Genomic DNA, 72089 nt, shown 5'->3' with positions numbered 1-72089 from the left:
GATACTTGTGTAATGTCTCCATATAGTCTGGTGTCTACAGATTACTGTATGTGTGCAGTGTGTAGAGACACTTGTGTAATGTCTCCATATAGTCTGGTGTATACAGATTACTGTGTGTGTGCAGTGTGTAGAGACACTTGTGTAATGTCTCCATATAGTCTGGTGTCTACAGATTACTGTATGTGTGCAGTGTGTAGAGACACTTGTGTAATGTCTCCATATAGTCTGGTGTATACAGATTACTGTATGTGTGCAGTGTGTAGAGACACTTGTGTAATGTCTCCATATAGTCTGGTGTATACAGATTACTGTATGTGTGCAGTGTGTAGAGATACTTGTGTAATGCCTCCATATAGTCTGGTGTATACAGATTACTGTATGTGTGCAGTGTGTAGAGATACTTGTGTAACGTCTCCATATAGTCTGGTGTATACAGATTACTGTATGTGTGCAGTGTGTAGAGATACTTGTGTAATGTCTCCATATAGTCTGGTGTATACAGATTACTGTATGTGTGCAGTGTGTAGAGATACTTGTGTAATGTCTCCATATAGTCTGGTGTCTACAGATTACTGTATGTGTGCAGTGTGTAGAGATACTTGTGTAATGTCTCCATATAGTCTGGTGTCTACAGATTACTGTATGTGTGCAGTGTGTAGGGATACTTGTGTAATGTCTCCATATAGTCTGGTGTATACAGATTACTGTGTGTGTGCAGTGTGTAGAGATACTTGTGTAATGCCTCCATATAGTCTGGTGTATACAGATTACTGTATGTGTGCAGTGTGTAGAGATACTTGTGTAATGTCTCCATATAGTCTGGTGTCTACAGATTACTGTATGTGTGCAGTGTGTAGAGATACTTGTGTAATGTCTCCATATAGTCTGGTGTCTACAGATTACTGTATGTGTGCAGTGTGTAGAGACACTTGTGTAATGTCTCCATATAGTCTGGTATATACAGATTACTGTATGTGTGCAGTGTGTAGAGATACTTGTGTAATGTCTCCATATAGTCTGGTGTATACAGATTACTGTATGTGTGCAGTGTGTAGAGATACTTGTGTAATGCCTCCATATAGTCTGGTGTCTACAGATTACTGTATGTGTGCAGTGTATAGAGATACTTGTGTAGTGCCTCCATATAGTCTGGTGTCTACAGATTACTGTATGTGTGCAGTGTATAGAGATACTTGTGTAATGTCTCCATATAGTCTGGTGTATACAGATTACTGTATGTGTGCAGTGTGTAGAGATACTTGTGTAATGTCTCCATATAGTCTGGTGTCTACAGATTACTGTATGTGTGCAGTGTGTAGAGATACTTGTGTAATGTCTCCATATAGTCTGGTGTATACAGATTACTGTATGTGTGCAGTGTGTAGAGATACTTGTGTAATGTCTCCATATAGTCTGGTGTCTACAGATTACTGTATGTGTGCAGTGTATAGAGATACTTGTGTAATGCCTCCATATAGTCTGGTGTATACAGATTACTGTATGTGTGCAGTGTGTAGAGATACTTGTGTAATGCCTCCATATAGTCTGGTGTCTACAGATTACTGTATGTGTGCAGTGTGTAGAGATACTTGTGTAATGCCTCCATATAGTCTGGTGTCTACAGATTACTGTATGTGACGCGCCCCTGGGCCTGTGTCGCGCTGCGTTGCGCACGCGGGAGCTTACCCGGAGCCGGATCTCTTGAGGGTTGTAGTCTCGTGGCGGTGACCCGGTCCGTGCCCAGGGAGTCAAACTGAGCGGCGAGGTAACAGCGGTAGATGCAGGACGACTACGCCACCCGTTGAATGCAGCTATGGAGCTGCCGCTGCAGGACAGTCCGCTGAGGCCGGTGGATGGATGGTGCAGCGTAGATGGTATAACCCCCAACAGGAGGGGTATGGCCTCAGGGCAGCAGATGTGGATGATGGGGGTAGCAGGAACCACTCAGAGACGGTGCGGTGTAATTCAGGGTCTTTACTGGTAACAACGATAGACCCTCCCGGAGTACTTGCTAGTGAACGGGGCCTGGTCAGTCCTTGAGCAGATGGGATCTCCCCTGGCCAGGCGGAGTTGTAGGCCTCCCAAACTGACTGTACTCTTCTGGCTACCTTGCTAGAAGCGGATATAAGTAGCCCACGTCCCTGAGTGTACCGTGTGGTGCTCACCCGTATGGCCGGTGACTCGGGGCCTTCTAATGGCTTCCGCTCCACGATGGCGGTGCTGGTCCCACGCGTGTGACCGTGCCTTCGGGTTTCTGGGCCTGAGGACCTGAAATCCCCTGCCGGTCGGCTTCTGCTGCTGGGTAAGAGTTAGTCCCCACAGCCTCGGACGCCGGGTCCGGTAAGAAAGCTTCTCAGTCAGGGCGAGCTCTGCAGCTGCCAGCCCCTGACTCGTAGTAGTATTGCTCCCACTGAGCTTCTGCTGTTTCTTCCTGTGACTGTTTCTTGTCTCTACTCTCCTTGACTGACTAACCCTGCCTCAGCCCAGGGTTTATACAGGGGAAGTTCTTCCCCTCCCAAGACTGGGCAGGAGGTGTGGCATGCACAGGATCCCTGACCAAAGGACCTCCCACCTGCTCTCAGACATAACATTACATTACTGTGGAAAACAAGACCCCTGGGGTGCCACATATGTGTGCAGTGTGTAGAGATACTTGTGTAATGTCTCCATATAGTCTGGTGTATACAAATTACTGTATGTGTGCAGTGTGTAGAGACACTTGTGTAATGTCTCCATATAGTCTGGTGTATACAGATTACTGTATGTGTGCAGTGTGTAGAGATACTTGGGTAATGCCTCCATATAGTCTGGTGTATACAGATTACTGTATGTGTGCAGTGTGTAGAGACACTTGTGTAATGTCTCCATATAGTCTGGTGTATACAGATTACTGTATGTGTGCAGTGTGTAGAGATACTTGTGTAATGCCTCCATATAGTCTGGTGTATACAGATTACTGTATGTGTGCAGTGTGTAGAGACACTTGTGTAATGCCTCCATATAGTCTGGTGTATACAGATTACTGTATGTGTGCAGTGTGTAGAGATACTTGTGTAATGTCTCCATATAGTCTGGTGTATACAGATTACTGTATGTGTGCAGTGTGTAGAGACACTTGTGTAATGTCTCCATATAGTCTGGTGTATACAGATTACTGTATGTGTGCAGTGTGTAGAGATACTTGTGTAATGTCTCCATATAGTCTGGTGTATACAGATTACTGTATGTGTGCAGTGTGTAGAGATACTTGTGTAATGTCTCCATATAGTCTGATGTATACAGATTACTGTATGTGTGCAGTGTGTAGAGATACTTGTGTAATGTCTCCATATAGTCTGATGTATACAGATTACTGTATGTGTGCAGTGTGTAGAGATACTTGTGTAATGTCTCCATATAGTCTGATGTATACAGATTACTGTATGTGTGCAGTGTGTAGAGATACTTGTGTAATGTCTCCATATAGTCTGGTGTATACAGATTACTGTATGTGTGCAGTGTGTAGAGATACTTGTGTAATGTCTCCATATAGTCTGGTGTATACAGATTACTGTATGTGTGCAGTGTGTAGAGATACTTGTGTAATGTCTCCATATAGTCTGGTGTATACAGATTACTGTATGTGTGCAGTGTGTAGAGATACTTGTGTAATGTCTCCATATAGTCTGGTGTATACAGATTACTGTATGTGTGCAGTGTGTAGAGATACTTGTGTAATGCCTCCATATAGTCTGGTGTATACAGATTACTGTATGTGTGCAGTGTGTAGAGACACTTGTGTAATGTCTCCATATAGTCTGGTGTCTACAGATTACTGTATGTGTGCAGTGTGTAGAGATACTTGTGTAATGTCTCCATATAGTCTGGTGTATACAGATTACTGTATGTGTGCAGTGTGTAGAGATACTTGTGTAATGTCTCCATATAGTCTGATGTATACAGATTACTGTATGTGTGCAGTGTGTAGAGATACTTGTGTAATGTCTCCATATAGTCTGGTGTATACAGATTACTGTATGTGTGCAGTGTGTAGAGATACTTGTGTAATGTCTCCATATAGTCTGATGTATACAGATTACTGTATGTGTGCAGTGTGTAGAGATACTTGTGTAATGTCTCCATATAGTCTGGTGTATACAGATTACTGTATGTGTGCAGTGTGTAGAGACACTTGTGTAATGTCTCCATATAGTCTGGTGTATACAGATTACTGTATGTGTGCAGTGTGTAGAGATACTTGTGTAATGCCTCCATATAGTCTGGTGTATACAGATTACTGTATGTGTGCAGTGTGTAGAGATACTTGTGTAATGTCTCCATATAGTCTGGTGTATACAGATTACTGTATGTGTGCAGTGTGTAGAGATACTTGTGTAATGTCTCCATATAGTCTGGTGTATACAGATTACTGTATGTGTGCAGTGTGTAGAGACACTTGTGTAATGTCTCCATATAGTCTGGTGTATACAGATAACTGTATGTGTGCAGTGTGTAGAGATACTTGTGTAATGTCTCCATATAGTCTGGTGTATACAGATTACTGTATGTGTGCAGTGTGTAGAGACACTTGTGTAATGTCTCCATATAGTCTGGTGTATACAGATTACTGTATGTGTGCAGTGTGTAGAGACACTTGTGTAATGTCTCCATATAGTCTGGTGTATACAGATTACTGTATGTGTGCAGTGTGTAGAGACACTTGTGTAATGCCTCCATATAGTCTGGTGTCTACAGATTACTGTATGTGACGCGCCCCTGGGCCTGTGTCGCGCTGCGTTGCGCACGCGGGAGCTTACCCGGAGCCGGATCTCTTGAGGGTTGTAGTCTCGTGGCGGTGACCCGGTCCGTGCCCAGGGAGTCAAACTGAGCGGCGAGGTAACAGCGGTAGATGCAGGACGACTACGCCACCCGTTGAATGCAGCTATGGAGCTGCCGCTGCAGGACAGTCCGCTGAGGCCGGTGGATGGATGGTGCAGCGTAGATGGTATAACCCCCAACAGGAGGGGTATGGCCTCAGGGCAGCAGATGTGGATGATGGGGGTAGCAGGAACCACTCAGAGACGGTGCGGTGTAATTCAGGGTCTTTACTGGTAACAACGATAGACCCTCCCGGAGTACTTGCTAGTGAACGGGGCCTGGTCAGTCCTTGAGCAGATGGGATCTCCCCTGGCCAGGCGGAGTTGTAGGCCTCCCAAACTGACTGTACTCTTCTGGCTACCTTGCTAGAAGCGGATATAAGTAGCCCACGTCCCTGAGTGTACCGTGTGGTGCTCACCCGTATGGCCGGTGACTCGGGGCCTTCTAATGGCTTCCGCTCCACGATGGCGGTGCTGGTCCCACGCGTGTGACCGTGCCTTCGGGTTTCTGGGCCTGAGGACCTGAAATCCCCTGCCGGTCGGCTTCTGCTGCTGGGTAAGAGTTAGTCCCCACAGCCTCGGATGCCGGGTCCGGTAAGAAAGCTTCTCAGTCAGGGCGAGCTCTGCAGCTGCCAGCCCCTGACTCGTAGTAGTATTGCTCCCACTGAGCTTCTGCTGTTTCTTCCTGTGACTGTTTCTTGTCTCTACTCTCCTTGACTGACTAACCCTGCCTCAGCCCAGGGTTTATACAGGGGAAGTTCTTCCCCTCTCAAGACTGGGCAGGAGGTGTGGCATGCACAGGATCCCTGACCAAAGGACCTCCCACCTGCTCTCAGACATAACATTACATTACTGTGGAAAACAAGACCCCTGGGGTGCCACATATGTGTGCAGTGTGTAGAGATACTTGTGTAATGTCTCCATATAGTCTGGTGTATACAAATTACTGTATGTGTGCAGTGTGTAGAGACACTTGTGTAATGTCTCCATATAGTCTGGTGTATACAGATTACTGTATGTGTGCAGTGTGTAGAGATACTTGGGTAATGCCTCCATATAGTCTGGTGTATACAGATTACTGTATGTGTGCAGTGTGTAGAGACACTTGTGTAATGTCTCCATATAGTCTGGTGTATACAGATTACTGTATGTGTGCAGTGTGTAGAGATACTTGTGTAATGCCTCCATATAGTCTGGTGTATACAGATTACTGTATGTGTGCAGTGTGTAGAGACACTTGTGTAATGCCTCCATATAGTCTGGTGTATACAGATTACTGTATGTGTGCAGTGTGTAGAGATACTTGTGTAATGTCTCCATATAGTCTGGTGTATACAGATTACTGTATGTGTGCAGTGTGTAGAGACACTTGTGTAATGTCTCCATATAGTCTGGTGTATACAGATTACTGTATGTGTGCAGTGTGTAGAGATACTTGTGTAATGCCACCATATAGTCTGGTGTATACAGATTACTATATGTGTGCAGTGTGTAGAGACACTTGTGTAATGTCTCCATATAGTCTGGTGTATACAGATTACTGTATGTGTGCAGTGTGTAGAGATACTTGTGTAATGTCTCCATATAGTCTGGTGTATACAGATTACTGTATGTGTGCAGTGTGTAGAGATACTTGTGTAATGTCTCCATATAGTCTGGTGTATACAGATTACTGTATGTGTGCAGTGTGTAGAGATACTTGTGTAATGTCTCCATATAGTCTGGTGTATACAGATTACTGTATGTGTGCAGTGTGTAGAGATACTTGTGTAATGTCTCCATATAGTCTGGTGTATACAGATTACTGTATGTGTGCAGTGTGTAGAGACACTTGTGTAATGTCTCCATATAGTCTGGTGTATACAGATTACTGTATGTGTGCAGTGTGTAGAGATACTTGTGTAATGTCTCCATATAGTCTGGTGTCTACAGATTACTGTATGTGTGCAGTGTGTAGAGATACTTGTGTAATGTCTCCATATAGTCTGGTGTATACAGATTACTGTATGTGTGCAGTGTGTAGAGATACTTGTGTAATGCCTCCATATAGTCTGGTGTATACAGATTACTGTATGTGTGCAGTGTGTAGAGACACTTGTGTAATGTCTCCATATAGTCTGATGTATACAGATTACTGTATGTGTGCAGTGTGTAGAGATACTTGTGTAATGTCTCCATATAGTCTGATGTATACAGATTACTGTATGTGTGCAGTGTGTAGAGATACTTGTGTAATGTCTCCATATAGTCTGATGTATACAGATTACTGTATGTGTGCAGTGTGTAGAGATACTTGTGTAATGTCTCCATATAGTCTGGTGTATACAGATTACTGTATGTGTGCAGTGTGTAGAGATACTTGTGTAATGTCTCCATATAGTCTGGTGTATACAGATTACTGTATGTGTGCAGTGTGTAGAGATACTTGTGTAATGCCTCCATATAGTCTGGTGTATACAGATTACTGTATGTGTGCAGTGTGTAGAGACACTTGTGTAATGTCTCCATATAGTCTGGTGTCTACAGATTACTGTATGTGTGCAGTGTGTAGAGATACTTGTGTAATGTCTCCATATAGTCTGGTGTATACAGATTACTGTATGTGTGCAGTGTGTAGAGATACTTGTGTAATGTCTCCATATAGTCTGATGTATACAGATTACTGTATGTGTGCAGTGTGTAGAGATACTTGTGTAATGTCTCCATATAGTCTGATGTATACAGATTACTGTATGTGTGCAGTGTGTAGAGATACTTGTGTAATGTCTCCATATAGTCTGGTGTATACAGATTACTGTATGTGTGCAGTGTGTAGAGATACTTGTGTAATGTCTCCATATAGTCTGATGTATACAGATTACTGTATGTGTGCAGTGTGTAGAGATACTTGTGTAATGTCTCCATATAGTCTGGTGTATACAGATTACTGTATGTGTGCAGTGTGTAGAGATACTTGTGTAATGTCTCCATATAGTCTGGTGTATACAGATTACTGTATGTGTGCAGTGTGTAGAGATACTTGTGTAATGCCTCCATATAGTCTGGTGTATACAGATTACTGTATGTGTGCAGTGTGTAGAGATACTTGTGTAATGTCTCCATATAGTCTGGTGTATACAGATTACTGTATGTGTGCAGTGTGTAGAGATACTTGTGTAATGTCTCCATATAGTCTGGTGTATACAGATTACTGTATGTGTGCAGTGTGTAGAGACACTTGTGTAATGTCTCCATATAGTCTGGTGTATACAGATTACTGTATGTGTGCAGTGTGTAGAGACACTTGTGTAATGTCTCCATATAGTCTGGTGTATACAGATTACTGTATGTGTGCAGTGTGTAGAGATACTTGTGTAATGTCTCCATATAGTCTGGTGTATACAGATTACTGTATGTGTGCAGTGTGTAGAGATACTTGTGTAATGTCTCCATATAGTCTGGTGTATACAGATTACTGTATGTGTGCAGTGTGTAGAGACACTTGTGTAATGTCTCCATATAGTCTGGTGTATACAGATTACTGTATGTGTGCAGTGTGTAGAGACACTTGTGTAATGTCTCCATATAGTCTGGTGTATACAGATTACTGTATGTGTGCAGTGTGTAGAGACACTTGTGTAATGTCTCCATATAGTCTGGTGTATACAGATTACTGTATGTGTGCAGTGTGTAGAGACACTTGTGTAATGTCTCCATATAGTCTGGTGTATACAGATTACTGTATGTGCGCAGTGTGTAGAGATACTTGTGTAATGTCTCCATATAGTCTGGTGTATACAGATTACTGTATGTGTGCAGTGTGTAGAGATACTTGTGTAATGCCTCCATATAGTCTGGTGTATACAGATTACTGTATGTGTGCAGTGTGTAGAGATACTTGTGTAATGCCTCCATATAGTCTGGTGTATACAGATTACTGTATGTGTGCAGTGTGTAGAGATACTTGTGTAATGTCTCCATATAGTCTGGTGTATACAGATTACTGTATGTGTGCAGTGTGTAGAGACACTTGTGTAATGTCTCCATATAGTCTGGTGTATACAGATTACTGTATGTGTGCAGTGTGTAGAGATACTTGTGTAATGTCTCCATATAGTCTGGTGTATACAGATTACTGTATGTGTGCAGTGTGTAGAGATACTTGTGTAATGTCTCCATATAGTCTGGTGTCTACAGATTACTGTATGTGTGCAGTGTGTAGAGATACTTGTGTAATGTCTCCATATAGTCTGGTGTATACAGATTACTGTATGTGTGCAGTGTGTAGAGATACTTGTGTAATGTCTCCATATAGTCTGGTGTCTACAGATTACTGTATGTGTGCAGTGTGTAGAGATACTTGTGTAATGTCTCCATATAGTCTGGTGTCTACAGATTACTGTATGTGTGCAGTGTGTAGAGATACTTGTGTAATGTCTCCATATAGTCTGGTGTCTACAGATTACTGTATGTGTGCAGTGTGTAGAGACACTTGTGTAATGTCTCCATATAGTCTGGTGTATACAGATTACTGTGTGTGTGCAGTGTGTAGAGACACTTGTGTAATGTCTCCATATAGTCTGGTGTATACAGATTACTGTATGTGTGCAGTGTGTAGAGATACTTGTGTAATGCCTCCATATAGTCTGGTGTCTACAGATTACTGTATGTGTGCAGTGTGTAGAGATACTTGTGTAATGTCTCCATATAGTCTGGTGTCTACAGATTACTGTATGTGTGCAGTGTGTAGAGATACTTGTGTAATGTCTCCATATAGTCTGGTGTATACAGATCACTGTGTGTGTGCAGTGTGTAGAGACACTTGTGTAATGTCTCCATATAGTCTGGTGTCTACAGATTACTGTATGTGTGCAGTGTGTAGAGATACTTGTGTAATGTCTCCATATAGTCTGGTGTCTACAGATTACTGTATGTGTGCAGTGTGTAGAGATACTTGTGTAATGCCTCCATATAGTCTGGTGTCTACAGATTACTGTATGTGTGCAGTGTATAGAGATACTTGTGTAATGTCTCCATATAGTCTGGTGTATACAGATTACTGTATGTGTGCAGTGTATAGAGATACTTGTGTAATGTCTCCATATAGTCTGGTGTCTACAGATTACTGTATGTGTGCAGTGTGTAGAGATACTTGTGTAATGTCTCCATATAGTCTGGTGTCTACAGATTACTGTATGTGTGCAGTGTGTAGAGATACTTGTGTAATGTCTCCATATAGTCTGGTGTCTACAGATTACTGTATGTGTGCAGTGTGTAGAGACACTTGTGTAATGTCTCCATATAGTCTGGTGTCTACAGATTACTGTATGTGTGCAGTGTGTATAGACACTTGTGTAATGTCTCCATATAGTCTGGTGTCTACAGATTACTGTATGTGTGCAGTGTATAGAGATACTTGTGTAATGTCTCCATATAGTCTGGTGTCTACAGATTACTGTATGTGTGCAGTGTGTATAGACACTTGTGTAATGTCTCCATATAGTCTGGTGTATACAGATTACTGTATGTGTGCAGTGTGTAGAGATACTTGTGTAATGTCTCCATATAGTCTGGTGTCTACAGATTACTGTATGTGTGCAGTGTGTAGAGATACTTGTGTAATGCCTCCATATAGTCTGGTGTATACAGATTACTGTATGTGTGCAGTGTGTAGAGATACTTGTGTAATGCCTCCATATAGTCTGGTGTATACAGATTACTGTATGTGTGCAGTGTATAGAGATACTTGTGTAATGTCTCCATATAGTCTGGTGTATACAGATTACTGTATGTGTGCAGTGTATAGAGATACTTGTGTAATGTCTCCATATAGTCTGGTGTCTACAGATTACTGTATGTGTGCAGTGTGTAGAGATACTTGTGTAATGTCTCCATATAGTCTGGTGTCTACAGATTACTGTATGTGTGCAGTGTGTAGAGATACTTGTGTAATGTCTCCATATAGTCTGGTGTCTACAGATTACTGTATGTGTGCAGTGTGTAGAGATACTTGTGTAATGTCTCCATATAGTCTGGTGTATACAGATTACTGTGTGTGTGCAGTGTGTAGAGATACTTGTGTAATGTCTCCATATAGTCTGGTGTCTACAGATTACTGTATGTGTGCAGTGTATAGAGATACTTGTGTAATGTCTCCATATAGTCTGGTGTCTACAGATTACTGTATGTGTGCAGTGTGTATAGACACTTGTGTAATGTCTCCATATAGTCTGGTGTATACAGATTACTGTATGTGTGCAGTGTGTAGAGATACTTGTGTAATGTCTCCATATAGTCTGGTGTCTACAGATTACTGTATGTGTGCAGTGTGTAGAGATACTTGTGTAATGCCTCCATATAGTCTGGTGTATACAGATTACTGTATGTGTGCAGTGTGTAGAGATACTTGTGTAATGCCTCCATATAGTCTGGTGTCTACAGATTACTGTATGTGTGCAGTGTGTAGAGATACTTGTGTAATGTCTCCATATAGTCTGGTGTATACAGATTACTGTGTGTGTGCAGTGTGTAGAGATACTTGTGTAATGCCTCCATATAGTCTGGTGTATACAGATTACTGTATGTGTGCAGTGTGTAGAGATACTTGTGTAATGCCTCCATATAGTCTGGTGTCTACAGATTACTGTATGTGTGCAGTGTGTAGAGACACTTGTGTAATGTCTCCATATAGTCTGGTGTATACAGATTACTGGATGTGTGCAGTGTGTAGAGATACTTGTGTAATGCCTCCATATAGTCTGGTGTATACAGATTACTGTATGTGTGCAGTGTGTAGAGACACTTGTGTAATGTCTCCATATAGTCTGGTGTATACAGATTACTGGATGTGTGCAGTGTGTAGAGATACTTGTGTAATGCCTCCATATAGTCTGGTGTATACAGATTACTGTATGTGTGCAGTGTGTAGAGACACTTGTGTAATGCCTCCATATAGTCTGGTGTATACAGATTACTGTATGTGTGCAGTGTGTAGAGATACTTGTGTAATGCCTCCATATAGTCTGGTGTATACAGATTACTGTATGTGTGCAGTGTGTAGAGACACTTGTGTAATGTCTCCATATAGTCTGGTGTCTACAGATTACTGTATGTGTGCAGTGTGTAGAGATACTTGTGTAATGCCTCCATATAGTCTGGTGTATACAGATTACTGGATGTGTGCAGTGTGTAGAGATACTTGTGTAATGCCTCCATATAGTCTGGTGTATACAGATTACTGTATGTGTGCAGTGTGTAGAGACACTTGTGTAATGTCTCCATATAGTCTGGTGTATACAGATTACTGTATGTGTGCAGTGTGTAGAGATACTTGTGTAATGTCTCCATATAGTCTGGTGTATACAGATTACTGTATGTGTGCAGTGTGTAGAGACACTTGTGTAATGTCTCCATATAGTCTGGTGTATACAGATTACTGTATGTGTGCAGTGTGTAGAGATACTTGTGTAATGCCTCCATATAGTCTGGTGTATACCGATTACTGTATGTGTGCAGTGTGTAGAGACACTTGTGTAATGTCTCCATATAGTCTGGTGTATACAGATTACTGTATGTGTGCAGTGTGTAGAGATACTTGTGTAATGTCTCCATATAGTCTGGTGTATACAGATTACTGTATGTGTGCAGTGTGTAGAGACACTTGTGTAATGTCTCCATATAGTCTGGTGTATACAGATTACTGTATGTGTGCAGTGTGTAGAGATACTTGTGTAATGCCTCCATATAGTCTGGTGTATACAGATTACTGTATGTGTGCAGTGTGTAGAGACACTTGTGTAATGTCTCCATATAGTCTGGTGTATACAGATTACTGTATGTGTGCAGTGTGTAGAGACACTTGTGTAATGTCTCCATATAGTCTGGTGTATACAGATTACTGTATGTGTGCAGTGTGTAGAGATACTTGTGTAATGTCTCCATATAGTCTGGTGTATACAGATTACTGTATGTGTGCAGTGTGTAGAGATACTTGTGTAATGCCTCCATATAGTCAGGTGTATACAGATTACTGTATGTGTGCAGTGTGTAGAGACACTTGTGTAATGTCTCCATATAGTCTGGTGTATACAGATTACTGTATGTGTGCAGTGTGTAGAGATACTTGTGTAATGCCTCCATATAGTCTGGTGTATACAGATTACTGTATGTGTGCAGTGTGTAGAGACACTTGTGTAATGTCTCCATATAGTCTGGTGTATACAGATTACTGTATGTGTGCAGTGTGTAGAGATACTTGTGTAATGTCTCCATATAGTCTGGTGTATACAGATTACTGTATGTGTGCATTGTGTAGAGATACTTGTGTAATGTCTCCATATAGTCTGGTGTATACAGATTACTGTATGTGTGCAGTGTGTAGAGATACTTGTGTAATGTCTCCATATAGTCTGGTGTATACAGATTACTGTATGTGTGCAGTGTGTAGAGACACTTGTGTAATGCCTCCATATAGTCTGGTGTATACAGATTACTGTATGTGTGCAGTGTGTAGAGACACTTGTGTAATGCCTCCATATAGTCTGGTGTATACAGATTACTGTATGTGTGCAGTGTGTAGAGATACTTGTGTAATGCCTCCATATAGTCTGGTGTATACAGATTACTGTGTGTGTGCAGTGTGTAGAGACACTTGTGTAATGCCTCCATATAGTCTGGTGTATACAGATTACTGTATGTGTGCAGTGTGTAGAGATACTTGTGTAATGTCTCCATATAGTCTGGTGTATACAGATTACTGTATGTGTGCAGTGTGTAGAGACACTTGTGTAATGCCTCCATATAGTCTGGTGTATACAGATTACTGTATGTGTGCAGTGTGTAGAGATACTTGTGTAATGTCTCCATATAGTCTGGTGTATACAGATTACTGTATGTGTGCAGTGTGTAGAGACACTTGTGTAATGCCTCCATATAGTCTGGTGTATACAGATTACTGTATGTGTGCAGTGTGTAGAGACACTTGTGTAATGCCTCCATATAGTCTGGTGTCTACAGATTACTGTATGTGCGCAGTGTGTAGAGACACTTGTGTAATGTCTCCATATAGTCTGGTGTATACAGATTACTGTATGTGCGCAGTGTGTAGAGACACTTGTGTAATGCCTCCATATAGTCTGGTGTCTACAGATTACTGTATGTGTGCAGTGTGTAGAGATACTTGTGTTATGTCTCCATATAGTCTGGTGTATACAGATTACTGTATGTGTGCAGTGTGTAGAGACACTTGTGTAATGCCTCCATATAGTCTGGTGTATATGACGCACCCCTGGGCCTTCTGTGCCGTGCGGCATCGCGTACACGGGGGCTTACCCGGAGCCGGATCAGATGGGGGTAGTAGTCTTGTGGCGGTGACCCGGTCCGTGCCCAGGGAGTCAGACTAAGTGGCGGTAAAATAGCAGTGGATGTTGGATGACTACGCCACCCGTTGAATGCAGCTTTGGAGCTGCCGCTGCAGGGCAGACCGCTGAGGCCGGTGGAAGGATGGTGCAGCAGGGATGGTATAACCCCCAACGGGAGGGGTATGGCCTCAGGGCAGCCGACGTGGATGATGGGGGTAGCAGGAACCACTCAGAGACGATGCGTGTAGTTCAGGGTCTTTACTGGTGACAAAGATAGACCCTCCCGGAGTACTTGCTAGCGATCGGGGCCTGGTCAGTCCTTGAGCAGATGGGATCTCCCCTGGCCAGGCGGAGTTGTAGGCCTTCCCAGCTAACTGTAGTCTTCTGGCTACCTTGCTAGAGGCGGGTAAAAGTAGCCCACGTCCCTGAGTGTACCGTGTGGTGCTCACCCGTATGGCCGGTGACTCGGGGCCTTCTAATGGCTTCCGCTCCACGATGGCGGTGCTGGTCCCACGCGTGTGACCGTGCCTTCGGGCTTCTGGGCCAGAGGACCTGCAATCCCCTGCCGGTCGGTTTCTGCTGCTGGGTAAGGATTAGTCCCCACAGCCTCGGACTCCGGGTCCGGTGATAACTTCTCAGTCAGGGCGAGCTCTGCAGCTGCCAGCCCCTGACTCCTTGTAGCACTGCTCCCACAGAGCTCCTGATGTTTCTTCCTATGCTGCTTCTCTTCTCTACTCTTGTTCTCTCTCTCTCTCTCTACCCTGCCTCAGCCCCAGGTTTATATAGGGGAAGTTCTTCCCCTCCCAGGACTGGGCAGGAGGTGTGGCATGCATAAGATCCCTGACCAAGAGACCTCCCACCTGCTCTCAGACATAATATTGCTATTATTGTGGAGACCAGACCCCTGGGGTGCCACATTCCCCCCTAGTGAAATTTAGTACTCCGGGACTAAACATATTTTACAAAAACATAACAGGGTGTAACAACAACAATAAAATACAATAAGGAAACACATAAAGATGGTCACGGTGTGTCCGCAACCGGGTGCAGTTTTTGAAGAAAAGCAAGGTGTCCATTTCACCAAAACAGGGAGACGTAACCAGGTAGGGGTCTGTCCTGCCCCGAGTCCTTAACAGTCTTTCAGTCCGTCCTGGGTTACGCTCCAACTATATGCACAAAGGATTCCCGGTAAATCCACCAAAGACTCCTATAAATAACTAGAAACACATAATTATACACAAGCAACAATAAACAGGTAAACATTAATAAAATAGCTTGAACATTTAGATCCTCCACCGTATGGGCAGCTGGCCCCTAGTGACCCTAGTGGACCTACGGAGCTGGTTGATTGGTCCTGAGCTACAGGGTATAGGAGCTGTCAAGGGTAAACTGGGCAGCCATCTACGGACTCTTTGGCTCACTAGGGGTATGGCAGGCTCACTATAAGCAGAGGGTTGATTTTCCTGGTCTGCTTGTGTAGGGCCTTCTGCCTCCTGGACCGGCTGTTCTTCCAGTTCTACCTGTGTCTCCGTAGGCACTTGGGATGCTGGTTGGAGGAACGTGAGGACGGGTACCACAACAGCACCATTGACTTGAGTCCAAGACCGAGGGAAGTCTCCGAGCACAGTACTGACCATATCTTCCCTTTCCTCTACGGGTCGAGGGTCCTCTTGTTCCTTTTCAGGGTTCCGTAGCTGTTCGGGACACTTCTTTAGGTGATCCCGGGATACAATGGCTGTGGTTTCCCCTCCGTCTTTACTGATTGTACAGACCTTTTGGTTGTCGTGGCTTGAGGGCAGTACGGTGTACGGGTCCTTCTCCCATTGGTCGTCCAACTTGTGGAGCCGTCTTTTCCTCTTCAAGACCTGCTCTCCAGGCACCAGGGGAACAGCGGGAGCATACTGGTTGTAAGTTTTCTCTTGTCTTTCCCTAGCTTGACAGAGACTACGCTCCACGCTCTCCTGTACTTTTCGGTATTGCTGCTGCCTCTCTGTGTCCCAGTTGGCTTCTGGTGAAGTGTCCTCGGGTGTCAGGACTCCCATCTCCAGATCAACAGGAAGCTTACCAGGTCTTGCCCTCATTAGGTAAGCCGGGGTACAGTTGGTGGAACCTACAGGGATGTGGTTGTATAGGTCCACCAGGTCGGGCAGCTTCTCAGGCCACAGACTGCGTTCCTCCAGGGGCAATGTTTTCAGGAGATCTATCACCACCTGGTTCATTTTCTCACAAAGTCCATTAGTTTGCGGGTGATAGGGTGTTGTTCTTATCTTCCGGCATCCATACAGGGTGCAGAACTCCTGGAAGACCTCCGCTTCAAAGGCAGGCCCCTGGTCCGTCAGCACCTGCTCCGGGTATCCATGCGGACGGCAGAAGTGCTGCTGGAAGGCTCTAGCTGCTGTGTGAGCCGTTAAGTCCTTGACGGGGACGACAACCAAGAACCGGGAGTAATGATCCACAATGGTTGACGCGTAGATGTAGCCACTTCTGCTTGGGGTCAGTTTTACATGATCCAAGGCTACCAGTTCCAACGGCTGCTTGGTGACGATGGACTGAAGGGGGGTCTTCTGGCTGGCACGGTCCTTCCTTCTTAGGTTGCACGGGCCACAGTCTCTGCACCACCTCTCGATGGTTTCCCTCATGCCTACCCAGTGGAACCGCCCGCGCAGCAGGAACTCCAGCTTCTTCCATCCGAAGTGTCCAGCCCCGTCGTGGTATGCCTCCATCACCATGGCTGCGTCTCTTCGTGGCACCACTACTTGCCAGATTAGTTCATGCGTCCGGGAGTTAACCATTCTGCGGCACAACTTCCCCTTGTAAAGGAACAGTCGACTCTTCTCAGCCCACAGTTGTTTGGCTTCCTCCGGAGCGTCTGGGTCAAGGCGAGCCTCTGGCCGAGTCAGCATCTCCTTCACCAGTCGGACGGCAGGGTCACTGTCTTGCGTTTCCTCCCAGTTGTAGTGAGGCAAGGGGTTAAACGTAGCGGCTTGCTTACTCCTTACCCGATGGGAATACTGGATAGTCCCATGACGGTGGAACGCGGGGAGTTCGACTTCTTCCAGTCCTTCTGGATCTTCTCCTACGTCCGGTAGGTTTGGCATCCTGGACAGGGCGTCCGCGTTGGTATTGGAGCGTCCTGCCCGGTATTTGATTGTGAACTCGTAGTTGGACAGACGGACCATCCATCTCTGCTCTAGGGCACCGAGTCTTGCCGTGTCCAGGTGTGTCAACGGGTTGTTATCCGTGTACACGGTGAACCGGGAAGAAGCGAGGTAGTGCTTAAAGCGTTCGGTGACTGCCCACACCACTGCCAGGAACTCTAGCTTAAATGAGCTGTAATTCTCAGGGTTTCTCTCGGTGGGTCGCAGTTTTCGGCTGGCGTAAGCGATTACTCGTTCTTTCCCCTGCTGGATCTGGGACAGCACGGCTCCTAGCCCGATGTTACTTGCGTCGGTGTAGAGGATAAAGGGCTGGCTGTAATCAGGGTACGCCAGGATTTCATCCCCCGTGAGGGCCATCTTCAGCTGGCGGAAGGACTCTTCTTCTAACTTCTCCCATCTGAAGGGTGGCTTCTGGTTCTTGGCCTTCCGGGACTGGCCTATCAGGAGGTCCGGCATAGGAGCTGCCTTTTTGGTGAAACCGGGGATGAATCTGCGGTAATAGCCTACCAACCCGAGGAACTGCCGCACTTCCTTTACACTGGAGGGACTTGGCCATTCCTTAATTGCGGTGATCTTATCAGGGTCGGGAGCCACTCCATCAGCGCTCACCACGTGTCCCAGGTACTGCACCTTTGGTTTCAGGAGGTGACACTTGGAGGGTTTCACCTTTAGGCCGTAGCTTGCCAGAGCTTCGAACACTTCCGCCAGGTGTTTCAGGTGGTCCTCATACGTCTTGGAATATACGATGACATCGTCCAGGTACAGCAGGACCGTCTCGAAGTTTCTGTGGCCCAGACAGCACTCCATTAATCGTTGGAAGGTTCCTGGTGCGTTGCAGAGTCCGAACGGCATGCAGGTAAACTCGCTAAGTCCCATCGGGGTGGTGAATGCGGTCTTCTCCCGGTCTGCCTCTGCTACAGGAACCTGCCAGTACCCACTAGTGAGATCCAAGGTAGAGAAGAAGTTAGCAGATCTTAAAGCAGCCAAAGACTCCTCTATCCTTGGTAAGGGGTACGCATCCTTGTGTGTGATACGGTTGATTTTCCGGTAATCTACACACATCCTCATGGTGTTGTCTTTCTTTTTGACTAAGACTAGTGGAGCTGCCCAGGGGCTACAGCTATCCCTGATCACCCCAGCCTCCTTCATGTCTCTAAGCATCCCCTTGGCGTGTTGGTAGTGTGCAGGGGGTACGGGTCGATACCTCTCTTTTATGGGAGGATGGTCTCCCGTGGGGATGTGGTGTTCTACCCCCTTGACTCGCCCGAAGTCTAACGGGTGTTTACTAAACACTCTCTCGTACTCTTGAACCACCCGATAGACTCCCTGTTTCTGGTGTGAGGGAGTGGACTCAGTACCCAAATGTAGTTGCTGACACCAGTCCTCCATTGTTTTCTGAGGGCCGTTACCTTCCTCCGGGGAAGATGGAGGCAAGGGTTCTACGGACTGTATGGAATCTTGATTGATGGTATACAATTTGGCTAGCGTGGCATACCGGGGCAGGTACACTTCCCTCTTCCCGATATTTATTATGCGAACGGGCACCCTCCCATGGCGTACATTGACCACCCCCCGTGCTGTCAAAATGGTGGGCCTACTGTCTGAGTAAACTGGTTCTACCATTGCCTGGTAATCTCTACCTCTCAGACCAATAGCTGCCCGGCACCAAATCATCATTTCACTTTTTGGGGGCATGGCAATAGGAAAAGGGTCACACATTCTTACGCTACCAATCTCACCACCGGAGGGTTCTATCTGTTGCCGTCGCATCAGTGCCCGGATCTCTTTCTGGAGCACTCGCTGCTGGCCGGAGCTGGCGTTCTTGGCAACCTGCTGTAAAAGGAAAATCACCTCTGCAAGACAATTTTCAATTACATTAGTTCCTAGAGTTATCTTTGGGTGACTCTCGTGCTTGTCAATGTCTACAATGATCAGTCCCTGTGCCGCCAGTTCAACTCTACCGATTTTAATGGTCACCTCTTTAAATCCAATCTGTGGCACGGGCTGACCATTGCTGGCGATGATACTCAAATCGTCGTCAGGGTAGCGGGTGATATCCGAGTCATTCCAGTACTGCTTGAAGAGCACGTACGGGATAGTGGTAACCTGTGACCCGGTGTCCAGTAGGGCACTCATAGGGATGCCATCCAGTACCACAGGCAAGACTGGACGTCCTCCCACATATTTGTCGCGCCAGTTCGATGGGCCTGATGATCTTTTTCCTGGGGTTTGACCCTCTACCCCAGGTTGTGCCAGTTTAAAGGACAGTACCTTGCCATATGTCCGGGTTGATTGCAGCGGCGGCAGATGGGTTGTCCGTCCTCGTTGTATCGGTCGCTGGGTCTTCCTCTGGCCGGTGGGGTCCTCCTTGGTCGACGCCACGGGATGTCCTCCGGTCCGGATGCCAGCTGGATCTTCCCTGGAGTGGAAACCTGTAAAGACTGCACAGTTCGGGTTAGCGCGGCAACGCTTTTAGCTAGCTCTTGGACCTGATGGTGCAGGTCTGGAGCCGGGTCATTGTTCAAAGCCTGCGCATCAGCTCCCACAGGCCCTGCCGACAAGGGTGCCGCCTCCTGGTGGTAAGTGGTAGTGGGGCGTCTGTGGGTCACAACGCCACCTGGTGCCGGTTCTCGGAGCACCCGGATGGCTCTGTCCTTGAACTGGGCAAATCCCAGATGAGGGTCCTGTAAGGCCATTGCCCGCAACTGGGTTCGGTGGGCATTGCAATATAAACCCTCTATAAATTGTTCAGTCAACAGCCTGTCCTCGTCTCCCACGCCGTCAGGGTCGGTCTGCTTAATGGCTCTCAGGGCCTCTTGTAGGTTCAGGGCATAGTCCCTTATACTCTCGTGTGCTCGCTGCTTGCACCCGTAGAATCTAAGCTTGATCTCGGCTGAGGTGCGGGTATCAAAGGTGTCCCTCAGCCGGGTTAGTATCCCTGCAACAGTCCTCCCCCCAGGTGGCCAGGACTTTACCTCCCTTTGGGCTGCCCCGGTTAATTGGGCCACCAGGATGCTCACTTTTTGCTCTTCTGTGAGGGGATACACCTGGAAGAGGCTATCCAGCTTTTCTCTAAAGTCATGCAGGGTATGTGACTCCCCTGAGTACTGGAGTAGCCAGGCCGCTCCCGGGATATAGGGCATGGTGAAAGGCATGACTGCAGCAGCGGTGGCGCTGGCGGGGGTTGAGGCAGTGAAGCTCTCCTCCGTATCCGACATCTTCCTCCCCCCTAGTGGACCGTGGCCTACCTTGCGATGATCCTCTTCCGTAGGCTGCGGCTCCGCAGTGGATCGTCAGGGTTGAGGACCTTCCGTCGCGCTCCTGTGACGTCGGCGTCTGCTGGGCTCCTTCCAGGAGCTTACGCAACGTCCGGACGTGAGGCGGGGCTTCAGTTCTCGCGCGCTTTCGGAGTCCACGCCCCTCTTCTTCCCGCGCGGTGTCCTCAAGATGGCGTCCAACGGCGGGAAAACTCCACGGATGGCGGGAAGAAGGCAGAAGATGGCGCCGGATGGCGGGAAAACTTTGCGGATGGCGAGAAGAAGGTAGAAGATGGCGCCGGATGGTGGGAAACCTCCACGGATGGCGGGAATCTTCACCACTGGTAAGTTTGAACAGTCTTTTTCAGGCACGCAGTACCCGGTGGTTGCGGGCACGAGATCCTGCCGACTACGCCAAAAGTTGACGCACCCCTGGGCCTTCTGTGCCGTGCGGCATCTGGTACACGGGGGCTTACCCGGAGCCGGATCAGATGGGGGTAGTAGTCTTGTGGCGGTGACCCGGTCCGTGCCCAGGGAGTCAGACTAAGTGGCGGTAAAATAGCAGTGGATGTTGGATGACTACGCCACCCGTTGAACGCAGCTTTGGAGCTGCCGCTGCAGGGCAGACCGCTGAGGCCGGTGGAAGGATGGTGCAGCGGGGATGGTATAACCCCCAACGGGAGGGGTATGGCCTCAGGGCAGCCGACGTGGATGATGGGGGTAGCAGGAACCACTCAGAGACGATGCGTGTAGTTCAGGGTCTTTACTGGTGACAAAGATAGACCCTCCCGGAGTACTTGCTAGCGATCGGGGCCTGGTCAGTCCTTGAGCAGATGGGATCTCCCCTGGCCAGGCGGAGTTGTAGGCCTTCCCAGCTAACTGTACTCTTCTGGCTACCTTGCTAGAGGCGGGTAAAAGTAGCCCACGTCCCTGAGTGTACCGTGTGGTGCTCACCCGTATGGCCGGTGACTCGGGGCCTTCTAATGGCTTCCGCTCCACGATGGCGGTGCTGGTCCCACGCGTGTGACCGTGCCTTCGGGCTTCTGGGCCAGAGGACCTGCAATCCCCTGCCGGTCGGTTTCTGCTGCTGGGTAAGGATTAGTCCCCACAGCCTCGGACTCCGGGTCCGGTGATAACTTCTCAGTCAGGGCGAGCTCTGCAGCTGCCAGCCCCTGACTCCTTGTAGCACTGCTCCCACAGAGCTCCTGATGTTTCTTCCTATGCTGCTTCTCTTCTCTACTCTTGTTCTCTCTCTCTCTCTCTCTACCCTGCCTCAGCCCCAGGTTTATATAGGGGAAGTTCTTCCCCTCCCAGGACTGGGCAGGAGGTGTGGCATGCATAAGATCCCTGACCAAGAGACCTCCCACCTGCTCTCAGACATAATATTGCTATTATTGTGGAGACCAGACCCCTGGGGTGCCACATATACAGATTACTGTATGTGTGCAGTGTGTAGAGATACTTGTGTAATGTCTCCATATAGTCTGGTGTATACAGATTACTGTATGTGTGCAGTGTGTAGAGACACTTGTGTAATGTCTCCATATAGTCTGGTGTATACAGATTACTGTATGTGTGCAGTGTGTAGAGATACTTGTGTAATGCCTCCATATAGTCTGGTGTATACAGATTACTGTGTGTGTGCAGTGTGTAGAGATACTTGAGTAATGTCTCCATATAGTCTGGTGTATACAGATTACTGTGTGTGTGCAGTGTGTAGAGATACTTGAGTAATGCCTCCATATAGTCTGGTGTATACAGATTACTGTGTGTGTGCAGTGTGTAGAGATACTTGAGTAATGTCTCCATATAGTCTGGTGTATACAGATTACTGTATGTGTGCAGTGTGTAGAGATACTTGTGTAATGTCTCCATATAGTCTGGTGTATACAGATTACTGTGTGTGTGCAGTGTGTAGAGATACTTGTGTAATGTCTCCATATAGTCTGGTGTATACAGATTACTGTATGTGTGCAGTGTGTAGAGACACTTGTGTAATGTCTCCATATAGTCTGGTGTATACAGATTACTGTATGTGTGCAGTGTGTAGAGACACTTGTGTAATGTCTCCATATAGTCTGGTGTATACAGATTACTGTATGTGTGCAGTGTGTAGAGATACTTGTGTAATGCCTCCATATAGTCTGGTGTATACAGATTACTGTGTGTGTGCAGTGTGTAGAGACACTTGTGTAATGTCTCCATATAGTCTGGTGTCTACAGATTACTGTATGTGTGCAGTGTGTAGAGACACTTGTGTAATGTCTCCATATAGTCTGGTGTATACAGATTACTGTATGTGTGCAGTGTGTAGAGATACTTGTGTAATGTCTCCATATAGTCTGGTGTATACAGATTACTGTATGTGTGCAGTGTGTAGAGATACTTGTGTAATGTCTCCATATAGTCTGGTGTATACAGATTACTGTATGTGTGCAGTGTGTAGAGATACTTGTGTAATGCCTCCATATAGTCTGGTGTATACAGATTACTGTATGTGTGCAGTGTGTAGAGACACTTGTGTAATGCCTCCATATAGTCTGGTGTATACAGATTACTGTATGTGTGCAGTGTGTAGAGATACTTGTGTAATGTCTCCATATAGTCTGGTGTATACAGATTACTGTATGTGTGCAGTGTGTAGAGACACTTGTGTAATGCCTCCATATAGTCTGGTGTCTACAGATTACTGTATGTGCGCAGTGTGTAGAGACACTTGTGTAATGTCTCCATATAGTCTGGTGTATACAGATTACTGTATGTGCGCAGTGTGTAGAGACACTTGTGTAATGCCTCCATATAGTCTGGTGTATACAGATTACTGTATGTGTGCAGTGTGTAGAGACACTTGTGTAATGCCTCCATATAGTCTGGTGTATATGACGCACCCCTGGGCCTTCTGTGCCGTGCGGCATCGCGTACACGGGGGCTTACCCGGAGCCGGATCAGATGGGGGTAGTAGTCTCGTGGCGGTGACCCGGTCCGTGCCCAGGGAGTCAGACTAAGTGGCAGTCTATTAGCAGTAGATGGTGGATGACTACGCCACCCGTTGAATGCAGCTTTGGAGCTGCCGCTGCAGGGCAGACCGCTGAGGCCGGTGGAAGGATGGTGCAGCGGGGATGGTATAACCCCCAACGGGAGGGGTATGGCCTCAGGGCAGCCGACGTGGATGATGGGGGTAGCAGGAACCACTCAGAGACGATGCGTGTAGTTCAGGGTCTTTACTGGTGACAAAGATAGACCCTCCCGGAGTACTTGCTAGCAATCGGGGCCTGGTCAGTCCTTGAGCAGATGGGATCTCCCCTGGCCAGGCGGAGTTGTAGGCCTTCCCAGCTAACTGTACTCTTCTGGCTACCTTGCTAGAGGCGGGTAAAAGTAGCCCACGTCCCTGAGTGTACCGTGTGGTGCTCACCCGTATGGCCGGTGACTCGGGGCCTTCTAATGGCTTCCGCTCCACGATGGCGGTGCTGGTCCCACGCGTGTGACCGTGCCTTCGGGCTTCTGGGCCAGAGGACCTGCAATCCCCTGCTGGTCGGTTTCTGCTGCTGGGTAAGGATTAGTCCCCACAGCCTCGGACTCCGGGTCCGGTGATAACTTCTCAGTCAGGGCGAGCTCTGCAGCTGCCAGCCCCTGACTCCTTGTAGCACTGCTCCCACAGAGCTCCTGATGTTTCTTCCTATGCTGCTTCTCTTCTCTACTCTTGTTCTCTCTCTCTCTCTCTACCCTGCCTCAGCCCCAGGTTTATATAGGGGAAGTTCTTCCCCTCCCAGGACTGGGCAGGAGGTGTGGCATGCATAAGATCCCTGACCAAGAGACCTCCCACCTGCTCTCAGACATAATATTGCTATTATTGTGGAGACCAGACCCCTGGGGTGCCACATATACAGATTACTGTATGTGTGCAGTGTGTAGAGACACTTGTGTAATGCCTCCATATAGTCTGGTGTATACAGATTACTGTATGTGTGCAGTGTGTAGAGACACTTGTGTAATGCCTCCATATAGTCTGGTGTATACAGATTACTGTATGTGTGCAGTGTGTAGAGATACTTGTGTAATGTCTCCATATAGTCTGGTGTCTACAGATTACTGTATGTGTGCAGTGTGTAGAGACACTTGTGTAATGTCTCCATATAGTCTGGTGTATACAGATTACTGTATGTGTGCAGTGTGTAGAGACACTTGTGTAATGCCTCCATATAGTCTGGTGTATACAGATTACTGTATGTGTGCAGTGTGTAGAGACACTTGTGTAATGTCTCCATATAGTCTGGTGTATACAGATTACTGTATGTGTGCAGTGTGTAGAGACACTTGTGTAATGTCTCCATATAGTCTGGTGTATACAGATTACTGTATGTGTGCAGTGTATAGAGATACTTTTGTAATGTCTCCATATAGTCTGGTGTATACAGATTACTGTATGTGTGCAGTGTGTAGAGATACTTGTGTAATGTCACCATATAGTCTGGTGTCTACAGATTACTGTATGTGTGCAGTGTGTAGAGATACTTGTGTAATGTCTCCATATAGTCTGGTGTATACAGATTACTGTATGTGTGCAGTGTGTAGAGATACTTGTGTAATATCTCCATATAGTCTGGTGTATACAGATTACTGTATGTGTGCAGTGTGTAGAGACACTTGTGTAATGTCTCCATATAGTCTGGTGTATACAGATTACTGTATGTGTGCAGTGTGTAGAGATACTTGTGTAATGTCTCCATATAGTCTGGTGTATACAGATTACTGTATGTGTGCAGTGTATAGAGATACTTGTGTAATGTCTCCATATAGTCTGGTGTATACAGATTACTGTATGTGTGCAGTGTGTAGAGATACTTGTGTAATGTCTCCATATAGTCTGGTGTATACAGATTACTGTATGTGTGCAGTGTGTAGAGATACTTGTGTAATGTCTCCATATAGTCTGGTGTCTACAGATTACTGTATGTGTGCAGTGTGTAGAGATACTTGTGTAATGCCTCCATATAGTCTGGTGTATACAGATTACTGTATGTGTGCAGTGTGTAGAGATACTTGTGTAATGTCTCCATATAGTCTGGTGTATACAGATTACTGTATGTGTGCAGTGTGTAGAGATACTTGTGTAATGCCTCCATATAGTCTGGTGTATACAGATTACTGTATGTGTGCAGTGTGTAGAGATACTTGTGTAATGTCTCTTATAGTCTGGTGTATACAGATTACTGTATGTGTGCAGTGTGTAGAGATACTTGTGTAATGTCTCCATATAGTCTGGTGTATACAGATTACTGTATGTGTGCAGTGTGTAGAGATACTTGTGTAATGTCTCCATATAGTCTGGTGTATACAGATTACTGTATGTGTGCAGTGTATAGAGATACTTGTGTAATGTCTCCATATAGTCTGGTGTATACAGATTACTGTATGTGTGCAGTGTGTAGAGATACTTGTGTAATGTCACCATATAGTCTGGTGTCTACAGATTACTGTATGTGTGCAGTGTGTAGAGATACTTGTGTAATGTCTCCATATAGTCTGGTGTCTACAGATTACTGTATGTGTGCAGTGTGTAGAGATACTTGTGTAATGCCTCCATATAGTCTGGTGTATACAGATTACTGTATGTGTGCAGTGTGTAGAGATACTTGTGTAATGTCTCCATATAGTCTGGTGTATACAGATTACTGTATGTGTGCAGTGTGTAGAGATACTTGTGTAATGCCTCCATATAGTCTGGTGTATACAGATTACTGTATGTGTGCAGTGTGTAGAGATACTTGTGTAATGTCTCCATATAGTCTGGTGTATACAGATTACTGTATGTGTGCAGTGTGTAGAGATACTTGTGTAATGTCTCCATATAGTCTGGTGTATACAGATTACTGTATGTGTGCAGTGTGTAGAGATACTTGTGTAATGTCTCCATATAGTCTGGTGTATACAGATTACTGTATGTGTGCAGTGTGTAGAGACACTTGTGTAATGTCTCCATATAGTCTGGTGTATACAGATTACTGTATGTGTGCAGTGTGTAGAGACACTTGTGTAATGTCTCCATATAGTCTGGTGTATACAGATTACTGTATGTGTGCAGTGTGTAGAGATACTTGTGTAATGTCTCCATATAGTCTGGTGTATACAGATTACTGTATGTGTGCAGTGTGTAGAGATACTTGTGTAATGTCTCCATATAGTCTGGTGTATACAGATTACTGTATGTGTGCAGTGTGTAGAGATACTTGTCTAATGTCTCCATATAGTCTGGTGTCTACAGATTACTGTATGTGTGCAGTGTGTAGAGACACTTGTGTAATGTCTCCATATAGTCTGGTGTATACAGATTACTGTATGTGTGCAGTGTGTAGAGATACTTGTGTAATGTCTCCATATAGTCTGGTGTATACAGATTACTGTATGTGTGCAGTGTGTAGAGACACTTGTGTAATGTCTCCATATAGTCTGGTGTATACAGATTACTGTATGTGTGCAGTGTGTAGAGATACTTGTGTAATGTCTCCATATAGTCTGGTGTCTACAGATTACTGTATGTGTGCAGTGTGTAGAGACACTTGTGTAATGTCTCCATATAGTCAGGTGTCTACAGATTACTGTATGTGTGCAGTGTGTAGAGACACTTGTGTAATGTCTCCATGTAGTCTGGTGTATACAGATTACTGTATGTGTGCAGTGTGTAGAGACACTTGTGTAATGTCTCCATATAGTCTGGTGTGTATTAAATAGAGTCATTATCACAGAGGGATCTATTATATAAAGTCATTATAGAGGGATCTATTATATAGAGTCATTACACACAGAGGGATCTATTATATAGATTCATTACACACAGAGGGATCTATTATATAGAGTCATTACACACAGGGATCCATTATATAGAGTTATTACACACAGAGCGATCTATTATATAGAGTAATTACACACAGAGGGATCTATTATATAGAGTAATTACACACAGAGGGATCTATTATATAGAGTCATTACACACAGAGGGATCTATTATATAGAGTCATTACACACAGAGGGATCTATTATATAGAGTCATTTCACAGAGGGGTCTATTATATAGAGTCATTACACACAGAGGGATCTATTATATAGAGTCATTACACGCAGAGGGATCTATTATATAGAGTCACTACACACAGAGGGATCTATTATATAGTGTCATTACACACAGAGGTTTCTATTATATAGAGTCATTACACGCAGAGGGATCTATTATATAGAGTCACTACACACAGAGGGATCTATTATATAGTGTCATTACACACAGAGTGATCTATTATATAGAGTCATTACACACAGAGCGATCTATTATATAGAGTCATTACAGACAGAGGAATCTATTATATAGAGTCATTGCACACAGAGGGATCTATTATATAGAGTCATTACACACAGAGGGATCTATTATATAGAGTCATTACACACCGAGTGATCTATTATATAGAGTCATTACACACAGAGGGATTTATTATATAGAGTCATTACACAGAGGGGTCTATTATATAGAGTCATTACACACAGAGGGATCTATTATATAGAGTCATTACACACACAGGGATCTATTATATAGAGTCACTACACACAGAGGGATCTATTATATAGAGTCATTACACACAGAGCGATTTATTATATAGAGTCATTACACAGAGGGGTCTATTATATAGAGTCATTGCACACAGAGGGATCTATTATATAGAGTCATTACACAGATGGGTCTATTATATAGAGTCATTACACACAGAGGGATCTATTATATAGAGTCATTACACACAGAGGGATCTATTATATAGAGTCATTACACACAGAGGGATCTATTATATAGAGTCATTTCACAGAGGGGTCTATTATATAGAGTCATTACACACAGAGGGATCTATTATATAGAGTCATTACACGCAGAGGGATCTATTATATAGAGTCACTACACACAGAGGGATCTATTATATAGTGTCATTACACACAGAGTGATCTATTATATAGAGTCATTACACACAGAGCGATCTATTATATAGAGTCATTACAGACAGAGGAATCTATTATATAGAGTCATTGCACACAGAGTGATCTATTATATAGAGTCATTACACACAGAGCGATCTATTATATAGAGTCATTACAGACAGAGGAATCTATTATATAGAGTCATTGCACACAGAGGGATCTATTATATAGAGTCATTACACACAGAGGGATCTATTATATAGAGTCATTACACACAGAGGGGTCTATTAAATAGAGTCATTATCACAGAGGGATCTATTATATAGAGTCATTATAGAGGGATCTATTATATAGAGTCATTACACAGAGGGATCTATTCTATAGAGTCATTACACACAGAGGGATCTATTATATAGAGTCATTACACACAGAGGGATCTATTATATAGAGTCATTACACAGATGGGTCTATTATATAGAGTCATTACACACAGAGGGATCTATTATATAGAGTCATTACACACAGAGGGATCTATTATATAGAGTCATTACACACAGAGGGATCTATTATATAGAGTCATTTCACAGAGGGGTCTATTATATAGAGTCATTACACACAGAGGGATCTATTATATAGAGTCATTACACGCAGAGGGATCTATTATATAGAGTCACTACACACAGAGGGATCTATTATATAGTGTCATTACACACAGAGGTTTCTATTATATAGAGTCATTACACGCAGAGGGATCTATTATATAGAGTCACTACACACAGAGGGATCTATTATATAGTGTCATTACACACAGAGTGATCTATTATATAGAGTCATTACACACAGAGCGATCTATTATATAGAGTCATTACAGACAGAGGAATCTATTATATAGAGTCATTGCACACAGAGGGATCTATTATATAGAGTCATTACACACAGAGGGATCTATTATATAGAGTCATTACACACAGAGGGGTCTATTAAATAGAGTCATTATCACAGAGGGATCTATTATATAGAGTCATTATAGAGGGATCTATTATATAGAGTCATTACACAGAGGGATCTATTCTATAGAGTCATTACACAGAGGGATCTATTATATAGAGTCATTTCACAGAGGGGTCTATTATATAGAGTCATTACACACAGAGGGATCTATTATATAGAGTCATTACACGCAGAGGGATCTATTATATAGAGTCACTACACACAGAGGGATCTATTATATAGTGTCATTACACACAGAGGTTTCTATTATATAGAGTCATTACACGCAGAGGGATCTATTATATAGAGTCACTACACACAGAGGGATCTATTATATAGTGTCATTACACACAGAGTGATCTATTATATAGAGTCATTACACACAGAGCGATCTATTATATAGAGTCATTACAGACAGAGGAATCTATTATATAGAGTCATTGCACACAGAGGGATCTATTATATAGAGTCATTACACACAGAGGGATCTATTATATAGAGTCATTACACACCGAGTGATCTATTATATAGAGTCATTACACACAGAGGGATTTATTATATAGAGTCATTACACAGAGGGGTCTATTATATAGAGTCATTACACACAGAGGGATCTATTATATAGAGTCATTACACACACAGGGATCTATTATATAGAGTCACTACACACAGAGGGATCTATTATATAGAGTCATTACACACAGAGCGATTTATTATATAGAGTCATTAAACAGAGGGGTCTATTATATAGAGTCATTGCACACAGAGGGATCTATTATATAGAGTCATTACACAGATGGGTCTATTATATAGAGTCATTACACATAGAGGGATCTATTATATAGAGTCATTACACACAGAGGGATCTATTATATAGAGTCATTACACACAGAGGGATCTATTATATAGAGTCATTTCACAGAGGGGTCTATTATATAGAGTCATTACACACAGAGGGATCTATTATATAGAGTCATTACACGCAGAGGGATCTATTATATAGAGTCACTACACACAGAGGGATCTATTATATAGTGTCATTACACACAGAGTGATCTATTATATAGAGTCATTACACACAGAGCGATCTATTATATAGAGTCATTACAGACAGAGGAATCTATTATATAGAGTCATTGCACACAGAGTGATCTATTATATAGAGTCATTACACACAGAGCGATCTATTATATAGAGTCATTACAGACAGAGGAATCTATTATATAGAGTCATTGCACACAGAGGGATCTATTATATAGAGTCATTACACACAGAGGGATCTATTATATAGAGTCATTACACACAGAGGGGTCTATTAAATAGAGTCATTATCACAGAGGGATCTATTATATAGAGTCATTATAGAGGGATCTATTATATAGAGTCATTACACAGAGGGATCTATTCTATAGAGTCATTACACACAGAGGGATCTATTATATAGAGTCATTACACACAGAGGGATCTATTATATAGAGTCATTACACAGATGGGTCTATTATATAGAGTCATTACACACAGAGGGATCTATTATATAGAGTCATTACACACAGAGGGATCTATTATATAGAGTCATTACACACAGAGGGATCTATTATATAGAGTCATTTCACAGAGGGGTCTATTATATAGAGTCATTACACACAGAGGGATCTATTATATAGAGTCATTACACGCAGAGGGATCTATTATATAGAGTCACTACACACAGAGGGATCTATTATATAGTGTCATTACACACAGAGGTTTCTATTATATAGAGTCATTACACGCAGAGGGATCTATTATATAGAGTCACTACACACAGAGGGATCTATTATATAGTGTCATTACACACAGAGTGATCTATTATATAGAGTCATTACACACAGAGCGATCTATTATATAGAGTCATTACAGACAGAGGAATCTATTATATAGAGTCATTGCACACAGAGGGATCTATTATATAGAGTCATTACACACAGAGGGATCTATTATATAGAGTCATTACACACAGAGGGGTCTATTAAATAGAGTCATTATCACAGAGGGATCTATTATATAGAGTCATTATAGAGGGATCTATTATATAGAGTCATTACACAGAGGGATCTATTCTATAGAGTCATTACACAGAGGGATCTATTATATAGAGTCATTACACACAGATGGATCTATTATATAGAGTCATTACACGCAGAGGGATCTATTATATAGAGACACTACACACAGAGGGATCTATTATATAGAGTCATTACACACAGAGGGATCTATTATATAGAGTCATTACACACAGAGGGATCTATTATATAGAGTCATTACACACAGAGGGATCTATTATATAGAGTCATTACACACCGAGTGATCTATTATATAGAGTCATTACACACAGAGGGATTTATTATATAGAGTCATTACACAGAGGGGTCTATTATATAGAGTCATTACACACAGAGGGATCTATTATATAGAGTCATTACACACACAGGGATCTATTATATAGAGTCATTACACACAGAGGGATCTATTATATAGAGTCATTACACACAGAGCGATTTATTATATAGAGTCATTACACAGAGGGGTCTATTATATAGAGTCATTACACACAGAGGGATCTATTATATAGAGTCATTACACAGATGGGTCTATTATATAGAGTCATTACACACAGAGGGATCTATTATATAGAGTCATTACACACAGAGGGATCTATTATATAGAGTCATTACACACAGAGGGATCTATTATATAGAGTCATTTCACAGAGGGGTTTATTATATAGAGTCATTACACACAGAGGGATCTATTATATAGAGTCATTACACGCAGAGGGATCTATTATATAGAGTCACTACACACAGAGGGATCTATTATATAGTGTCATTACACACAGAGTGATCTATTATATAGAGTCATTACACACAGAGCGATCTATTATATAGAGTCATTACAGACAGAGGAATCTATTATATAGAGTCATTGCACACAGAGGGATCTATTATATAGAGTCATTACACACAGAGGGATCTATTATATAGAGTCATTACACACAGAGGGGTCTATTAAATAGAGTCATTATCACAGAGGGATCTATTATATAGAGTCATTATAGAGGGATCTATTATATAGAGTCATTACACAGAGGGATCTATTCTATAGAGTCATTACACAGAGGGATCTATTATATAGAGTCATTACACACAGAGGGATCTATTATATAGAGTCATTACACGCAGAGGGATCTATTATATAGAGACACTACACACAGAGGGATCTATTATATAGAGTCATTACACACAGAGGGATCTATTATATAGAGTCATTACACACAGAGGGATCTATTATATAGAGTCATTACACACAGAGGGATCTATTATATAGAGTCATTACACACACAGGGATCTATTATATAGAGTCATTACACACAGAGGGATCTATTATATAGAGTCATTACACACAGAGCGATTTATTATATAGAGTCATTACACAGAGGGGTCTATTATATAGAGTCATTACACACAGAGGGATCTATTATATAGAGTCATTACACACACAGGGATCTATTATATAGAGTCATTACACACAGAGGGATCTATTATATAGAGTCATTACACACAGAGCGATTTATTATATAGAGTCATTACACAGAGGGGTCTATTATATAGAGTCATTACACACAGAGGGATCTATTATATAGAGTCATTACACACAGAGGGATCTATTATATAGAGTCACTACACACAGAGGGATCTATTATATAGTGTCATTACACACAGAGTGATCTATTATATAGAGCCATTACACACAGAGCGATCTATTATATAGAGTCATTACAGACAGAGGAATCTATTATATAGAGTCATTGCACACAGAGGGATCTATTATATAGAGTCATTACACACAGAGGGATCTATTATATAGAGTCATTACACACAGAGGGGTCTATTAAATAGAGTCATTATCACAGAGGGATATATTATATAAAGTCATTATAGAGGGATCTATTATATAGAGTCATTACACACAGAGGGATCTATTATATAGAGTCATTACACACAGGAATCTATTATATAGAGTCATTACACACAGAGGGATCTAATATATAGAGTCATTACACACAGAGGGATCTATTATATAGAGTCATTACACACAGAGGGATCTATTATATAGAGTCATTACACACAGAGTGATCTATTATATAGAGTCATTACAGACAGAGGGATCTATTATATAGAGTCATTGCACATAGAGGGATCTATCATATAGAGTCATTACACACAGAGGGATGTATTATATAGAGTCATTACACACAGAGGGGTCTATTAAATAGAGTCATTATCACAGAGGGATCTATTATATAGAGTCATTACACAAAGGGATCTATTATATAGAGTCATTACACGCAGGGATCTATTATATAGAGTCATTACACACAGAGGGATCTATTATATAGAGTCATGACACACAGAGGGATCTATTATATAGTCATTACACACAGAGGGATCTGTTATATAGAGTCATTACAGACAGAGCGATCAATTATATAGAGTCATTACACACAGAGAGATCTATTACATAGAGTCATTACACACAGAGGGATCTATTATATAGAGTCATTACACACAGAGCGATCTATTATATAGAGTCATTACAGACAGAGGGATCTATTATATAGAGTCATTGCACACAGAGGGATCTATTATATAGAGTCATTACACACAGAGGGATCTATTATATAGAGTCATTACACACAGAGGGGTGTATTAAATAGAGTCATTATCACAGAGGGATCTATTATATAAAGTCATTATAGAGGGATCTATTATATAGAGTCATTACACACAGAGGGATCTATTATATAGATTCATTACACACAGAGGGATCTATTATATAGAGTCATTACACACAGGGATCCATTATATAGAGTTATTACACACAGAGCGATCTATTATATAGAGTAATTACACACAGAGGGATCTATTATATAGAGTAATTACACACAGAGGGATCTATTATATAGAGTCATTACACACAGAGGGATCTATTATATAGAGTCATTACACAGAGGGGTCTATTATATAGAGTCATTACACACAAAGGGATCTATTATATAGAGTCATTACACGCAGAGGGATCTATTATATAGAGCAGTGTTCCCCAACTCCAGTCCTCAAGGCCCACCAACAGGTCATGTTTTCAGGATTTCCTTAGTTACACAGGTGATGTAATTATTGCCTGTGCAGGTGATGGAATTATCACCTGTGCAATACTAAGGAAATCCTGAAAACATGACCTGTTGGTGGGCCTTGAGGACTGGAGTTGGGGAACCCTGATATAGAGTCACTACACACAGAGGGATCTATTATATAGAGTCATTACTGTTAGAACCTTGCTGTTAGGTTTTTTTTTCCTTTGCTGGTCACATGACCTTGTTGGCCTATTTAATCCTGCTCCGCCCTTCTGGCTTTGCTGGACTTCATTGTATATCTACTTTCTAGCTAGCCTGTGCTCTGTATCTAACTCTGTTAGTTTGCTTGGTCTACGGACCTCTATGTTCTATCTATTTTGTTTGTTCGTCTGTCTGCAACTATTTCTGTTAGGAGGTGTCCCATATTCCTCCCAGTCCTTAGTACTTGTAGGGATTCCCTCCCCACATCTATAGGTCTCCGTACAGACTAGATTAGGACTTTAGCAGGTCTGATCGCAGGATCAGGTTCCCTGTTACATCGTAGGGATTCAGCTGAGTCCTATAGTAGGGACAGATCTCCTCTCTTTCCTTAGCTTTGGTAGCAGAACATAACAGTAAGTCCAGCCAGCAAATTCTCTAAGGAAAGATTTTTCTGTTCCATCATGGTGTCGGTTCAGGATTTGGCTCATCGCCTGCAGGGACTCTCTCTGGAGGTGGCCGAGCTCCGTCAGCACGTGAGTAACTGTCCTGGAGCACATTTCTTGGAGCCTAAGGTATGTTTGCCGGATTTATTTTTTGGTGAACACCGAGAATTTTTTTCATTTAAAAATGCTTGCTTATTGTATTTTCGTTTGAGACCTAAGTCCTCTGGGGATGAATCCCAGCGCGTAGGGTTCATAATGTCACTTTTGCGCAAAGAGCCTCAGGAGTGGGCCTTTTCTTTGCAACCTAGTGATTCATGCTTCAGATCAGTGGATAGTTTTTTTTCTGCTTTGGGACTATTATATGATGATCCTGACCGTGTCGCATCAGCTGAGACTGAGTTGAGACGTTTAAAACAAGGATCGGGTAATGTGGAAAAATATTGTACACATTTTCGTCGTTGGTCCACTCAAACAGGGTGGAACGATTCTGCTCTGAAAAGTCTATTTCTTGCTGGGCTCAGTGAAAGGGTTAAAGACCTGCTAATTGCTTATCCTACACCTGAGGATTTGCAACAGGCTATGCAATTAGCTATACGGGTGGATAGAAGACTGCGTGCTAGGGTTAATGAGAGCAAATCCTCTGCTATGTCAGTTTCTGGTTATGATAATGTGTGTATTAACAGTGGTGAACCGATGGAGATTGGATCGGTGGCACCTCGCTCTCAAGAAAAAGACCGTCGTTTTTCGGAAGGCTTGTGTTTCTATTGCGGAAAATCTGGTCATTTGATTAAAGGCTGTGAGCTTCGTATGAAGAAAGAAAAAAAAATGGTCAGTCACGCCCGTATTGCCTGTTTAAATTCCAAGGGTATATTTTTAGCTGCTTCCACGATTGCTCAGGAAAAATTGATGGAATTTCGGGTGTTTGTTGATTGCGGGTCTACACTGAATGTAATTGATGGGGGATTCGTGGAAAAACTCAATTTAGAACCTGAACCTTTATCATCCCCCATTGCTGTGGTTTCTGTGGATGGTTCCCCTTTGAAGAATATTACTCTCAAGGTCTGTGAATTTCCTCTCACTATTAATGGTGTTCACCATGAGAAATTGGATTTGGTAGTGTTGAATAACTTGCCTTCTCCAGTAATATTGGGATTGCCCTGGTTAAAATTTCACAATCCTGTACTGGATTGGTCTACCAGTGAAATTAAATCCTGGAGCCATAAATGTTATGACAAGTGTTGTAACGGGCGTATTGCAGCTTTGGATAGGGGAGAATTGCCTGTTCCTATTCAGGATTTTTGGAGAGTTTTTTCTGAGAAGGAATCGCAGGTTTTGCCTCCCCATAGAGACTATGATTGTTCTATTGAATTTGTCCCTGGAGCGACTCTTCCTAAAAGTCGTTTATTTAACCTTACTATTCCTGAGAGAAAGGCTTTGGAGGAATACATACAGACAAGCTTGGCCGCCGGTCACATTAGGCCCTCTAAGTCTCCTGTGGCGGTTGGATTTTTTTTTGTAAAAAAAAAGGACGGCGGTTTACGTCCTTGTCTGGATTTTCGTGAGATTAACAAAATTACGGTACGCAATCCTTACCCACTGCCATTGATTCCTGATCTGTTTAACCAGTTATTGGGGGCCAAGTGGTTCTCTAAAATTGACCTTAAGGGGGCATACAATCTGTTGCGCATGAAGGAGGGTGATGAATGGAAGACTGCTTTTAACACTCCTGTGGGTCATTTTGAGAATCTGGTTATGCCTTTTGGTCTTACTAATGCTCCTGCATTTTTTCAGAATCTGATTAATGACATCCTTAGACCTTTGATCGGTAAAAATGTGGTTGTGTATTTGGATGACATTTTGATTTATTCGCCAGATCTGGAGTCTCATTGGCGGAGCGTGCGTGAGGTATTACAGTTATTAATGGACAATTCGCTTTTTGCTAAGCTGGAGAAATGTGAGTTCGCTGTACAGAGAATTAGTTTTTTGGGCTACATTATCTCCAGCGAAGGTTTTGAGATGGATCCGGTTAAGGTTCAGGCTGTGCAGGAATGGCCTAGGCCTATTGGTTTGAAATCGATACAGAGGTTTTTGGGTTTCGCCAATTACTACAGAAAATTCATAAAAAAATTTTCTAGTATTGTCAAACCTCTGACTGATCTCACCAGGAAAGGTGCTGATGCGGTTCAGTGGTCTTCTGAGGCCATTGAAGCTTTTGTGTATCTCAAGGAGAGGTTCACCTCTGCTCCCATCCTTATGCAGCCTGATGTTACTAGGCCGTTTTTGGTTGAGGTTGATGCTTCCTCTGTGGGGGTTGGCGCAGTATTGTCTCAGGATAACGGGGATGGATTACATCCCTGTGCCTTTTTTTCAAAAAAATTTTCGGAGACTGAACTGAATTACGATATTGGTAATCGGGAATTATTGGCTATTAAACTCGCATTTGAACACTGGCGCCACTTCTTGGAAGGTGCGGAATTTCCCGTTCAGGTTCTTACGGATCATAAAAATCTGATATATCTTGATGCTGCCAAGCGCCTGAATGCCCGTCAGGCTAGGTGGGCACTGTTTTTCTCGCGGTTTAATTTCTCCGTTACTTACATCCCTGGTACTAAGAATGTTAAGGCGGATGCCTTGTCTCGCAGTTTTTCTCCCATAGTCGGTGCTGAGAAAGAGGAGAACATTTCACAAGAAGGTGTTGTGATAGCTGCTTTGGACTCCGTTTTGGAAAATGAGATTCTTAAAGCACAGGAGAATGCCCCTTCTAACACTCCTCATGGGAGGTTGTTTGTGCCTGGGACCTTTAGGAGAGATTTGTTTGTTGAGTGTCACGAATCTCGGTTGGCAGGTCATCCCGGAATCTCTGAGACCAAGAGACTGGTGGGTCGCAGTTTTTGGTGGCCTGGATGGCAGAAGGAAGTCATTAAGTGGGTGCGTCAATGTACTATATGTGCTAGATCTAAGTCCTCACATACTCCTGCTGCGGGGTTGCTTTGTCCTTTGGAGGTTCCCAGTGCTCCTTGGACACATTTGGCTATGGACTTTATAACTGACCTTCCCCCCTCTGAGGGTTTTACTGTCATCTGGGTGGTCGTGGACCGTTTTAGCAAGATGTGTCACTTGGTTCCTTTCGTCAAACTGCCCTGCGCTAAAACTCTCGCTAAGGCCTTTGTCAAGGAAATTGTCAGACTTCATGGCGTTCCTACTGACATTGTTTCTGATAGGGGTCCTCAGTTCGTGGCTCGTTTTTGGCGTGCCTTTTGTGATAGGTTGGGAGTTCATTTGTCGTTCTCGTCCGGATATCATCCTGAATCTAATGGCCAGACAGAAAGGAAAAACCAGGATGTTGAGCAGTTCTTGCGTTGTTTTGTGGCAGACAATCAAGAGGGCTGGTCTGAGTTTCTGCCACTTGCTGAATTTGCTCTGAACAATCATACATCTTCTTCTGCTGGTTGTTCGCCTTTTTTTTGTTGTTCTGGGAGACATCCGTCGTTTGGGTCGTTCTCCAAGTTGGGATCTGCCGTGCCTGAGGAGGAGAATTTTTCCGGTGATTTGGAGAGAGTTTGGACGGATGTGCGTGGTAATCTTCAGGAGGCCAACAGAAAATCTAAAGACTACTTTGATAGGAAACGACAGGAGGTTTTGTTCGCTGTTGGTGACATGGTTTGGTTGTCCTCTAGGAATCTGCGGTTGAGGATTCCTTCAAAGAAATTGGGTCCCAAGTTTGTAGGGCCCTTTAAGGTGCTTCAGGTTGTCAACCAATCTGCTGTTAGGTTGGAGGTTCCTACTTCCTGGAGAATTAATCCGGTATTTCATGTCTCTCTGTTGAAAAAAGCTGTTGTATCGGATTGTGACGCCTCTGCCTCTGTTCCTCCGGTGGTGGAGGACGGGGAATATGAAATTTCTCGCATCCTTAACTCTAGACGGTATAGAGGTAGTTTGCAGTATCTTGTGGCCTGGAAAGGTTTCGGTCCCGAGGATAACTCTTGGGTGAGGTCGGATGATGTTTCCGCGTCCAGACTTATCAGAGCGTTTCACAGGAGATTTCCTGATAAGCCTGGTCCTAGGGGATCCGGAGGATCCTCTTAGAAGGGGGGGTACTGTTAGAACCTTGCTCTTAGGTTTTTTTTCCTTTGCTGGTCACATGACCTTGTTGGCCTATTTAATCCTGCTCCGCCCTTCTGGCTTTGCTGGACTTCATTGTATATCTACTTTCTAGCTAACCTGTGCTCTGTGTCTTGCTCTGTTAGTTTGCTTGGTCTACTGACCTCTATGTTCGATATATTTTGTTTGTTCGTCTGTCTGCTACTATTTCTGTTAGGAGGTGTCCCATATTCCTCCCAGTCCTTAGTACTTGTAGGGATTCCTTCCCCACATCTATAGGTCTCCGTACAAACTAGCTTAGGACTTTAGCAGGTCTGATCGCAGGATCAGGTCCCCTGTTACATCGTAGGGATTCAGCTGAGTTCTATCGTAGGGACAGATCTCCTCTCTTTCCTTAGCTCTGGTAGCAGAACATCACAATGGGCCTGGTGCGTCTACTCCTGGGTGGCGGCCCTCGGACCCAGGGTTTTCCCGTTTAAAGGACAATTCTGAGCGATGTGTCCGGTCTTACGGCATCGGTAGCAGATTGGTTCTCTTGGTGGACGGCGTTGGTTACTGGTCCTCGGCGAGGGTGGTGTTGGCCTCCTCCTCCTCCACATCCAGGGGACATCCTCAGGGCTTTCGGCTAACAGGATCTTCCCTCCTTCCTCAGGCTCCATCCGCAGCTGCAGAGCACTCAGCACAGTGGTCAGGGTTTTGCTCAACTGACGCACCTCAGAGTGCAGACTGTCCAGTTCTTTAGGGGACGTTGCTGGAACCTTAGCTTCAGCAGTCACTGGAGAAAAGGTGGGTGTTGCAGGCTCTGAAGTAGTCCCACCCTGGTAGCGTTGGATGGCATTTGCTTCCAGGGGCTGCAGTCCTTTAATAGCCATGTCCTTGAGATTGTCAAAGGTGGCATCTGGATGATCCAGGGACCACCAACGCACAGTCCTGCTCTCCTCTGGAGACCTCAGTCCCCAGACAAACTGTTCCTTCAGCATTCTGTTCTCATTCTCAAAGCTGGTCAGACTAACCTGGTTCAGAGCACGCAGGGCCCCTTGGAGACGCCAGGCGTAGTCCCGAACATTGTCCTCTGGTTGTTGGGAGCAGCTGTAGAACCTCATCCGGAGATCCGCCTCAGTAAGGTCCTCAAAGACAGTCTGTAATTTTTGGAATATTGTGGACACTGTCTCCCGGTCTGCGGCCAACCATGTTTCCACTTCCCGCTCCGCAGCACCGGTCAGCTGTCCTAATACAACGGCGGCTCTTTGTTTGCCGGTCATAGAGTACTTGTCTAAGATACCACATATCTTCTGCTTAAATCCAGACAGGGTATCTGGTTTGCCGTTGTACTGGAAGAGCCACTTTGCTCCAGGAATGTACGGTAAAGTCATAGGAATCACAGGTGTTACAGGCGCTGCTGGTGAAGCGGCGGCTTCGGCCTGCCCGTTATCGGGTGCGGGCTGAGCTTCAGGGACGTTGACCGGTAGGTCGGCGTTCTGCTGCCCGACGGACATCTTAGCGCCCCCCAAGTTAACCGTGGCCTACCTTCTGTTTTTTTTTTTTTTCTTCCGGTAGGCCGCAGCTCCGCAGGTGACGGTTGTCTTCAGGACCTTGCGTCTCTTACGTCCTACGTCAGAGCGTTCAGCGACGCTGCGTACAGGACCTGGCGCTTCCTGCTTTGACGTCAAGGCATGGGGCGTGTCCGGGACTTCACGCTCTTTTGCAGGTACGCCCCTTATTTTCCCGTGGTTACGCCCTTCTTCTCGCTCAACGACCCAACAATGGCGGCTATCTTCACCACAACTTTACGTACACAGTTCAAAATAAAGGCGCACAGTACCCGGTGGCAATGGGCAAAACACTGCGTCATTGCAGCGAGCACGCAATCCTGTTCGTGACGCCAGTCAGAGAGATGTAGCACCCAGGGGAAGTGGGGATAACTCGGTACCTGGGCCTTTGGCCTTTAGGGATGTCACGGTGGTCGGCTCCCGTGCCCGTACCCTGGGGTCTCTCCTAAAAAAGGGGTTGATATTTGTAAAGTTTATAAAAGAAAGAGTTTGTGATGCCACCTGTGGTTTCTGGTGAGGATCACCAGCGCTGCGCAGTCCACTGAGGCTGATGATAGGGCAGCTTGATGGTATTGCTCTCCACAGGTAGAGCGGGGCCTCAGGTCAGTATAGGAACGGTGATGCAGGACAAAGAGACGACGCCGGGCCAGAGCAAGAACAGGGACGGACATGATAGTCACTTCAGTACCTTTTACTGGTGGAATTTCAGGCACTCCCCGGAGCACTGTAGGGTGAAGGGTGTATGTCCGGATCCTCCCCAATGAGCAGGTTTTGGGCCTCCTGGTTCTTGCTGCTGCGTAATAAGTTCTGACCTGCCTGGAGCTAGGCCTAACTTTGTCTCTGTCCTGCGCTGGCTGACCTTGTGGTAGGGCCTTCTCTTGGAGTGCACGCTCCCGACTTACGGGGCCTATGTGTCTCCTGGCTCTGGTACATATCAGCACTTTAGCGATCCTGGGACCTGTAGTTCTCCAGGGATTCCGGTTAATCTTGCTGGGTCGTGGAGATCCCGGCAAGCTTCGGACCCGGTGTCCGGTAACTGGTTCGGGGTGAGCTAGTGAAGCTCCTCTGCCCCCTATGTACTAACTCTCCACTCCTTCGCCTTCGGCCTACTCAAGCCCTCAATAGGCCACTCACACAAACGGCAGCGTGCCGCGTTTCACCGATCTTATGGCGCCGACACACCAACAGCTCACCTCACTGAGTCACACCAAGTCGCTGGAACAGGCTTTTGTCCTCTGAGGTAACTCGTCTCAGACTGCACTGGACTCACTGCTAAACCAGACTGAACTCGATCTCAAGACTGACTGCTTTCTGCCAACTCCAGTCTCGACTAACGGCTGCCTGGCTCCACCTTCCCTTATATATCTCCCTAAGGAGCTCCCTCTGGTGGTCTGAGGTGGAAGGTGGAGATGTGTGAATGGTTATGGGGGCCTCTTGTGGAGGAATCCTTCAACACACCCTTCTGGGTCTGTGATGCCAAGCACAGCTGGGCTTCACAAATGGACTTCACATCCTGGTCAATGTGTGGTCAGAGTGTGGTCAGAGTGTGATTAGAGTGTGGTCGGAGTGTGGTCAGAGTGTGGTCAGAGTGTGGTCGGAGTGTGGTCGGAGTGTGGTCGGAGTGTGGTCGGAGTGTGGTCGGAGAGTGGTCAGAGTGTGGTCAGAGTGTGGTCGGAGTGTGGTCGGAGTGTGGTCAGAGTGTGGTCAGAGTGTGAAAAGAAGATTTGAGAAAAATGTGTCTCCAACTTCTCCATTCTGTGAGTGCATGGAAATCGGTCTGCACTCAGATGTCATCCAGGTACAGTCCAAAACAGGTGAGTGTTAACCACTGTGGCCCTGAGCAAAAAAATAACAACTGGAACACACAAGTAGCTGATTTCTAACCTCTGGGTTTTGGTTGTTTCTCTGATGTTTCTTCTTCACTCGCCAGATTCATCATCTCAGATCCTTCACCTGAAACTAAAATATAAAGTAAAATAGATGTTATCTCCTAGAGTTTTCTGTTACTATTTCTGATTTTATAGTTGTGAAATCACCATATTTATTTATAGATACTTTACTTGGCAGCGGAGGATCTTCTATAACATTTTCTATAATAGAGAAATATATTATCTGATAAATCTTATAGATACAACTGACTTTTTTACTCTATACTGTACGTACTTCATGTTTCGTAGGAGGACTAAGACTTACTAAAGTCGAAACGCGTCGATCGAGCTGTAGTGTGTTGGTATGGTTTGTGCTACTTAGGATTATTTTAAAGGAATCAATAAGTCAGTTAAGGCTCGTCTCAGTTTTGGCAGAAAACAGCTAGATGATCGCCAAGACTTTTGGAAAAATATTCTGTGGACTGACGAGACAAAAGTTGAACATTTTGGAAGGTGTATGTCCCATTACATCTGGCGCAGAAGTAACACAGCATTTCAGAAAGGGAACATCATACCAACAGTAAAATATGGTGGTGGTAGTGTGATGATCTGTGTCTGTTTTGCTGCTTCAGGACCTGGAAGACTTGCTGTGGTAAATGGAACCATGAATTCTGCCATCTACCAAAAAATCCTGAAGGAGAATGTCCGGCCATCTTTTCGTGACCTCAAGCTAAAGCACACTTGAGTTACGCAGCACGACAATGAACCAAAACACACCAGCAAGTCCACCTCTGAGTGGCTTAAGTAAAACAAAATTAAGACTTTGGAGTGGCATAGTCAAAGTCCTGACCTTAATCCTATTGAGATGCTGTTGGTGGACCTTCAAAAGGCGGTTGATGCTCGGAAACCCTCCAATGTGGCTGAATTACAACAATTCTGCAAAAATGAGCGGCCAAAATTCCTCCAGAGTGTTGTAAAGACTCATTGCCTGTTATCGCAAACTCTTGATTACAGTTGTTGCTGCTAAGGGCCCAACCAGTTATTAGGTTTAGGGGGCAAACACTTTTTCATACAGGGTCCTGTAGGTTTGGATTTATTTTTCCTTTAATAATAAAGACCTTCATTTATAATCTGCACTTTATGTTACTTGTGTTATCTTTGTCTAATATTTACATTTGTTTTGTGATCTGAAACATTTAAGTGACAAACATGGAAAAGTATAAGAAATCAGGAAGGGGGGCAAACACTTTTACACACCTCTGTATATAGTTGTAGGATTATTCTCTATATAGTTATAGGATCCCTCTCTATGTAGTTATAGGATCACTTCAATATAGTTAAAGGATCACTCTCTATATAGTTATAGGATCGCTCTCTATATAGTTACAGGATCCCTCTCTATATAGTTACGGGATTGCTCTCTATATAGTTATATGATTTCTATATAGTTACAGGATCCCTTTCTATGTAGTTATAGGATCGCTCTCTATATAGTTAAAGGGTCACTCTCTATATAGTTGTAGGATTCTTCTCTATATAGTTATATGATCCCTCTTTGTATAGTTATAGGATCACTGTTTTGTTATAGGATTACTCTCTACAGTTATAGGATTCCTCTCTATATAGTAATAGGATCGCTATTTGTATAGCTACAGCATTGCTCTCTTCAGTTATATGATTACTATATAGTTATAGGTTTCTTTTCTATTTTTCTATTTAGTTCTGGGATTTCTTACCTCTTTTTATGTCCTTTCTTTCCATCGTCGTCTTCTTTCTGCAGTTTGTTTTTCTCTTTTGTCTTGACCGTGTACGGCCAACCCGGGTTCCACCGTTTAACCTGTTCCTCCCATTTTCCAGCACTCACCTTTTCCCACAAATAAAAACACTGCACCTGTAATTTCTTTGGATAAATTTGGCCACAGCGGCCATTTTATTAACAAACAACATTAACACATTAACAGTGTTATAAATAAATAAGAAGGGAGGGTTCTTGGAGTTAAAAATGAGATCTGGCATAAATTAAACCGAACTGGAACCACCATATTACCCTCAGCCGTCCATCACCAGCTCAAGGGCACCAAAAGCTCCCAGGGTAAAACCCCGTCCAGAGCCCAAAAACCAAATGCCAGATCACCCCGCTCAATTAACCAATTGGCTGTAATTTTAACCAAATTATTCCCACCGACACTTCTGTGCCAACTCCAAGAACCCCACCCCCCGCCACAAACGAACAGCCCTGACCACCTCAGGCTCGTGAGTGCCCCAAAAAATCGCCAAAGCCCTCTCATTCCCCTCCTGTATAACCAATGCCCACAAATCGGTACCAATGTAATTCAAATGTACACCATCATTCGCCCAAAAATTTCCAACTCCCGCCTCGAGTTCAAAATGTCGAACGCTTACTCCCCCGTTCCTGGACACAAAGGCTGATATGGCTCTATTTAACCTCACTCTCACCCTATTAATCCCCTTCAAAGATCTAGCCTCCCTCCACCTTTTTTTTTTTTTTTTGGCACAATGTCAGACCAGACCGTCAACACCACAGGAAAGGATGTCCATAACCTTAAAAATTAAATCGAATGTCCCTCATCAGTTCCCTGACCGGGCGAGCCCCTAAGTCATTCCCCCCCATATGCATCACCAAAATATCCAGCGTCCGAACCAAACGGGCTGCCTTATGAAATTCAGGCAGCACCCTTCTCCATACCATGCCTCTGGAGACGAGCCACCGAACCACAACTTGCTCTCTCCTAAAACCCAACTGCCTACCGTCTGGCCTCCCGTCCGCTCGCAACACCCCCAGTGGACGAAGGAATGTCCCAGAATCCACGCTAACAATGGGACACCATCTGCAACAAACAACCACAATGTATTCAATACTTAACAAGATGAAAAACAAACCTCAGCCCCCTGTACCTAATGCCGCACAAAGGACAAATAACGATCAGAACTCCACCTCCCTATCCGCTTTGTCACATCCTTGCCAAAGCCCAAGCCATTGGCTTCTGACGCCGCGCCAATTCTAAAAGAATGTGACCCGTACACCTCCGGGCGAAAGCCCCAACTCCCAAACTCCTTTCTTAAATACTGCTATTTAAGAAAAGTCCCCATTTTCATGACATAATAAGGAACCCACTCGCCCAGGCCAAAATTGCCAGTCTACTTGGTGCCACCGATTCAGACAATCTCAGCGCACCAAAAAACGCTAACGAAAAGGTTAACCTAAACAATGTAGCTTCACAACTGAACAACAAGTTTCGTCTAACACTAAACCCAAACGTTCCAAGATTTTAAAAGTCACCGGTCTTCTTTTATCCAGCACCTTATCTCCTCTCCTAAAGCCCCTAAGTGCTTGCTACACTAAAAAGGACTTTGTAACATCTCTTATCCCCACTTTTGAAACAGACCATCCAATCTCCGCTGCCCTACCTACAAGAAAGAACACCGTCGTCTCCCCATCACCGACATTCTCCACCAAACCCCACTGCATTATCCAACATTTCCATACTCGCCACGATGCCTCGTATGAGGACCAGGTCTGCCTCGTAATGGACTCTCGTATTAAACGTCCCCACTCGTCCATAACCAGCTGCCACAAATGCGAAGGGCATTCCTGTCCCACGTCCTCCGCCTCTGGTGCTAGCGCCCAAAAAACGATCCCACTGAAAACGAGACAAGGCATCTGTGAAGGAATTTTTACACCAGCACCTCCTGCAGTATCTGTAAAAAATCTCACAATCACGACTGCTCAAAAACTCGTGCTGAATTAACGACCTGCCATTATAATTTTCCAAAAAACATTTTCCAAACCTTCAAATCCTCCTTGTGATCCTTATTTAAACGAATGAAATGATGGAGGGCGCGCACTCCTGCTGTCGCCCTTGCCAACCCGCGACAAAATATCCTGCCCATTGGCATAATGCTGCATGCGAAATTCAAACGACCTAACAGGGATTGGAGCTCCTTCAGCGTCACCTTACGCAACCTCCTGACTCTATCGACCTCCTGCTTGAGCAAACTCAATTTATCATCAGGTAACCGACACTCCATCCTCTCCGTATCAATTAGGATGCCCAAAAAGTTAACAAGGTGCAAGGTCCCTCTGTTTTTTTTTTTGTTTTTTTTTAAATTTCCTGCCAAAGGTATGCCAAAAATGCTCCGCTACCCACACCATAGTTCCTAACAAAGTCCTACTCAACAACGATTGCTGAGGGCCTATAAACAAAATGTCATCCAAATAATGAATGACCGACTGGACTGATGCCAGGTCCCTCACCACCCATTCCAAAAAGGTACTAAACGTTTCAAACTGGGAACACGTAATTGCGTAGCCCATATGCAAACACCTGTCCACGTAGTATTCCCCTTTCCAAAAACAACCTAACAATGGGAAGCTATCCGGATGTACTGACAGCAATCCAAATGCCGATTCCATATCAGTTTTAGCTAGCAACGATCCTGGCCCATATCTCCACACCCATCCCACCGCCGCATCGAATGCTGAATAATCCACCGAACATAATTCCTGAGCAATGCCATCATTCACCGAAAAAACCCCTTAGGGTATGACAAACGCTGAATCAAATGAAACTTATTAGCCTCTTTTTGGGCACGACCCCCAACGGCGAAACAATCACCCTGCTGCTAGGTAAATCCTGAAACGGACCAGCCATCCTGCCCAATTCCACCTCCTTTGCCAGTTTCAAGCTAACCACTTCCGGATGAAGGGAAGCTGACATCACTTTTTTAAGAGAAAAGGGGACCTCATGATCAGGAGGAGGAATTCTAAAACCTTCCAAAAAAGACCATCTGAAATGGCCTTAGCCTTCAACTGATCTGGATACCTACTTCGAAAGGGGGCCATCTCGTGAACCCTCACCGGAGTCACCCCCTTGACCGGTACTCATTGGCATTTTTCCGTTACCCTTCTTAAAGCATTTAGATGCTCCGTGTGAAATACCGTTGCAATGGGAGCACACATGTTTAAATTTGCAGGAGTTCCCGTACTTACACTGGCCATCATTAAATTGCCAGCAAGATCCCGCTTCCTTCTTTGTGCACTCTGACTACTTCCCCCGTGTCCTGCCGATTAGTTCCCACTACCGCTGCTCCCGTGAAAGGACTGCCCATACCTCACCGGAGTCACAACTTTCAGCCACAACCCGATGTCCTTTGATCCCATCTAATCTCCGGGCGGACTGCCTTCCTCTGCCGATATTGCTAGTCGTATCGTAGCCATGTCTGGCCCCCCTATGTGCGATGAGCCTCCCCTATAGCATCCAGGTAGCAAAATAAGCCTGAGGAATTATCCGGAGCTTTTTTCCCAATGACACTAGCCATTATTGCAAAAGCTTGCAACCAATTAACAAACGTCTGAGGAATGAACCTCCACCTACGCTTTTCTTCCTCCATTTTATTATTATTATTATTATTTTTATTTATTTTTTTTATTTATTTATTTTATTTTTTTTTGCTGTCGTCCTTTTCTCCCTTGTCCAAATTAAACTTTTCAAGAGAAAGTAGGGAAAAAATTTCTACAAATTCATCCCACCCAATTTTTTCTTTAACCTCTTTATTTATTTATTTTTTTAAATGTGCCCAGCTGCCCCTCAAAGCACAAGTATACCTCCCCTTTCGCCCTATCATCCAGTTTTACGGCATCCGCTTTATCCTTTTCTGTCTGTACAGAAACCGATACCCCCTAAAGTCCCCTCCAGTACACACCGCCGCCCTTGCCGATTCACTCCCCACCTGCGACGCCACACGTCGACCGGGTAACCAAGCCCCCATCGGAGATAACCCTGCCTCACTGGCTCCACCAGTGCCTAAACTAGCCAGAATTTGTGACATGTTTGCCAAATTATCCCTGAGCCCCACGACATCTAACCACGCCTCCCCCTAACATTTACACCACAGGGCCCTGCCAACTGCCTATCCCCTACCCCATCCGCTACAGACCCAGTGGGTGACAAAACAAACATAGACGCATACTCACGGAGCTGCGCAGGTGCTGTGTCCCCGCCAGCCGTACGTCCTGAGTCCTGCCGATTCCTTGGGTCGTCCTGATCCTCTCCGTATTCTGATCCTCCCTCTCGCTGTTGCTCAAGGCCCGCGCCCCTGGCCTCCTCGTCACCAGGGGGGACCTGAGCACGTGCCGATGCCCCCGCAGCTCGTCCGCTGCACGTTTCTGCACCGATCCTTCCTGCCGTCCGTGATCCAGCACGACCTCTGGACCTGGGCCCCCCAGCCCAGTCTGTGCTGATCTGTGGGGGGGGGCTGCCAGGCAGCTCCATGCTGCTCCCCGCCGCTCTGCTACCGTGACTCCGGTGACTGGGGCCAGGCAACAGGTCTACAAACTGCCGCTGCCTGCCCGAAAAACGCCATACTGTCCTCCACTGTCGATTTGACTGGCAGGCACCCCGACTGGTACATCGCCAGGTGTGCCTGCCGCGCTGCTGCTCCTCCTGGCCCTTCTTTTTTTTTTTTTTTTTTTTTTTTTTTTATAACGGCCGTCCGCCACCGTGAACCGCTGCTGGCTCTGTTTACGGGGGCCAGCGTCATCGCTGCCCCACAACTTCCTGTCCGGCCCGGTCACGTGTACAGGAAGTGACGCGGCCCGAACTTCCGGCGAAGCCACGCCCCCGGACTGGTGACGCGGCTCTAGTGCGGGCCTTGCTTCCGGCGCGGCCCGGGCTCTATTACTGCGGCGCGCCGCCGGAGCAGGCCGCACTTCCGGTGGGGCCTTCAGTCCAGACCTTGCTAGCGATCCGCTGACGGAAGCGCCCACAGGCCGGCTGGGCGGATTCCTGCAGCGGCGGGCGCAGCGGCAGGGGGGTTCCGCCGCCGGGCTCACCTGGCTCAGGGTCCCATGAGGGGCTCCGCAGCCTGTGTCTGCAGCACGTGGGAGTCTCTGGCAAAAGCCTCTCGGGGGGCCGCGTTCTCCTTGCCCTTCTTCCTGACCCCGCCGCCGATTCCTCGGATGAGCCATGCAGCAACCCTTAAAGCTTTGCCTCCAGCCACCCTCCAAGCCTGGATCGAGCCGCATCCCACAGTCTGCTAAACAGAGATTCACGGTCTCCATTACGCCCGGTCAGTGTCCAGAACAATGGGTGAGCAGATATTAAAATTTTTTTTTTTTTGTGAACTTTCTCCTGTAACTTCCCTGCCGGACTGACTAATTTCCCGCACTTTTTCTTGATATACTCACCCTCCCTCCACCAACTGCCCGCCCCTCAGCTCTAATACCCAATCCTGATCCTTTATCTCAAAAATTCCACCCTCGTGGCCCATCCCGGTCATGTGGGGCTTCCATCCAGCTTCCAGACCCTTTCTTTACTTTCAGTTTTGCTTTTAATAATCAAAGCTGCAAAACAGAGTCACAGTGTGCGGCCGGGAGGAGGCTGCGGCTGTGCCATCCTGTATGTGTGCAGTGTGTAGAGATACTTGTGTAATGTCTCCATATAGTCTGGTGTATACAGATTACTGTATGTGTGCAGTGTGTAGAGATACTTGTGTAATGCCTCCATATAGTCTGGTGTATACAGATTACTGTATGTGTACAGTGTGTAGAGATACTTGTGTAATGTCTCCATATAGTCTGGTGTATACAGATTACTGTATGTGCGCAGTGTGTAGAGATACTTGTGTAATGTCTCCATATAGTCTGGTGTATACAGATTACTGTATGTGTGCAGTGTGTAGAGATACTTGTGTAATGCCTCCATATAGTCTGGTGTATACAGATTACTGTATGTGTACAGTGTGTAGAGATACTTGTGTAATGTCTCCATATAGTCTGGTGTATACAGATTACTGTATGTGCGCAGTGTGTAGAGATACTTGTGTAATGTCTCCATATAGTCTGGTGTATACAGATTACTGTATATGTGCAGTGTGTAGAGACACTTGTGTAATGTCTCCATATAGTCTGGTGTATACAGATTACTGTATGTGTGCAGTGTGTAGAGACACTTGTGTAATGCCTCCATATAGTCTGGTGTATACAGATTACTGTATGTGTGCAGTGTGTAGAGATACTTGTGTAATGTCTCCATATAGTCTGGTGTATACAGATAACTGTATGCGTACAGTGTGTAGAGATACTTGTGTAATGTCTCCATATAGTCTGGTGTATACAGATTACTGTATGTGTGCAGTGTGTAGAGATACTTGTGTAATGCCTCCATATAGTAAGGTGTATACAGATTACTGTATGTGTGCAGTGTGTAGAGACACTTGTGTAATGCCTCCATATAGTCTGGTGTATACAGATTACTGTATGTGTGCAGTGTGTAGAGACACTTGTGTAATGTCTCCATATAGTCTGGTGTATACAGATTACTGTATGTGTGCAGTGTGTAGAGATACTTGTGTAATGTCTCCATATAGTCTGGTGTATACAGATTACTGTATGTGTGCAGTGTGTAGAGACACTTGTGTAATGTCTCCATATAGTCTGGTGTATACAGATTACTGTATGTGTGCAGTGTGTATAGATACTTGTGTAATGTCTCCATATAGTCTGGTGTATACAGATTACTGTATGTGTGCAGTATGTAGAGACACTTGTGTAATGTCTCCATATAGTCTGGTGTATACAGATTACTGTATGTGTGCAGTGTGTAGAGACACTTGTGTAATGTCTCTATATATTCTGGTGTATACAGATTACTGTATGTGTGCAGTGTGTAGAGACACTTGTGTAATGTCTCCATATAGTCTGGTGTATACATATTACTGTATGTGTGCAGTGTGTAGAGACACTTGTGTAATGTCTCTATATATTCTGGTGTATACAGATTACTGTATGTGTGCAGTGTGTAGAGACACTTGTGTAATGCCTCCATATAGTCTGGTGTCTACAGATTACTGTATGTGTGCAGTGTGTAGAGATATTTGTGTAATGTCTCCATATAGTATGGTGTATACAGATTACTGTATGTGTGCAGTGTGTAGAGACACTTGTGTAATGTCTCTATATAGTCTGGTGTATACAGATTACTGTATGTGTGCAGTGTGTAGAGACACTTGTGTAATGCCTCCATATAGTCTGGTGTCTACAGATTACTGTATGTGTGCAGTGTGTAGAGATATTTGTGTAATGTCTCCATATAGTATGGTGTATACAGATTACTGTATGTGTGCAGTGTGTAGAGACACTTGTGTAATGTCTCCATATAGTCTGGTGTATACAGATTACTGTATGTGTGCAGTGTGTAGAGATACTTGTGTAATGTCTCCATATAGTCTGGTGTATACAGATTACTGTATGTGTGCAGTGTGTAGAGATACTTGTGTAATGTCTCCATATAGTCTGGTATATACAGATTACTGTATGTGTGCAGTGTGTAGAGATACTTGTGTAATGTCTCCATATAGTCTGGTGTATACAGATTACTGTATGTGTGCAGTGTGTAGAGATACTTGTGTAATGTCTCCATATAGTCTGGTGTATACAGATTACTGTATGTGTGCAGTGTGTAGAGATACTTGTGTAATGTCTCCATATAGTCTGGTGTATACAGATTACTGTATGTGTGCAGTGTGTAGAGATACTTGTGTAATGTCTCCATATAGTCTGGTGTATACAGATTACTGTATGTGTGCAGTGTGTAGAGATACTTGTGTAATGTCACCATATAGTCTGGTGTATACAGATTACTGTATGTGTGCAGTGTGTAGAGATACTTGTGTAATGTCTCCATATAGTCTGGTGTCTACAGATTACTGTATGTGTGCAGTGTGTAGAGACACTTGTGTAATGTCTCTATATAGTCTGGTGTCTACAGATTACTGTATGTGTGCAGTGTGTAGAGACACTTGTGTAATGTCTCCATATAGTCTGGTGTCTACAGATTACTGTATGTGTGCAGTGTGTAGAGATATTTGTGTAATGTCTCCATATAGTCTGGTGTATACAGATTACTGTATGTGTGCAGTGTGTAGAGATACTTGTGTAATGTCTCCATATAGTATGGTGTATACAGATTACTGTATGTGTGCAGTGTGTAGAGACACTTGTGTAATGTCTCTATATAGTCTGGTGTATACAGATTACTGTATGTGTGCAGTGTGTAGAGACACTTGTGTAATGTCTCCATATAGTCTGGTGTCTACAGATTACTGTATGTGTGCAGTGTGTAGAGATATTTGTGTAATGTCTCCATATAGTCTGGTGTATACAGATTACTGTATGTGTGCAGTGTGTAGAGATACTTGTGTAATGTCTCCATATAGTATGGTGTATACAGATTACTGTATGTGTGCAGTGTGTAGAGACACTTGTGTAATGTCTCTATATAGTCTGGTGTATACAGATTACTGTATGTGTGCAGTGTGTAGAGACACTTGTGTAATGTCTCCATATAGTCTGGTGTCTACAGATTACTGTATGTGTGCAGTGTGTAGAGATATTTGTGTAATGTCTCCATATAGTCTGGTGTATACAGATTACTGTATGTGTGCAGTGTGTAGAGACACTTGTGTAATGTCTCCATATAGTCTGGTGTATACAGATTACTGTATGTGTGCAGTGTGTAGAGATACTTGTGTAATGTCTCCATATAGTCTGGTGTATACAGATTACTGTATGTGTGCAGTGTGTAGAGATACTTGTGTAATGCCTCCATATAGTCTGGTGTATACAGATTACTGTATGTGTGCAGTGTGTAGAGATACTTGTGTAATGCCTCCATATAGTCAGGTGTCTACAGATTACTGTATGTGTGCAGTGTGTAGAGATACTTGTGTAATGCCTCCATATAGTCTGGTGTCTACAGATTACTGTATGTGTGCAGTGTGTAGAGACACTTGTGTAATGCCTCCATATAGTCTGGTGTATACAGATTACTGTATGTGTGCAGTGTGTAGAGACACTTGTGTAATGCCTCCATATAGTCTGGTGTATACAGATTACTGTATGTGTGCAGTGTGTAGAGATACTTGTGTAATGTCTCCATATAGTCTGGTGTATACAGATTACTGTATGTGTGCAGTGTGTAGAGACACTTGTGTAATGTCTCCATATAGTCTGGTGTATACAGATTACTGTATGTGTGCAGTGTGTAGAGATACTTGTGTAATGTCTCCATATAGTCTGGTGTATACAGATTACTGTATGTGTGCAGTGTGTAGAGACACTTGTGTAATGTCTCCATATAGTCTGGTGTATACAGATTACTGTATGTGTGCAGTGTGTAGAGACACTTGTGTAATGTCTCCATATAGTCTGGTGTATACAGATTACTGTATGTGTGCAGTATGTAGAGACACTTGTGTAATGTCTCTATATAGTCTGGTGTATACAGATTACTGTATGTGTGCAGTGTGTAGAGATACTTGTGTAATGTCTCCATATAGTCTGGTGTCTACAGATTACTGTATGTGTGCAGTGTGTAGAGACACTTGTGTAATCTCTCCATATAGTCTGGTGTCTACAGATTACTGTATGTGTGCAGTGTGTAGAGACACTTGTGTAATGTCTCCATATAGTCTGGTGTATACAGATTACTGTATGTGTGCAGTGTGTAGAGATATTTGTGTAATGTCTCCATATAGTCTGGTGTATACAGATTACTGTATGTGTGCAGTGTGTAGAGACACTTGTGTAATGTCTCCATATAGTCTGGTGTATACAGATTACTGTATGTGTGCAGTGTGTAGAGATACTTGTGTAATGTCTCCATATAGTCTGGTGTATACAGATTACTGTATGTGTGCAGTGTGTAGAGACACTTGTGTAATGTCTCCATATAGTCTGGTGTATACAGATTACTGTATGTGTGCAGTGTGTAGAGACACTTGTGTAATGTCTCCATATAGTCTGGTGTCTACAGATTACTGTATGTGTGCAGTGTGTAGAGACACTTGTGTAATGTCTCCATATAGTCTGGTGTATACAGATTACTGTATGTGTGCAGTGTGTAGAGATACTTGTGTAATGTCTCCATATAGTCTGGTGTCTACAGATTACTGTATGTGTGCAGTGTGTAGAGATACTTGTGTAATGTCTCCATATAGTCTGGTGTCTACAGATTACTGTATGTGTGCAGTGTGTAGAGACACTTGTGTAATGTCTCCATATAGTCTGGTGTATACAGATTACTGTATGTGTGCAGTGTGTAGAGACACTTGTGTAATCTCTCCATATAGTCTGGTGTCTACAGATTACTGTATGTGTGCAGTGTGTATAGACACTTGTGTAATGTCTCCATATAGTCTGGTGTATACAGATTACTGTATGTGTGCAGTGTGTAGAGACACTTGTGTAATGTCTCCATATAGTCTGGTGTATACAGATTACTGTATGTGTGCAGTGTGTAGAGATACTTGTGTAATGTCTCCATATAGTCTGGTGTATACATATTACTGTATGTGTGCAGTGTGTAGAGACACTTGTGTAATGTCTCCATATAGTCTGGTGTATACAGATTACTGTATGTGTGCAGTGTGTAGAGACACTTGTGTAATGCCTCCATATAGTCTGGTGTATGCATATTACTGTATGTGTGCAGTGTGTAGAGACACTTGTGTAATGTCTCCATATAGTCTGGTGTATGCATATTACTGTATGTGTGCAGTGTGTAGAGACACTTGTGTAATACCTCCATATAGTCTGGTGTATACAGATTACTATATGTGTGCAGTGTGTATAGACACTAGTGTAATGTCTCCATATAGTCTGGTGTATACAGATTACTGTATGTGTGCAGTGTGTAGAGACACTTGTGTAATGTCTCCATATAGTCTGGTGTATACAGATTACTGTATGTGTGCAGTGTGTAGAGACACTTGTGTAATGTCTCCATATAGTCTGGTGTATACAGATTACTGTATGTGTGCAGTGTGTAGAGACACTTGTGTAATGCCTCCATATAGTCTGGTGTATACAGATTACTGTATGTGTGCAGTGTGTAGAGACACTTGTGTAATGTCTCCATATAGTCTGGTGTATACAGATTACTGTATGTGTGCAGTGTGTAGAGACACTTGTGTAATGCCTCCATATAGTCTGGTGTATACAGATTACTGTATGTGTGCAGTGTGTAGAGATACTTGTGTAATGTCTCCATATAGTCTGGTGTCTACAGATTACTGTATGTGTGCAGTGTGTAGAGATACTTGTGTAATGTCTCCATATAGTCTGGTGTCTACAGATTACTGTATGTGTGCAGTGTGTAGAGATACTTGTGTAATGTCTCCATATAGTCTGGTGTATACAGATTACTGTATGTGTGCATTGTGTAGAGATACTTGTGTAATGTCTCCATATAGTCTGGTGTATACAGATTACTGTATGTGTGCAGTGTGTAGAGATACTTGTGTAATGTCTCCATATAGTCTGGTGTATACAGATTACTATATGTGTGCAGTGTGTATAGACACTTGTGTAATGTCTCCATATAGTCTGGTGTATACAGATTACTGTATGTGTGCAGTGTGTAGAGACACTTGTGTAATGTCTCCATATAGTCTGGTGTATACAGATTACTATATGTGTGCAGTGTGTATAGACACTTGTGTAATGTCTCCATATAGTCTGGTGTATACAGATTACTATATGTGTGCAGTGTGTATAGACACTTGTGTAATGTCTCCATATAGTCTGGTGTATACAGATTACTGTATGTGTGCAGTGTGTAGAGACACTTGTGTAATGTCTCCATATAGTCTGGTGTATACAGATTACTGTATGTGTGCAGTGTGTAGAGATACTTGTGTAATGTCTCCATATAGTCTGGTGTATACAGATTACTGTATGTGTGCAGTGTGTAGAGATACTTGTGTAATGTCTCCATATAGTCTGGTGTCTACAGATTACTGTATGTGTGCAGTGTGTAGAGATACTTGTGTAATGTCTCCATATAGTCTGGTGTATACAGATTACTGTATGTGTGCAGTGTGTAGAGATACTTGTGTAATGCCTCCATATAGTCTGGTGTATACATATTACTGTATGTGTGCAGTGTGTAGAGATACTTGTGTAATGTCTCCATATAGTCTGGTGTATACAGATTACTGTATGTGTGCAGTGTGTAGAGATACTTGTGTAATGTCTCCATATAGTCTGGTGTATACAGATTACTGTATGTGTGCAGTGTGTAGAGATACTTGTGTAATGTCTCCATATACTCTGGTGTATACAGATTACTGTATGTGTGCAGTGTATAGAGATACTTGTGTAATGCCTCCATATAGTCTGGTGTATACAGATAACTGTATGTGTGCAGTGTGTAGAGACACTTGTGTAATGTCTCCATATAGTCTGGTGTATACAGATTACTGTATGTGTGCAGTGTGTAGAGATACTTGTGTAATGTCTCCATATAGTCTGGTGTATACAGATTACTGTATGTGTGCAGTGTATAGAGACACTTGTGTAATGTCTCCATATAGTCTGGTGTATACAGATTACTGTATGTGTGCAGTGTGTAGAGACACTTGTGTAATGTCTCCATATAGTCTGGTGTATACAGATAACTGTATGTGTGCAGTGTGTAGAGATACTTGTGTAATGTCTCCATATAGTCTGGTGTATACAGATTACTGTATGTGTGCAGTGTGTAGAGATACTTGTGTAATACCTCCATATAGTCTGGTGTATACAGATTACTATATGTGTGCAGTGTGTATAGACACTAGTGTAATGTCTCCATATAGTCTGGTGTATACAGATTACTGTATGTGTGCAGTGTGTAGAGACACTTGTGTAATGTCTCCATATAGTCTGGTGTATACAGATAACTGTATGTGTGCAGTGTGTAGAGATACTTGTGTAATGTCTCCATATAGTCTGGTGTATACAGATTACTGTATGTGTGCAGTGTGTAGAGATACTTGTGTAATGTCTCCATATAGTCTGGTGTATACAGATTACTGTATGTGTGCAGTGTGTAGAGATACTTGTGTAATGCCTCCATATAGTCTGGTGTATACAGATTACTGTATGTGTGCAGTGTGTAGAGATACTTGTGTAATGTCACCATATAGTCTGGTGTATACAGATTACTGTATGTGTGCAGTGTGTAGAGATACTTGTGTAATGTCTCCATATAGTCTGGTGTCTACAGATTACTGTATGTGTGCAGTGTGTAGAGATACTTGTGTAATGTCTCCATATAGTCTGGTGTCTACAGATTACTGTATGTGTGCAGTGTGTAGAGACACTTGTGTAATGTCTCTATATAGTCTGGTGTCTACAGATTACTGTATGTGTGCAGTGTGTAGAGACACTTGTGTAATGTCTCCATATAGTCTGGTGTATACAGATTACTGTATGTGTGCAGTGTGTAGAGATACTTGTGTAATGTCTCCATATAGTCTGGTGTCTACAGATTACTGTATGTGTGCAGTGTGTAGAGATACTTGTGTAATGTCTCCATATAGTCTGGTGTATACAGATTACTGTATGTGTGCAGTGTGTAGAGACACTTGTGTAATGTCTCCATATAGTCTGGTGTATACAGATTACTGTGTGTGTGCAGTGTGTAGAGACACTTGTGTAATGTCTCTATATAGTCTGGTGTATACAGATTACTGTATGTGTGCTGTGTGTAGAGACACTTGTGTAATGTCTCCATATAGTCTGGTGTATACAGATTACTGTATGTGTGCAGTGTGTAGAGATACTTGTGTAATGTCTCCATATAGTCTGGTGTCTACAGATTACTGTATGTGTGCAGTGTGTAGAGATACTTGTGTAATGTCTCCATATAGTCTGGTGTATACAGATTACTGTGTGTGTGCAGTGTGTAGAGACACTTGTGTAATGCCTCCATATAGTCTGGTGTCTACAGATTACTGTATGTGCGCAGTGTATAGAGATACTTGTGTAATGTCTCTATATATTCTGGTGTATACAGATTACTGTATGTGTGCAGTGTGTAGAGACACTTGTGTAATGCCTCCATATAGTCTGGTGTCTACAGATTACTGTATGTGTGCAGTGTGTAGAGATATTTGTGTAATGTCTCCATATAGTATGGTGTATACAGATTACTGTATGTGTGCAGTGTGTAGAGACACTTGTGTAATGTCTCTATATAGTCTGGTGTATACAGATTACTGTATGTGTGCAGTGTGTAGAGACACTTGTGTAATGTCTCCATATAGTCTGGTGTATACAGATTACTGTATGTGTGCAGTGTGTAGAGACACTTGTGTAATGTCTCCATATAGTCTGGTGTATACAGATTACTGTATGTGTGCAGTGTGTATAGACACTTGTGTAATGTCTCTATATAGTCTGGTGTCTACAGATTACTGTATGTGTGCAGTGTGTAGAGACACTTGTGTAATGTCTCCATATAGTCTGGTGTATACAGATTACTGTATGTGTGCAGTGTGTAGAGACACTTGTGTAATGTCTCTATATAGTCTGGTGTCTACAGATTACTGTATGTGTGCAGTGTGTAGAGACACTTGTGTAATGCCTCCATATAGTCTGGTGTATACAGATTACTGTATGTGTGCAGTGTGTAGAGACACTTGTGTAATGCCTCCATATAGTCTGGTGTATACAGATTACTGTATGTGTGCAGTGTGTAGAGACACTTGTGTAATCTCTCCATATAGTCTGGTGTATACAGATTACTGTATGTGTGCAGTGTGTAGAGATACTTGTGTAATGTCTCCATATAGTCTGGTGTATACAGATTACTGTATGTGTGCAGTGTGTAGAGATACTTGTGTAATGTCTCCATATAGTCTGGTGTATACAGATTACTGTATGTGTGCAGTGTGTAGAGACACTTGTGTAATGTCTCCATATATTCTGGTGTATACAGATTACTGTATGTGTGCAGTGTGTAGAGACACTTGTGTAATGTCTCCATATAGTCTGGTGTATACAGATTACTGTATGTGTGCAGTGTGTAGAGATACTTGTGTAATGTCTCCATATAGTCTGGTGTATACAGATTACTGTATGTGTGCAGTGTGTAGAGACACTTGTGTAATGTCTCCATATATTCTGGTGTATACAGATTACTGTATGTGTGCAGTGTGTAGAGACACTTGTGTAATGTCTCCATATAGTCTGGTGTATACAGATTACTGTATGTGTGCAGTGTGTAGAGATACTTGTGTAATGTCTCCATATAGTCTGGTGTCTACAGATTACTGTATGTGTGCAGTGTGTAGAGACACTTGTGTAATGTCTCCATATAGTCTGGTGTATACAGATTACTGTATGTGTGCAGTGTGTAGAGATACTTGTGTAATGTCTCCATATAGTCTGGTGTCTACAGATTACTGTATGTGTGCAGTGTGTAGAGATACTTGTGTAATGTCTCCATATAGTCTGGTGTCTACAGATTACTGTATGTGTGCAGTGTGTAGAGACACTTGTGTAATGTCTCCATATAGTCTGGTGTATACAGATTACTGTATGTGTGCAGTGTGTAGAGACACTTGTGTAATCTCTCCATATAGTCTGGTGTCTACAGATTACTGTATGTGTGCAGTGTGTATAGACACTTGTGTAATGTCTCCATATAGTCTGGTGTATACAGATTACTGTATGTGTGCAGTGTGTAGAGACACTTGTGTAATGTCTCCATATAGTCTGGTGTCTACAGATTACTGTATGTGTGCAGTGTGTAGAGACACTTGTGTAATATCTCCATATAGTCTGGTGTATACAGATTACTGTATGTGTGCAGTGTGTAGAGATACTTGTGTAATGTCTCCATATAGTCTGGTGTATACAGATTACTGTATGTGTGCAGTGTGTAGAGATACTTCTGTAATGTCTCCATATAGTCTGGTGTATACAGATTACTGTATGTGTGCAGTGTGTAGAGATACTTGTGTAATGTCTCCATATAGTCTGGTGTATACAGATTACTGTATGTGTGCAGTGTGTAGAGATACTTGTGTAATGTCTCCATATAGTCTGGTGTCTACAGATTACTGTATGTGCGCAGTGTGTAGAGACACTTGTGTAATGTCTCCATATAGTCTGGTGTATACAGATTACTGTATGTGTGCAGTGTGTAGAGACACTTGTGTAATGTCTCCATATAGTCTGGTGTATACAGATTACTGTATGTGTGCAGTGTGTAGAGACACTTGTGTAATGTCTCCATATAGTCTGGTGTATACAGATTACTGTATGTGTGCAGTGTGTAGAGACACTTGTGTAATGTCTCCATATAGTCTGGTGTATACAGATTACTGTATATGTGCAGTGTGTAGAGATACTTGTGTAATGCCTCCATATAGTCTGGTGTATACAGATTACTGTATGTGTGCAGTGTGTAGAGACACTTGTGTAATGCCTCCATATAGTCTGGTGTATACAGATTACTGTATGTGTGCAGTGTGTAGAGACACTTGTGTAATGTCTCCATATAGTCTGGTGTATATAGATTACTGTATATGTGCAGTGTGTAGAGATACTTGTGTAATGCCTCCATATAGTCTGGTGTCTACAGATTACTGTATGTGTGCAGTGTGTAGAGACACTTGTGTAATGCCTCCATATAGTCTGGTGTCTACAGATTACTGTATGTGTGCAGTGTGTAGAGATACTTGTGTAATGTCTCCATATAGTCTGGTGTCTACAGATTACTGTATGTGTGCAGTGTGTAGAGATACTTGTGTAATGTCTCCATATAGTCTGGTGTGTACAGATTACTGTATGTGTGCAGTGTGTAGAGACACTTGTGTAATGCCTCCATATAGTCTGGTGTATACAGATTACTGTATGTGTGCAGTGTGTAGAGATACTTGTGTAATGTCTCCATATAGTCTGGTATATACAGATTACTGTATGTGTGCAGTGTGTAGAGATACTTGTGTAATGCCTCCATATAGTCTGGTGTATACAGATTACTGTATGTGTGCAGTGTGTAGAGACACTTGTGTAATGTCTCCATATAGTCTGGTGTCTACAGATTACTGTATGTGTGCAGTGTGTAGAGACACTTGTGTAATGCCTCCATATAGTCTGGTGTATACAGATTACTGTATATGTGCAGTGTGTAGAGACACTTGTGTAATGTCTCCATATAGTCTGGTGTCTACAGATTACTGTATATGTGCAGTGTGTAGAGACACTTGTGTAATGTCTCCATATAGTCTGGTGTCTACAGATTACTGTATGTGTGCAGTGTGTAGAGATACTTGTGTAATGTCTCCATATAGTCTGGTGTCTACAGATTACTGTATGTGTGCAGTGTGTAGAGACACTTGTGTAATGCCTCCATATAGTCTGGTGTCTACAGATTACTGTATGTGTGCAGTGTGTAGAGATACTTGTGTAATGTCTCCATATAGTCTGGTGTCTACAGATTACTGTATGTGTGCAGTGTGTAGAGACACTTGTGTAATGTCTCCATATAGTCTGGTGTCTACAGATTACTGTATGTGTGCAGTGTGTAGAGACACTTGTGTAATGTCTCCATATAGTCTGGTGTCTACAGATTACTGTATGTGTGCAGTGTGTAGAGATACTTGTGTAATGTCTCCATATAGTCTGGTGTGTACAGATTACTGTATGTGTGCAGTGTGTAGAGACACTTGTGTAATGCCTCCATATAGTCTGGTGTATACAGATTACTGTATGTGTGCAGTGTGTAGAGATACTTGTGTAATGTCTCCATATAGTCTGGTATATACAGATTACTGTATGTGTGCAGTGTGTAGAGATACTTGTGTAATGCCTCCATATAGTCTGGTGTATACAGATTACTGTATGTGTGCAGTGTGTAGAGACACTTGTGTAATGTCTCCATATAGTCTGGTGTCTACAGATTACTGTATGTGTGCAATGTGTAGAGACACTTGTGTAATGTCTCCATATAGTCTGGTGTCTACAGATTACTGTATGTGTGCAGTGTGTAGAGACACTTGTGTAATGCCTCCATATAGTCTGGTGTATACAGATTACTGTATATGTGCAGTGTGTAGAGACACTTGTGTAATGTCTCCATATAGTCTGGTGTCTACAGATTACTGTATATGTGCAGTGTGTAGAGACACTTGTGTAATGTCTCCATATAGTCTGGTGTGTACAGATTACTGTATGTGTGCAGTGTGTAGAGACACTTGTGTAATGTCTCCATATAGTCTGGTGTATACAGATTACTGTATGTGTGCAGTGTGTAGAGATACTTGTGTAATGTCTCCATATAGTCTGGTGTATACAGATTACTGTATGTGTGCAGTGTGTAGAGACACTTGTGTAATGCCTCCATATAGTCTGGTGTATACAGATTACTGTATATGTGCAGTGTGTAGAGACACTTGTGTAATGTCTCCATATAGTCTGGTGTCTACAGATTACTGTATATGTGCAGTGTGTAGAGACACTTGTGTAATGTCTCCATATAGTCTGGTGTATACAGATAACTGTATGTGTGCAGTGTGTAGAGACACTTGTGTAATGCCTCCATATAGTCTGGTGTATACAGATTACTGTATGTGTGCAGTGTGTAGAGACACTTGTGTAATGTCTCCATATAGTCTGGTGTATACAGATTACTGTATGTGTGCGGTGTGTAGAGACACTTGTGTAATGCCTCCATATAGTCTGGTGTATACAGATTACTGTATGTGTGCAGTGTGTAGAGATACTTGTGTAATGCCTCCATATAGTCTGGTGTCTACAGATTACTGTATATGTGCAGTGTGTATAGACACTTGTGTAATGTCTCCATATAGTCTGGTGTATACAGATTACTGTATGTGTGCAGTGTGTAGAGACACTTGTGTAATGTCTCCATATAGTCTGGTGTATACAGATTACTGTATGTGTGCAGTGTGTAGAGACACTTGTGTAATGCCTCCATATAGTCTGGTGTATACAGATTACTGTATGTGTGCAGTGTGTAGAGACACTTGTGTAATGCCTCCATATAGTCTGGTGTATACAGATTACTGTATGTGTGCAGTGTGTAGAGGTACTTGTGTAATGTCTCCATATAGTCTGGTGTATACAGATTACTGTATGTGTGCAGTGTGTAGAGATACTTGTGTAATGCCTCCATATAGTCTGGTGTCTACAGATAACTGTATGTGTGCAGTGTGTAGAGACACTTGTGTAATGTCTCCATATAGTCTGGTGTATACAGATTACTGTATCTGTGCAGTGTGTAGAGATACTTGTGTAATGTCTCCATATAGTCTGGTGTCTACAGATTACTGTGTGTGTGCAGTGTGTAGAGACACTTGTGTAATGCCTCCATATAGTCTGGTGTATACAGATTACTGTATGTGTGCAGTGTGTAGAGACACTTGTGTAATGTCTCCATATAGTCTGGTGTATACAGATTACTGTATGTGTGCAGTGTGTAGAGACACTTGTGTAATGTCTCCATATAGTCTGGTGTATACAGATTACTGTATGTGTGCAGTGTGTAGAGATACTTGTGTAATGCCTCCATATAGTCTGGTATATACAGATTACTGTATGTGTGCAGTGTGTAGAGACACTTGTGTAATGCCTCCATATAGTCTGGTGTATACAGATTACTGTATGTGTGCAGTGTGTAGAGACACTTGTGTAATGTCTCCATATAGTCTGGTGTATACAGATTACTGTATGTGTGCAGTGTGTAGAGACACTTGTGTAATGTCTCCATATAGTCTGGTGTATACAGATTACTGTATGTGTGCAGTGTGTAGAGACACTTGTGTAATGCCTCCATATAGTCTGGTGTATACAGATTACTGTATGTGTGCAGTGTGTAGAGACACTTGTGTAATGTCTCCATATAGTCTGGTGTATACAGATTACTGTATGTGTGCAGTGTGTAGAGACACTTGTGTAATGCCTCCATATAGTCTGGTGTATACAGATTACTGTATGTGTGCAGTGTGTAGAGACACTTGTGTAATGTCTCCATATAGTCTGGTGTATACAGATTACTGTATGTGTGCAGTGTGTAGAGACACTTGTGTAATGCCTCCATATAGTCTGGTGTATACATATTACTGTATGTGTGCAGTGTGTAGAGATACTTGTGTAATGTCTCCATATAGTCTGGTGTATACAGATTACTGTATGTGTGCAGTGTGTAGAGACACTTGTGTAATGTCTCCATGTAGTCTGGTGTATACAGATTACTGTATGTGTGCAGTGTGTATAGACACTTGTGTAATGTCTCCATATAGTCTGGTGTCTACAGATTACTGTGTGTGTGCAGTGTGTAGAGATACTTGTGTAATGTCTCCATATAGTCTGGTGTATACAGATTACTATATGTGTGCAGTGTGTAGAGACACTTGTGTAATGTCTCCATATAGTCTGGTGTATACAGATTACTGTATGTGTGCAGTGTGTATAGACACTTGTGTAATGTCTCCATATAGTCTGGTGTATACAGATTACTGTATGTGTGCAGTGTGTAGAGACACTTGTGTAATGTCTCCATGTAGTCTGGTGTATACAGATTACTGTATGTGTGCAGTGTGTAGAGATACTTGTGTAATGTCTCCATATAGTCTGGTGTCTACAGATTACTGTATGTGTGCAGTGTGTAGAGACACTTGTGTAATGCCTCCATATAGTCTGGTGTATACAGATTACTGTATGTGTGCAGTGTGTAGAGACACTTGTGTAATGTCTCCATGTAGTCTGGTGTATACAGATTACTGTATGTGTGCAGTGTGTATAGACACTTGTGTAATGCCTCCATATAGTCTGGTGTATACAGATTACTGTATGTGTGCAGTGTGTAGAGATACTTGTGTAATGTCTACATATAGTCTGGTGTATACAGATTACTGTATGTGTGCAGTGTGTAGAGACACTTGTGTAATGCCTCCATATAGTCTGGTGTATATAGATTACTGTATGTGTGCAGTGTGTAGAGACACTTGTGTAATGTCTCCATATAGTCTGGTGTCTACAGATTACTGTATGTGTGCAGTGTGTAGAGACACTTGTGTAATGTCTCCATATAGTCTGGTGTATACAGATTACTGTATGTGTGCAGTGTGTAGAGACACTTGTGTAATGCCTCCATATAGTCTGGTGTATACAGATTACTGTATGTGTGCAGTGTGTAGAGACACTTGTGTAATGTCTCCATATAGTCTGGTGTATACAGATTACTGTATGTGTGCAGTGTGTAGAGACACTTGTGTAATGCCTCCATATAGTCTGGTGTATACAGATTACTGTATGTGTGCAGTGTGTAGAGACACTTGTGTAATGTCTCCATATAGTCTGGTGTATACAGATTACTGTATGTGTGCAGTGTGTAGAGACACTTGTGTAATGCCTCCATATAGTCTGGTGTATACAGATTACTGTATGTGTGCAGTGTGTAGAGACACTTGTGTAATGTCTCCATATAGTCTGGTGTATACAGATTACTGTATGTGTGCAGTGTGTAGAGACACTTGTGTAATGTCTCCATATAGTCTGGTGTATACAGATTACTGTATGTGTGCAGTGTGTAGAGACACTTGTGTAATGTCTCCATATAGTCTGGTGTATACAGATTACTGTATGTGTGCAGTGTGTAGAGACACTTGTGTAATGTCTCCATGTAGTCTGGTGTATACAGATTACTGTATGTGTGCAGTGTGTAGAGACACTTGTGTAATGCCTCCATATAGTCTGGTGTCTACAGATTACTGTATGTGTGCAGTGTGTATAGACACTTGTGTAATGTCTCCATATAGTCTGGTGTATACAGATTACTGTATGTGTGCAGTGTGTAGAGACACTTGTGTAATGTCTCCATATAGTCTGGTGTATACAGATTACTGTATGTGTGCAGTGTGTAGAGACACTTGTGTAATGTCTCCATATAGTCTGGTGTATACAGATTACTGTATGTGTGCAGTGTGTAGAGACACTTGTGTAATGTCTCCATATAGTCTGGTGTATACAGATTACTGTATGTGTGCAGTGTGTAGAGACACTTGTGTAATGTCTCCATATAGTCTGGTGTATACAGATTACTGTATGTGTGCAGTGTGTAGAGACACTTGTGTAATGTCTCCATATAGTCTGGTGTATACAGATTACTGTATGTGTGCAGTGTGTAGAGATACTTTTGTAATGTCTCCATATAGTCTGGTGTATACAGATTACTGTATGTGTGCAGTGTGTAGAGACACTTGTGTAATGTCTCCATATAGTCTGGTATATACAGATTACTGTATGTGTGCAGTGTGTATAGACACTTGTGTAATGTCTCCATATAGTCTGGTGTATACAGATTACTGTATGTGTGCAGTGTGTAGAGACACTTGTGTAATGTCTCCATGTAGTCTGGTGTATACAGATTACTGTATGTGTGCAGTGTGTATAGACACTTGTGTAATGCCTCCATATAGTCTGGTGTATACAGATTACTGTATGTGTGCAGTGTGTAGAGACACTTGTGTAATGCCTCCATATAGTCTGGTGTATACAGATTACTGTATGTGTGCAGTGTGTAGAGATACTTGTGTAATGTCTCCATATAGTCTGGTGTATACAGATTACTGTATGTGTGCAGTGTGTAGAGGTACTTGAGTAATGTCTCCATATAGTCTGGTGTATACAGATTACTGTATGTGTGCAGTGTGTAGAGACACTTGTGTAATGTCTCCATATAGTCTGTTGTATACAGATTACTGTATGTGTGCAGTGTGTAGAGACACTTGTGTAATGTCTCCATATAGTCTGTTGTATACAGATTACTGTGTGTGTGCAGTGTGTAGAGACACTTGTGTAATGTCTCCATATAGTCTGGTGTATACAGATTACTGTATGTGTGCAGTGTGTAGAGATACTTGTGTAATGTCTCCATATAGTCTGGTGTATACAGATTACTGTATGTGTGCAGTGTGTAGAGATACTTGTGTAATGTCTCCATATAGTCTGGTGTCTACAGATTACTGTATGTGTGCAGTGTGTAGAGACACTTGTGTAATGTCTCCATATAGTCTGGTGTATACAGATTACTGTATGTGTGCAGTGTGTAGAGACACTTGTGTAATGTCTCCATATAGTCTGGTGTATACAGATTACTGTATGTGTGCAGTGTGTAGAGACACTTGTGTAATGCCTCCATATAGTCTGGTGTATACAGATTACTGTATGTGTGCAGTGTGTAGAGATACTTGTGTAATGTCTCCATATAGTCTGGTGTATACAGATTACTGTATGTGTGCAGTGTATAGAGATACTTGTGTAATGTCTCCATATAGTCTGGTGTATACAGATTACTGTATGTGTGCAGTGTGTAGAGACACTTGTGTAATGCCTCCATATAGTCTGGTGTATACAGATTACTGTATGTGTGCAGTGTGTAGAGATACTTGTGTAATGTCTCCATATAGTCTGGTGTATACAGATTACTGTATGTGTGCAGTGTATAGAGATACTTGTGTAATGTCTCCATATAGTCTGGTGTATACAGATTACTGTATGTGTGCAGTGTGTAGAGATACTTGTGTAATGTCTCCATATAGTCTGGTGTATACAGATTACTGTATGTGTGCAGTGTGTAGAGATACTTGTGTAATGTGTCCATATAGTCTGGTGTATACAGATTACTGTATGTGTGCAGTGTGTAGAGATACTTGTGTAATGTCTCCATATAGTCTGGTGTCTACAGATTACTGTGTGTGTGCAGTGTGTAGAGACACTTGTGTAATGTCTCCATATAGTCTGGTGTATACAGATTACTGTATGTGTGCAGTGTGTAGAGATACTTGTGTAATGTCTCCATATAGTCTGGTGTATACAGATTACTGTATGTGTGCAGTGTGTAGAGGTACTTGTGTAATGTCTCCATATAATCTGGTGTCTACAGATTACTGTGTGTGTGCAGTGTGTAGAGATACTTGTGTAATGTCTCCATATAGTCTGGTGTATACAGATTACTGTATGTGTGCAGTGTGTAGAGGTACTTGTGTAATGCCTCCATATAGTCTGGTGTATACAGATTACTGTATGTGTGCAGTGTGTAGAGATACTTGTGTAATGCCTCCATATAGTCTGGTGTATACAGATTACTGTATGTGTGCAGTGTGTAGAGATACTTGTGTAATGTCTCCATATAGTCTGGTGTATACAGATTACTGTATGTGTGCAGTGTGTAGAGATACTTGTGTAATGCCTCCATATAGTCTGGTGTCTACAGATTACTGTATGTGTGCAGTGTGTAGAGACACTTGTGTAATGTCTCCATATAGTCTGGTGTCTACAGATAACTGTATGTGCGCAGTGTGTAGAGATACTTGTGTAATGCCTCCATATAGTCTGGTGTATACAGATTACTGTATGTGTGCAGTGTGTAGAGGTACTTGTGTAATGTCTCCATATAGTCTGGTGTATACAGATTACTGTATGTGTGCAGTGTGTAGAGGTACTTGTGTAATGCCTCCATATAGTCTGGTGTATACAGATTACTGTATGTGTGCAGTGTGTAGAGGTACTTGTGTAATGTCTCCATATAGTCTGGTGTATACAGATTACTGTATGTGTGCAGTGTGTAGAGATACTTGTGTAATGCCTCCATATAGTCTGGTGTATACAGATTACTGTATGTGTGCAGTGTGTAGAGATACTTGTGTAATGCCTCCATATAGTCTGGTGTATACAGATTACTGTATGTGCGCAGTGTGTAGAGATACTTGTGTAATGCCTCCATATAGTCTGGTGTCTACAGATAACTGTATGTGCGCAGTGTGTAGAGATACTTGTGTAATGCCTCCATATAGTCTGGTGTATACAGATTACTGTATGTGTGCAGTGTGTAGAGACACTTGTGTAATGCCTCCATATAGTCTGGTGTATACAGATTACTGTATGTGTGCAGTGTGTAGAGACACTTGTGTAATGTCTCCATATAGTCTGGTGTCTACAGATTACTGTATGTGTGCAGTGTGTAGAGATACTTGTGTAATGTCTCCATATAGTCTGGTGTATACAGATTACTGTATGTGTGCAGTGTGTAGAGACACTTGTGTAATGTCTCCATATAGTCTGGTGTCTACAGATTACTGTATGTGTGCAGTGTGTAGAGACACTTGTGTAATGCCTCCATATAGTCTGGTGTATACAGATTACTGTATGTGTGCAGTGTGTAGAGACACTTGTGTAATGTCTCCATATAGTCTGGTGTCTACAGATTACTGTATGTGTGCAGTGTGTAGAGGTACTTGTGTAATGTCTCCATATAGTCTGGTGTATACAGATTACTGTATGTGTGCAGTGTGTAGAGATACTTGTGTAATGCCTCCATATAGTCTGGTGTATACAGATTACTGTATGTGTGCAGTGTGTAGAGGTACTTGTGTAATGCCTCCATATAGTCTGGTGTATACAGATTACTGTATGTGTGCAGTGTGTAGAGATACTTGTGTAATGCCTCCATATAGTCTGGTGTATACAGATTACTGTATGTGTGCAGTGTGTAGAGATACTTGTGTAATGTCTCCATATAGTCTGGTGTATACAGATTACTGTATGTGTGCAGTGTGTAGAGATACTTGTGTAATGCCTCCATATAGTCTGGTGTATACAGATTACTGTATGTGTGCAGTGTGTAGAGATACTTGTGTAATGCCTCCATATAGTCTGGTGTCTACAGATTACTGTGTGTGTGCAGTGTGTAGAGATACTTGTGTAATGTCTCCATATAGTCTGGTGTATACAGATTACTGTATGTGTGCAGTGTGTAGAGATACTTGTGTAATGCCTCCATATAGTCTGGTGTATACAGATTACTGTATGTGTGCAGTGTGTAGAGGTACTTGTGTAATGTCTCCATATAGTCTGGTGTATACAGATTACTGTATGTGCGCAGTGTGTAGAGATACTTGTGTAATGTCTCCATATAGTCTGGTGTATACAGATTACTGTATGTGTGCAGTGTGTAGAGACACTTGTGTAATGTCTCCATATAGTCTGGTGTATACAGATTACTGTATGTGTGCAGTGTGTAGAGATACTTGTGTAATGTCTCCATATAGTCTGGTGTCTACAGATTACTGTATGTGTGCAGTGTGTAGAGATACTTGTGTAATGCCTCCATATAGTCTGGTGTATACAGATTACTGTATGTGTGCAGTGTGTAGAGGTACTTGTGTAATGCCTCCATATAGTCTGGTGTCTACAGATTACTGTATGTGTGCAGTGTGTAGAGACACTTGTGTAATGTCTCCATATAGTCTGGTGTATACAGATTACTGTATGTGTGCAGTGTGTAGAGATACTTGTGTAATGTCTCCATATAGCCTGGTGTATACAGATTACTGTATGTGTGCAGTGTGTAGAGACACTTGTGTAATGTCTCCATATAGTCTGGTGTATACAGATTACTGTATGTGTGCAGTGTGTAGAGATACTTGTGTAATGTCTCCATATAGTCTGGTGTATACAGATTACTGTATGTGTGCAGTGTGTAGAGATACTTGTGTAATGCCTCCATATAGTCTGGTGTATACAGATTACTGTATGTGTGCAGTGTGTAGAGATACTTGTGTAATGTCTCCATATAGCCTGGTGTATACAGATTACTGTATGTGTGCAGTGTGTAGAGATACTTGTGTAATGTCTCCATATAGTCTGGTGTATACAGATTACTGTATGTGCGCAGTGTGTAGAGATACTTGTGTAATGTCTCCATATAGTCTGGTGTATACAGATTACTGTATGTGTGCAGTGTGTAGAGATACTTGTGTAATGTCTCCATATAGTCTGGTGTATACTGATTACTGTATGTGCGCAGTGTGTAGAGACACTTGTGTAATGTCTCCATATAGTCTGGTGTATACAGATTACTGTATGTGTGCAGTGTGTATAGACACTTGTGTAATGTCTCCATATAGTCTGGTGTATACAGATTACTGTATGTGTGCATTGTGTAGAGATACTTGTGTAATTTCTCCATATAGTCTGGTGTATACAGATTACTGTATGTGTGCAGTGTGTAGAGATACTTGTGTAATGTCTCCATATAGTCTGGTGTATACAGATTACTGTATGTGCGCAGTGTGTAGAGATACTTGTGTAATGTCTCCATATAGTCTGGTGTATACAGATTACTGTATGTGTGCAGTGTGTAGAGATACTTGTGTAATGTCTCCATATAGTCTGGTGTATACTGATTACTGTATGTGCGCAGTGTGTAGAGACACTTGTGTAATGTCTCCATATAGTCTGGTGTATACAGATTACTGTATGTGTGCAGTGTGTATAGACACTTGTGTAATGTCTCCATATAGTCTGGTGTATACAGATTACTGTA

Source organism: Phyllobates terribilis, unplaced genomic scaffold (assembly GCF_046119375.1).
Source record: "Phyllobates terribilis strain yellow unplaced genomic scaffold, ASM4611937v1 Scaffold_9__5_contigs__length_417890890, whole genome shotgun sequence".
In the NCBI taxonomy this organism is placed as follows: domain Eukaryota; kingdom Metazoa; phylum Chordata; class Amphibia; order Anura; family Dendrobatidae; genus Phyllobates; species Phyllobates terribilis.
This window is presented reverse-complemented; position numbering follows the sequence as displayed.